Source organism: Manis pentadactyla, chromosome 13 (assembly GCF_030020395.1).
Source record: "Manis pentadactyla isolate mManPen7 chromosome 13, mManPen7.hap1, whole genome shotgun sequence".
Lineage (NCBI taxonomy): Eukaryota > Metazoa > Chordata > Mammalia > Pholidota > Manidae > Manis > Manis pentadactyla.
Window position 1 is genome coordinate 56,108,340 of NC_080031.1, and position 72,089 is coordinate 56,180,428.

The 72,089-nt window shown below is 37.8% G+C and overlaps 1 protein-coding gene and 1 pseudogene across 1 annotated transcript; both read left to right on the forward strand.

The window, feature by feature from the left end:
* The first annotated feature begins 3,822 nt into the window (after window positions 1-3,822).
* LOC130680422 (olfactory receptor 13G1-like) lies at window positions 3,823-9,412 on the forward strand (annotated as a pseudogene).
* A 28,916-nt stretch (window positions 9,413-38,328) lies between these two features.
* On the forward strand, window positions 38,329-43,543 carry LOC130680207 (uncharacterized). The gene is given in 4 exon segments (XM_057490482.1): window positions 38,329-38,445; window positions 38,980-42,193; window positions 42,196-42,953; window positions 43,262-43,543. Coding segments are annotated over 4 exon segments (4,371 nt in total).
* Window positions 43,544-72,089: the final 28,546 nt, after the last annotated feature.

Consider the following 72,089-nt stretch of genomic DNA (forward strand, 5'->3'; position numbering starts at 1 on the left):
TACAAAGCAAAACAGAATGAACAAAATAGCAGGAGGCTCATATAGACTGAGAAGGGACTGGTGACTACCATGGTAGAGGGCTTGGAATGGGTGCATTGGGGGAGGGAGGGTGGTAAAGTGACACAAAAATTGTCAATCATACGTCTGTCACAAAACTTTAGAACAGTGTGGAGAATATGTAATGTTTTCCTATGTTGACAGTAAATGCACTAGTTGATAAGATTTAATAATATGAGTAACTGTTGAGCCACTGTGTTATATAATTGAAACCAATATAAGATTGTCTATCAACTATACTTCAATTCAAAAAAGAAAAAAATAAGCAATAACACCTAAAATAAAAAAGTATCCGCACGGCAAAGAAAATAGCCAACAAAATAAAGTGAAACCTATGGAATGGGAAAAAATATTTGAAAACCATAAATCTGATAATGGGCTAATGACTAAAATATGCAAGGATTCATACACCATAGAAACACATAAAATGATTAAAATATAGGCAATGAAACTGAACAAATATTTTATCCATAAGAAGACATACAAGTTGTGAACAGGAAAATTAAAAAAATAGCCAGTATCACTAATCATCTACAAAAAATGCCAAGAAAACCATAATGAGGTACAATTCATTTATTAGGATAACCTTTATTAATAAAAAACACATAACACTGGTGAAGATACAGAGAATAGGGAACACTTTTACAGTGTTCATAAGAATATAAATTGACACAAACATGACAGTTTAATGTCAGACTTATACCTGTGCTTTTACGTTTACTGCAAAAATTATTCACTAAAAGAAACACATGGTAACTTCAGTAGTGCAGGTGAGGATTTGGTGGTATGGGTAACTGTTGAACCACTGTGTTGTACATTGGAAACCAATGAAAGATTGTATGTCAATGCAATTAAATTAATTATTTAATTCATTAAAAAAATAAAGACAACCGCCAGCTAAATGTCTTTCAACCAATGAATAAAGAAATGTAGTAAGTGTGGATAATACATGGAATTGATTGTCACAATGAAGTATCACTTAGCATAAAAACGTGTGGACCATTTTGTCCCCTTTATGTATTTCCCCCATCACTCCAGTCCTTCCCTCTGGTAACTGCTGTCTGTTTTCCATGTTTATAGGACTATTTCTTTTTCATTTGTGGTTTTTTTTTTTTTTAGATTCCACATATAAGTGAAATCATATGGTATTTGTCTTTTTCTGCCTGGTGTTTTTCACATATCATATTAACCTCTAGGTCCAACCATGTCAAAAATGGCAAATTTCCTTCTTTTTGTGACTGAGTAATAGTCCGTTGGGTATATGTGCTAATCTTCTATGTTCATTCATCATTCTACTGGTATTTGGGTTGCTTCCATGTCTTGGTTACTGTATGTAAGTAATGGTTCTATGAACATAGGTAAGCACGTATATATTTGAATTAGCAATTTTGCTTTCTTCAGATAAATTCCCAGAAGTGGAATTGCTGGGTTACATGTTTTTAAAAAATTTTTTTAGAAGAATCTCAATGTTGTTTCCCACATTGCACCAATTTACATTCCCACTAACAGTGCCTGAGGTTTCCCTTTTCTCTTCATACTCACCAACACTTGGTATTGCTTGTCCTTTGGATAGTGGCCATTCTGACTGGTATGAGGTGATATCTCATTGTGGTTTTTATTTGTATTTACCTGATTATTAGTGATGTGGAGCATCTTTTCATGTGCCTGTTGGCCATCTGTATATGCTCTTTGGAAAAATGTCTGTTCAGATCTCTGCTCACTTTTTAAAAGGGTTATTTGTTTTTTTGGTTTTGAGGCACATGAATTATTTATATATTTTAGATATTAACCCCTAATTGGATCAATTATTTGTGAATATATTATCCTGGACTGTAGGTTGCCTTTCCAAAGTGGGAGTAAATTTGTGGTTAAACTAACCCTCAACATATATATTACTCCATGTATACATGTGTAAATATATTTACACACCTGTGTAAAAACTCTATTGAATAAGAGAGTTGTGAAATGTAACACACTATTATTTTTACTACAATGGACAGTTGAAATCATGCATATAGGAAAACAAGGGGACTTTGTTTTCCTTGTATTAGCCATTAAACAAATGAAATTGGTACACATAGGAGCAATTTAGTCTTTATCTTTATTTAACTAGCACATTGAAAAAGCTAATAAGGGGAAATTTTTCATTATAATATATGTTTAGGAAGGATTTTATAGTCATGTTCATTACTGGAAGCCACATATATTTCATATATCCAATTTGTTGGCTAGAAGTATGGGCTTGGGAGCCAAAATGCCAGGAATGACCATGGACTTTGAAAATTGCTAATTTTACTTTATCTTATTCTTTTCCATTGAATTACATCAATCATCTAGAAACTCATTCAGTCTATCCAAATATCTATCTTCCTTTCCCTTCAGAATAAACAATATGAAATCATGCCTTATATTTAGAATCATATCTGTTTCATTATACACTTAAAAATAAAGAAAATAATCCTTAACATTATGATATATTTGGGGCTTTTAAAATGAAAAATATCTGAGCAGTTCTTAGAGCATTGTCTAACACATCATTATTTGTAGTAGTTCTTATAATAGTAGTATTTATACATACTAAATCTCTAGAAATAAGTTATACAGAAAAAAAAACAATGAAATGTAATGAAATATGTACATATATATTTTTGATTCTCATACTCAGGTTGTTCCAAGCACACCTTAGGATGTTCCAATAACCAAACTGGATATCAGATTTTAAATTTAAATGAACTGAAACTAATTAATGTCACTGTTGTGTCAGCTGCACTTCAAGCCATTAATAGTCACATATATCGAGAATTAACATATTTGATATACAGTTCTAGGGACCTTTGACTTGCAAGCTTATGTCTACTCATTGAATTCCTACCTCTGATTTAAAAACCCAATTTTATTCTCCATTAAATATTATTTTAAAATTCTCATGCATTTTTTTTTGGTGTCTGTCATGTCCTTTCTCCTGGTATGATCTTCAAGTTATGCCATCACAAACCATTATTTCCACATATGAGCTCCCCAAAATTAATTAAAAATGCATATACTTGCAATCTTGTTACACATCATCATATTGATTATCATCTGGGATTTAGACTGTGTTTATGAAATTGAAGGGAAAAATATGAAGGTAGGCATTTGATTAAATTGTTTAGTGCTTGGAAACCAATATACTAGTCAACAGTCCCTGATTATCCAGCCTCAGAATATTCTGTTATGCAGTTTTCTCCTGAAGCCTTCCTGCTACAATAAACCATGACAACTTCTATCATTCTTGATATTCCCACTTACATATGTTTTAAGAAAGACAGCATATTATTAACAGAACTAGTGACTTATGTAATTGAATTATATTTCCATTGGATATATAAATATATACACATATATGGATGTATATAAATATATATTATATATTTATATAAATTATGCTCCAATAAACAATTTGAAAATGACAATATTGAAATATTTGAAGGCATTTACTTTTTCCTATCTTTTCCTTCTCGACTTCTGGCTTCAGTTTATTGCAGTCATAAATGGAAAACATGCATCAGGAAATGGTGTGCATCTGGAGAACAGAGGCTCTTGTGTGAAAGACAGAGCCCCAGCAGAGGGAATTCCTGCTAAGAAGTTGTATGGATTCAAATACTCAAATCACTCAGCTCTCTCACACCTGTCCCCATTAAATTTCCTAATAAAAGAACCCTAATTGAAAAGCTTTAATTACTAGTTGTTCACTCTCTGCCATGCCTGCCATTTAATGAAAGCAAGATGAACAGCAGCATTGTCACCAACTTCGTAATTCTGGGCCTCTCCCAAAAGTCTGAGCTTTGAGCAGTTCTTTTCCTCGTGTTTCTCTTCATCTGTCTAGTGGCTTTTCTTGGCAATATGCTCATTGTCATCACCATAATCTGTAACGCCACATTGCACACCCCCAGTACGTTCTCCTGTTGGCGCTGGCTATCATGGATATCATCTGCACAACAAGCATTCTGCCGAAGATGCTGGAGACTTTGCTCGCTTCAGGGCAGACCATTTCATACGAGGGCTGTATGACCCAGCTCTTCTTCTTCACATGGTCCCTGGGGGCCGAGATGGCTCTCTTCACAGCCATGGCCTATGACCACTCTGCAGCTGTCTGTTTCCCTCTTCGCTACAGGGCCAACACGAAGCACCATGTGCGGGTGGCCTTGCTTGATCATGGCTATTGCAGTGACCAACTCCTGGGCACACACAGGGCTCCTCCTGAGGCTGACCGTCTGTGGGCCAAACACCATTAACCACTTCTTCTGCGAGATACCCCCTTTGCTGGCTCTGTCCTGCAGCCCGGTGGGAATCAACGAGGTGATGGTTTGTGTTGCTGATACCACCCTGGCCGTAGGAGACTTTGCCCTGACCTGCATCTCCTACAGCTTTATCATTGCTGCCATCTTCCGCATCCGCACAGCAGAGGGCAAGAGGAAGGCTTTCTCTACATGCTCAGCCCACCTGACCGTGGAGTCCCTCTACTACTTCCCTGTGATCTACACCTATATCCGCCCTGCTTCCAGCTACGCATTTGAAAGGGACAAGGTGGTAGTTGCGCTCTGTACTCTTGTGACCCTTGCATTAAACCCAATTGTGTACAGACAGGGATTCAGAAAGTCTTTGCAGTTCTGAAACATTAATGGTTTCAACAGGAAGCATCAATTCTCTACTCTAGAGTCATCTTCTCGATGTCTGAGATTTTACTGATCTTTCATAGTTACCTTCAACCTAAGTCTTGCTGTTCTCTCCTATGAGAAAGAATGTTCACTCCACTGTAAAATATTGAACCACTGTTGTAAGGATAGTATGTGTTAAATTTACTTGAAACTTAACTTTAAACTAGGTAACATGCAAACATTCTTAGAAAGCTCACTACATTTTGGAACTTTTATCAAAATTAAATGTCTTTTGCTGGAAATAATCCAAATGACTTAAAAGCAAAGTAATTTCACTGTATATTTTTAATGCAATACAACCTAATGCCAAGAAATTCAAAATGTCTTTGACTGGATATTAGATCATAGCATTTAGGAAGTGTTTTTGTTGTTATGTACAAAAAAGAGTTTTTGTTTCTCAGAGATACATTGTAAACTATGTGCACATTAAATGATAAAATATGTGATATAATAGGTGAAGGCAATATGCCATCCATTTTTGATAATCATTTCTGAAATTTGTTTACTATGTTTTTCATGAATTGAAAAAGCAAAACTTCATGTGGCAAAATCATTTTAAAAATTCCACTTCATTTTAAATGTTCTCTAAAAATTAACTGCTTAGCAGTTTGTGAACTTTTGTCTGAAAATATGCCACATGATTTAGATTTTGAGAGAGGGAACGAACTTTACCACAGGAATTTAAAAAGTAATAATAATCCAGAAAAGAGCTCTTCAACTAATGGTTAGCCTTACATAGTTCTTTTACATAATATTTTTTAGAGACAGAATTTAATATTGGGAACATATTTTCTGTGATGTATCTTTCCTTCACTCACAAAAATAAGTATTTGAGTATTTTCTTAAGAAAATAGAATTGGAGGAGGGGCGGAAGATGGCGGCGTGAGTAGAGTAGCGGAAATCTCCTCCCAAAACAACATGTATCTATGAAAATATAACAAAGACAACCCTTCCTAGAATAAAGACCAGAGGACACAGGACAATATCCAGACCACATCCGCACCTGAGAGAACCCAGCGCCTCGTGAAGGGGGTAAGATACAAGCCCCGGCCCCGCGGGAGCCGAGCGCCCCTCCCCCCAGCTCCAGGCGGGAGAAGAGCAGGCAGAGCGGGAGGGAGACGGAGCCCAGGACTGCCGAACACCCAGCCCCAGCCATCCGGGCCAGAGTGCAGGGCGCTCGATACTAGGAAAACAGGGCAGCAAGAACAGTGAGCAGGCACTGGAGGCTGGGCGACAGAGGGCATAAGAAAAGCGCGCGACCATTTTTTTTTTTTTGCTTTTTTGCTGTTTTGTTTTGGCGAGCACTTTTTGGAGGTCTTAAAGGGATAGGGACCCCAATACTAGGGAAACAGGGCAGGAAGAACAGTGAGCAGGCACTGGAGGCTGGGCGACAGAGGACATAAGAAAAGCACGCGACCATTTTTTTTGCTTTTCTGCTGTTTTGTTTTGGCGAGCGCTTTTTGGAAGTCTTAAAGGGATAGGGACCCCAATACTAGGGAAACAGGGCAGCAAGAACAGTGAGCAGGCACTGGAGGCTGGGCGACAGAGGACATAAGAAAAGCGCGCGACCATTTTTTTTTTGCTTTTTTGCTGTTTTGTTTTGGCGAGCGCTTTTTGGAAGTCTTAAAGGGATAGGGACCCCAATACTAGGGAAACAGGGCAGAAAGACCGGTAATCAGAGGCCTGAGGCTGGCACCGGAGAATAAAGAAAAACGAACGACCACCCCCCTTTTTTTTTTTTTTTTTTATTAAAAACTTTTTTTTTTTTTTTTAATTAAAAAATTTTTTTTTCTTATTTATTTATTTTTTTTTTTGTGGTCGTTGTTTTGTTTTGGCGGGTGCTTTTTGGAAGTCTTAAAGGGGCAGGGCGGGTCACTTAATCCAGAGGTAGGGAATCCGGGGATCTCTGGGCACCCTAACCCCTGGGCTGCAGGGAGCAGGCACGCCCCTTACGGAGATAAATAGCCTCCCAGCTGCTCCTGCTCCAACGCGACTCCACCATTTTGGAGTAGCTGCCCGAGCCAGGCCACGCCCACGGCAACAGCGGAGATTAACTCCATAGCAGCCGAGCAGGAAGCAGAAACCGTGTCTGCACGCAGCTGCGCAGCACAAGCCACTAGAGGTCGCTGTTCTCCCAGGAGAGGAGGGCCACAAACCAACAAGAAAGGAAGTCCTTCCAGCCGTCACTCGTCCCAGTTCTGCAGACTATTCCTATCACCATGAAAAGGCAAAGCTACAGGCAGACAAAGATCACAGAGACAACACCAGAGAAGGAGACAGACCTAACCAGTCTTCCTGAAAAAGAATTCAAAATAAGAATCATAAACATGCTGACAGAGATGCAGAGAAATACGCAAGAGAAATGGGATGAAGTCCGGAAGGAGATCACAGATGCCAGAAAGGAGATCGCAGAAATGAAACAAACTCTGGAAGGGTTTATAAGCAGAATGGATAGGATGCAAGAGGCCATTGATGGAACTGAAATCAGAGAACAGGAACGCATAGAAGCTGACATAGAGAGAGACAAAAGGATCTCCAGGAATGAAATAATGTTAAGAGAACTGTGTGACCAATCCAAAAGGAACAATATCCGTATTATAGGGGTCCCAGAAGAAGAAGACAGAGGAAAAGAGATGGAAAGTATCTTAGAAGAAATAATTGCTGAAAACTTCCCCACACTGGGGGAGGAAGTAATCGAACAGACCACGGAAATACACAGAACCCCCAACAGAAAGGATCCAAGAAGGACAACACCAAGACACATAATAATTAAAATGGCAAAGATCAAGGACAAGGAAAGAGTGTTAAAGGCAGCTAGAGAGAAAAAGGTCACCTATAAAGGGAAACCCATCAGGCTAACGTCAGATTTCTCAACAGAAACTTTACATGCCAGAAGAGAATGGCATGATATATTTAATACAATGAAACAGAAGGGCCTTGAACCAAGGATACTGTATCCAGCACGAATATCATTCAAATATGATGGTGGGATTAAACAATTCCCAGACAAACAAAAGCTGAGGGTATTTGCTTTCCACAAACCACCACTAGAGAACATCTTACAGGGACTGCTCTAGATGGGAGCACTCCTAGAAAGAGCACAGCACAAAACACCCAAAATATGAAGAATCGAGGAGGAGGAACAAGAAGGGAGAGAAAAAAAGAATCTCCAGACAGTGTATATAACAGCTCAATAAGTGAGCTAAGTTAGGCAGTAAGATACTAAAGAGGCTAACCTTGAACCTTTGGTAACCACGAATTTAAAGCCTGCAATGGCAATAAGTACATATCTTTCAATAGTCACCCTAAATGTTAATGGGTTGAATGCACCAATCAAAAGACACAGAGTAACAGAATGGATAAAAAAGCAAGACCCATCTATATGCTGCTTACAAGAAACTCACCTCAAACCCAAAGACATGTACAGACTAAAAGTCAAGGGATGGAAAAACATATTTCAAGCAAACAACAGTGAGAAGAAAGCAGGGGTTGCAGTACTAATATCAGACAAAATAGACTTCAAAACAAAGAAAGTAACAAGAGATAAAGAAGGACACTACATAATGATAAAGGGCTCAGTCAAACAAGAGGATATAACCATTCTAAATATATATGCACCCAACACAGGAGCACCAGCATATGTGAAACAAATACTAACAGAACTAAAGGGGGATATAGACTGCAATGCATTCATTCTAGGAGACTTCAACACACCACTCACCCCAAAGGATAGATCCATTGGGCAGAAATTAAGTAAGGACACGGAAGCACTGAACAACACAGTAGAGCAGATGGACCTAATAGACATCTATAGAACTCTACATCCAAAAGCAGCGGGATATACATTCTTCTCAAGTGCACATGGAACATTCTCCAGAATAGACCACATACTAGGTCACAAAAAGAGCCTCAGAAAATTCCAAAAGATTGAAATCCTACCAACCAACTTTTCAGACCACAAAGGCATAAAACTAGAAATAAACTGTACAAAGAAAGCAAAGAGGCTCACAAACACATGGAGGCTTAACAACACGCTCCTAAATAATCAATGGATCAATGACCAAATCAAAATGGAGATCCAGCAATATATGGAAACAAATGACAACAACAACACTAAGCCCCAACTTCTGTGGGACGCAGCAAAAGCAGTCTTAAGAGGAAAGTATATAGCAATCCAAGCATATTTAAAAAAGGAAGAGCAATCCCAAATGAATGGTCTAATGTCACAATTATCGAAATTGGAAAAAGAAGAACAGATGAGGCCTAAGGTCAGAAGAAGGAGGGACATAATAAAGATCAGAGAAGAAATAAATAAAATTGAGAAGAATAAAACAATAGCAAAAATCAATGAAACCAAGAGCTGGTTCTTCGAGAAAATAAACAAAATAGATAAGCCTCTAGCCAGACTTATTAAGAAGAAAAGAGAGTCAACACAAATCAACAGTATCAGAAACGAGAAAGGAAAAATCACGACGGACCCCACAGAAATGCAAAGAATTATTGGAGAATACTATGAAAACCTATATGCTAACAAGCTGGGAAACCTAGGAGAAATGGACAACTTCCTAGAAAAATAAAACCTTCCAAGATTGACCCAGGAAGAAACAGAAAATCTAAACAGACCAATTACCAGCAACGAAATGGAAGCGGTAATCAAAAAACTACCAAAGAACAAAACTCCCGGGCCAGATGGATTTACCTCAGAATTTTATCAGACATACAGGGAAGACATAATACCCATTCTCCTTAGAGTTTTCCAAAAAATAGAGGAGGAGGGGATACTCCAAAACTCATTCTATGAAACTAACATCACCCTAATACCAAAACCAGGCAAAGACCCCACCAAAAAAGAAAACTACAGACCAATATCCCTGATGAACGTAGATGCAAAAATACTCAACAAAATATTAGCAAACCGAATTCAAAAATACATCAAAAGGATCATACACCATGACCAAGTGGGATTCATCCCAGGGATGCAAGAATGGTACAACATTCGAAAGTCCATCAACATCATCCACCACATCAACAAAAAGAAAGACAAAAACCACATGATCATCTCCATAGATGCTGAAAAAGCATTTGACAAAGTTCAACATCCATTCATGTTAAAAACTCTCAGCAAAATGGGAACAGAGGGCAAGTACCTCAACATAATAAAGGCCATCTATGATAAACCCACAGCCAACATTATATTGAACAGCGAGAAGGTGAAAGCATTTCCTCTGAGATCGGGAACTAGACAGGGATGCCCACTCTCTCCACTGTTATTTAACATAGTACTGGAGGTCCTAGCCACGGCAATCAGACAAAATAAAGAAATACAAGGAATCAAGATTGGTAAAGAAGAAGTTAAACTGTCACTATTTGCAGATGACATGATACTGTACATAAAAAACCCTAAAGACTCCACCGCAAAACTACTAGAACTGATATCGGAATACAGCAAAGTTGCAGGATACAAAATCAACACACAGAAATCTGTGGCTTTCCTGTATACTAACAATGAACCAATAGAAAGATAAATCAGGAAAACAACTCCATTCACAGTTGCATCAAAAAAATAAAATACCTAGGAATAAACCTAACCAAAGAAGTGAAAGACTTATACTCTGAAAACTACAAGTCACTCTTAAGAGAAATTAAAGGGGACACTAACAGATGGAAACTCATCCCATGCTCGTGGCTAGGAAAAATTAATATCGTCAAAATGGCCATCCTGCCCAAAGCAATATACAGATTTGATGCAATCCCTATGAAACTACCAGCAACATTCTTCAATGAACTGGAACAAATAATTAAAAAATTCATATGGAAACACCAAAGACCCCGAATAGCCAAAGCAATCCTGAGAAAGAAGAATGAAGTATGGGGGATCTCACTCCCCAACTTCAAGCTCTACTATAAAGCCATAGTAATCAAGACAATTTGGTACTGGCACAAGAGCAGAGCCACAGACCAATGGAACAGACTAGAGAATCCAGACATTAACCCAGACATATATGGTCAATTAATATTTGATAAAGGAGCCATGGACATACAATGGCGAAATGACAGTCTCTTCAACAGGTGGTGCTGGCAAAACTGGACAGCTACATGTAGGAGAATGAAACTGGACCATTGTCTAACCCCATATACAAAAGTAAACTCAAAATGGATCAAAGACCTGAATGTAAGCCATGAAACCATTAAACTCTTGGAAGAAAACATAGGCAAAAACCTCTTAGACATATACATGAGTGACCTCTTCTTGAACATATCTCCCAGGGCAAGGAAAACAACAGCAAAAATGAGTAAGTGGGACTATATTAAGCTGAAAAGCTTCTGTACAGCAAAAGACACCATCAATAGAACAAGAAGGATCCCTACAGTATGGGAGAATATATTTGAAAATGACACATCCGATAAAGGCTTGACATCTAGAATATATAAAGAGCTCACACGCCTCAACAAACAAAAAACAAATAACCCAATTAAAAAATGGGCAGAGGAACTGAACAGACAGTTCTACAAAAAAGAAATAAAGATGGCCAACAAACACATGAAAAGATGCTCCACATCGCTAATTATCAGAGAAATGCAAATTAAAACTACAATGAGGTATCACCTCACACCAGTAAGGATGGCTGCCATCCAAAAGACAAACAACAACAAATGTTGGCGAGGCTGTGGAGAAAGGGGAACCCTCCTACACTGCTGGTGGGAATGTAAGTTAGTTCAACCATTGTGGAAAGCAGTATGGAGGTACATCAAAATGCTCAAAACAGACTTACCATTTGACCCAGGAATTGCACTCCTAGGAATTTACCCTAAGAATGCAGCAATCAAGTTTGAGAAAGACAGATGCACCCCTATGTTTACTGCAGCACTATTTACAATAGCCAAGAATTGGAAGCAACCTAAATGTCCATCAATAGATGAATGGATAAAGAAGATGTGGTACATATACACAATGGAATACTACTCAGCCATAAGAAAAGGGCAAATCCAATCATTTGCAGCAACATGGATGGAGCTGGAGCGTATTATGCTCAGTGAAACAAGCCAAGCGGAGAAAGAGAAATACCAAATGATTTCACTTATCTGTGGAATATAAGAACAAAGGAAAAACTGAAGGAACAAAACAGCAGCAGAATCACAGAACTCAAGAATGGACTAACAGGTACCAAAGGGAAAGGGACTGGAGAGGATGGGTGGGTAGGGAGGGATAAGGGGGGGAGAAGTAGGGGTGTATTAAGATTAACATGCAAGGGAGGGTAGGAGAAAAGGGAGGGCTGTAAAACACAGAGAAGACAAGTAGTGATTCTACAACATTTTGCTATGCTGATGGACAATGACTGTAAAGGGGTTTATAGGGGAGACCTGGTATAGGGGAGAGCCTAGTAAGCATAATATTCGTCATGTAAGTGTAGATTAGTGATACCAAAAACAAAGCAAAAAAAAAACAAAAAGGGCAGTTCCTGTGTGGTAACCTCCAACGAGTTCTACACAAGGGTATAAAGGGCATATAAAAGTGTAGGCAAAGGGTCTGTTTGTGTTTATACAGAGGATCAAAGCCTAATTGGGCTACCCCAAAAATGAACTAAGATACGATATGAAAAAAACTTCCAATATCAGCACTCTCTGGAAGACTCATGCCAGAAGATGATCATCAAAAAACCCCAACAAAGATCCACGCACTGCTACAGCTGTAGATGCACTCATCCCACCCGTTCCTGGACTTGCCATCGGAATGAGGAAGGAGATATCTAAACTGGCCTGTGCATACAGTAAAACAACAAATTTGACTGGATCTATACTGTTGGAACTCAACCAAGAATTTGGAGAAGTGCAAATTGTAGCGCTCCAAAGTCTTACAACTACAGACTATTTACTGTTAAAAGAACATATGGCATGTGAACAGTCCCCAGGAATGGGTTGTTTTAATTTGTCTGATTTCTCTCAGACTGTTCAAGTTCAGTTGGACAATATCCACCATGTCATAGATAAGTTTTCACAAATGCTTAAGGTGCCTAACTGGTTTTCTTGGTTTCACTGGAGATGGCTGGTAGTTACAGATATGCTTTGGTTATGTAACTATACTCCTATTATGTTAATGTGTGTGCGCAATTTAAGTAGTAGCTTAAAACCTATTCATGCTGAAGTTACTCTACAAGAAGATATGCTAAAGAAATAATCAATCTTCCCATGTTTTCTTCCGCCTGCTACTTCTACAGCTTTTCTTCTTCCTTCCTAATTACAACCCTTAAATAGAATTCGTGCCTCGTATCAAATTTATCTAGTATCATAATTCTTCCAAGTGGTAAAGATACCTCAAGACAAATGCTGGGCATAGAAGCCACAGGGCATAAATATGCAAAGATGTAAAAAGCTAACCTTTTCAAACAATAAGGCTTCTCTCTCACTTACCAACTTCACATTTCCCTGTATGGCCCCGGAAGATGACTGGTTAGCCAGAGACGGGTAAGATTCCTCAAGGGAGGAACAACCTAAGACAGGCACAGTCGCAGGGGGGCCATCAGGTGAGAAATTGGGGATCAACAGAGGTGAGGCTTAGAACCTCACCCCCCCTGTTCTGAGAGAAATCTTCTGCATACGTGGATGTTTTATTGCCCTGGTCTAGCTTGGATTAACACATAGTCTACAGGCACACACCTGATCATCTACATTTGCTCTCTTACAGCACGAAACTATGTTTTCTACCTTTATCTTGTATCTACCTACCACTTCAGCATTTTATTAAAAATAATAATATTAAAGAGAGAAATGTAGTATCCACACATAAATCAAGTATAAAAACCAAATGAGTATTCATATTTGAACTGACTGTTTAGAGTTCATAATGCATGAGCAAAACTGAAAGTTTCTGTGATGACTGCCCTTGCACTGTTCACTATGTAACTTATTCATTATGTAAGAATTTGTTCTCCATGTAAGAACTTGTTTGTTATGCCTCAGAAGATTGGAGACTGACTAAAATTAGGCTTGGGGTGGATTAATGATTGTGCATTGAGCATTGACTCCCCTATACAGAATTTTATTGTCGTTAACAATCATTTGATCAATAAATATGAGAGATGCCCTCACAAAAAAAAAAAAAGGACAGACTTCCAATGGTAAAATAAATAAGTAACCGGGATGTAATGTATAGCATAAGGAATATAGTCAAGATAATGTAACAGCTTGGTAGGGTGATAGCTGGAACCTCGAATTATGTATATAAATGTTCTACCACTGTGTTTTACACTTGAAACTAATGTAATGTAATACTGTGCGTCAACTACCCTTCAATAAAAAAATAATTATTAAAAAAAAAAAAAAAAAAGAAAACAGAATTGTACAGATATTAGATAATAACACAGAACTACAATGACTGATTTGTTTTAAACTCATTTTTCTAAGATTTAGAATTGCTTTTCCTGTTTCTTTGAAAACAATTCATTGACACTAAATCAAGTAGTTTCTCATCACCTTGTTTTCTCTTACCTATTACTGCCATGCTTGTCAACATCAAGAAAACAAGTGTTTCTAATTGTGCCTTCCTTTCTTTCACATGAAATACTTCAAAGACAGCTCTCAATTATGAATCATGAAAGAGTTTCTAAAGTGTGATCGACTGTCATTTTTAATGTTCATCCCTTTTCTGGAAGCTTAGTTTTAATACTTTTTCCTAACAGAATGGCTTTATACTATTACTGGATAATATTGGGAGGCAGTAACACACTCACATTGGAGTTCATCACTAATAATGGAGTACACTTGTATTTCAATTGATTGTTTTAATATTTTCAATTTTTTATTATTGTGAGCATTGGAAAGAATTTTTTTTTTACCTCAGAGACTGTCTCATTAATATGCATAGTGATGCTGGTTTGAGTGTTTTTATTTCCTTGCTGTTCCTTTTATAATTAAAGATGAATGTTAAAATGAATCACTAAGGGGAAGAGACATTATATAATAGAATATATAAAAGAAAGATAAATCATCAACAACCTTATAAACATGATATATAAACCAGTATAACACCATTTGAAGAAATATCAAATATATAAATACTTTAATAAGCTTAAACATAAATACATTGAACTTTTAAAGTATATATACTACTGTATATACAGTAGTGCATATTATACTCTCCAAAAAGAAAGCAGAGATTTCTACAAGCACATGTAAAACAATTTTAAAAATGAGTCATATATTTAGCCATAAATGAGCCTCAATAAATTTAAAAGGATCAATGTGTGAAGTAATTCTGAGTATTATTGAATATGTGTATGTGTGTGTGGGAGATGGGTGAGTATAAAATAACATTATGGAATAATCTGCAGGATATATTGCTAAAGAAAGTTTTAATTAATATTACTCATATTAAACAATAGAAGGATATTCCAAAGCTAATGCAGGTGATTTTTTATAGAGTTAGGAAGGCTACATGTGACTAAGACAGGACTGGAACCTTCTTTGTATTCTAGCATTTACTTTCTTGTGCCTTATTTTGCAGTTTTTAGGTTATGTAAAGATTTTGAATAATAGTACAAAATTAAATTAAATCTTAAATCACTAAAATTGGAAGCAAATGAATCTAATATTGTATAAATGGTTAGCCTAACTATGAAAATATTTTAATAACATTAAACCAGAGTAATGTGATGTAAGGTTCAGTAAAGTAAATCATAAGGGCAAAAAAACAAAAGGATACACAATAAGGATTCCAAAGAAACAAACAGAAAGAGAAAATCAGTTACCTTTGAGGCATGAATGACCTACATTTCAGTGTAACCGAACAGTGAAGTACTTACCATTTATAGAAACTTCTAGCAAATGCATTCAAAAGGAACAAAAACATTTAAGTATCACTTTTTAGTGACTGGTAAAATTACTAGGTAAAGATAGGATATTTTATAACAAATGATAGAGATTGAAAACATCTGACCATAACAATTAAACCTATTATGAATAAAAAAAGGGCCACAATACATTATATGATCCTGTTATGATGCAATAAAGGTACACCTCATCTGAATTCTTCTGCACAAAACAATGGAAAGAAGAGCCAATCAAAGTTTTATTTTACAGAAAGGACAAGAGACAGAACAAGTTCAATGGCTATGGAATTGCAATAAAATAATCCAGAAAGTGGAATTTTGTAGAAAAATGGCTTATTTTATCAGCAAATACAAAAGACACAAAAATAACATGAGTGGGAAATTGTTGAAGATTCAAAGAAACCTAAGACATAGATCAACCAAATTTGTGGGCATGTTTGGACTCTGTTTTGAATAAATCAATAGTATAAGACACCTAAGCTGCAACACAAGTGATCTGAGATCTAATGGCTGTTTGAAATATTAATAAAAATACTGCTAAGATACTTCTATGCAACAGCTGAATTTTATTGTATTAGATAAGTAGCCCTAATTCTACTGACAGAGACTAAAATAATTATAACAGTTGGGCAGTGTGGGCAAGGGGTGTTTTGGATGAACTAGTATTCCAGCTAGAACCTGACAGGCTGTGACCTGGGGTTCCGGCTCCTCCCGGCTGGGCGGTGGCTTCCATCCTCCCAGTGCAGGTGAGAGGTCAGCGGGGTGGAGTTCAGACTCCCCAAGCTCTGTGATCACACAAGCTAATTCCTCATAATAACAGCAGTCTCTCTCTCTATATATGTACATATATATATGAATATATATATGTGTGAATATATTTATATATGTACAAATATATATGTATTATGGGCAATAATGTTTCTGAACTTTCACTAAGAAAGATTTTTAAAGTTCTCTCTGCATGCAAAAGTTATAATTATGTGAGGTGATGAAATGATTCATGAATTACTAACATTATTTTGGTAATTACTTTGCCATATATAGTTGACCCTCAAATAACATGGGTTTAAAGACATATATATATATATATATATATATATAATTGTTTATAATAAGATACATATATATTATAGTGTGTATATATGTAATGCACATGATAACTTACATATAAGTATTCTTCAGAGAAACAGAGCCAATAGTTTATATATAACATTTTTCTTCTGGTTTGAACTCTCCCTTTTAAATGTTGTGCTCACTTTGACATTTGATGAGCAATTTTTTATAGTTATAACCTATTATAACAAACCACATTTATTAAATAAACCTAAACACTTGTACAATATTTGTGTTAAAATTTCAGTAGAGGAATTTTGGAACTCTTTGTCATGTTTGATAGCTGCATGATATTCCATGTTGCAGGCATTTATTGTGTGGAATCTTCTGTAACCAGTTTTCTATCCATGAACTTTTGAAACATTTCTAGTAATCTGCTATTAAAATTGAAGATACAAAATTGGTTAGAAGAAGCCATGAAGATAATTTCTGCATACATCATTTATTCTTTTGCCAGTGTGACATAATGATATATTAGAAATATGTATTTTGTTATTAAGATAATTAAAATAGATTTCCAATGCATATTTGGTCTTCAATCACACATCCTGGAAAGCCTTTGGAGCCTCTAACATGAAACAGGTGTCTTGCACTTAACAAAGATGATATTTGGACTCATTTAAGGTCGGGAGCAGGCTGCAGGAGGACCAATCATATGATTAGAAGGCTGGAGCTCTTAATTCCACCTCCCAAACTCTGCATGTGGTAGAGAGGCTGGAAGTTGAATCAGGCATTGGCCAATGACAGTCAATTATGATTATATAATAAACACTCCATAAAACCCCAAGAGGACAGCTTTTGGGTAATTTTTTTCTCAGAAAGCCCCCGTGCTTGAGGAACCATAATGCTTTTGAGCTGAGCCAAAACTCTACGAAGGCACAAGCTCCTTTGTGACCTTTTCTAGCTGTTGATTCCAATCCTTTGTCAAATTCTTTAACAATCTGGTAAATGTAATTGTTTCCCTGAATTTTGTAAGCCTCTCTTGAATATTAATCAGACTAAGGAGAAGGTCACTGGAACCTCCAATCTGTAGCCTTACGTCAGAAGCACAGGTAACAGCCTGGGTCTTGAAACTAATGTCTAGAGTGCGTGTGGGGCAATTCTGTGTGACTGAAGCCTAACTGCAGAGTTTGATTTTGTTCACAGGTAGACAATGTCAGAACTGAGTTGAACTCCCAAACACCAGCTGGGGGCTGTGTATACAGGAACCCCCTATGTTGGAGTTGGGACCAGGGAACCGAGAAAAACCAGGAAGTCATCAGGCAGAAGTGACACTTACAAACCACTGTGATTCTGCCTCTCCTAAGCTGATCCTGAGAAGTAAATTTCAATTTCCTAGTGGAGATTAATTTTAAAAATGCATTAAAAAGTAAGCACAACCCATACTTGTTAAAGGCATACCTAAAATGAAATTTTAAGAATATTTTAAAATAAAAGTAAATAATAAACTATACAAATACATACATAAGTGAAATACTAACTTGATTAATAATATATTAACAAGAAGTGGCAAAGGAGGATATTTTCCCCAAATACTTAACAGTCATGAAACAATATGGGCACCACCTGGTCACTTCAAAACCAATGGAAACGATGGGGAAACTAACACTTTTCAACCTGAATATTTTTGGTTTGAGTTTTAGGGTAATATTTTTTTCCTTATTTCAAAAAGTCAACAGGTCACTTTCTAGTTCCAGGATAAAATAACATAAACACAGTTTTCCCCACTACCCCCCTCTACATAGACCTGAGTATCTGGGAAATCACTCAGCAGTCATAAAAGGATGCCAGGAGTCATAACTGGCCCTGGACCTCAGGACATGAAGAGTGACAGCACAGTGAGTTTCCTGAGTTTCCTTCCCTTTCATATATACTGAATCTTCCACCAGAGAGTAATAGACCCTATAATGGTCCCCAGTCACAAAGAAAAAAATGTATAACAGCATCTAGATGGGTAAACCAATGGATAACGAGTTTGTGAAGAGCTGAGATCACCTCCGTAACTAATCCCTGAAGAGCAATTTAAACAGCAATAAAATTTCCATCATAATGATGAAGACACATTACTGTAGATATGAAAGAAAAAAGTGAAAAATTTGGATCAACTTATACACAAATCCTAATTCCTGCTACAGAATCATACCAATGACAAGTAAAGTGCATGTAAAAATGTATTTGCATTTGCTCATTACCACAAAATTTCCTCTGACAGGGAACTCCAGGTGCACATCTCTGCAGACTGGCTGGCTCTGTCACTAGACACGGGAGGCAAAAGTGTGCCAGGGATAATGGTGAGTAACGAGGTCCTAGAAGAGACCGGGGCTGGAGCAAAACTCTCCACGAGCAGCTAGAGCGCCCTGGGCTTCTGGCCCACTTACAGGGAGCCGCCCAAATGAGTCAGCCTGCCGTCTGACTCACTTATGTTTATGGGAAGGCGTGAGGTCAGGGGGCTGAGGAGGAAGGCTCAGTATCTGCTGGGAACTGAGCCAAACTGTCTCCTGGCTCTGGACCTGCCACATTCACAGCATCTGAATGGGGGATGAGATCCAAGCGATGAACCCCAGGATCCAGTTTTCAATTGGAACCCCAAATGGCTGCTAAGCAGAAAATGTAAGGACAGTTGGTGAGAGCCAGAACATAAACATAATTGTGTGTGTGTGTGTGTGTGTGAGAGAGAGAGAGAGAGAGAGAGAGACAGAGAGAGAGAGAGTTCTTCATCTGTTTCTGTCTAATGTTAAGAAACATAGCCGCAAACTACCATAATAATAGTAACTTGCTACAGATAGAATTTATATTGTAAGAAAAGTCTTGCAATATACACACACACTTTAATTTTAACAAAGTAGAAGCATAATTTTTATTTTAAATAATAAGAATTCATAAGGCAAATCAGAAAGGGCAAAATAAGAAAAGTGGACATAAAATAACCAGAAATCTTGAAAATGTACAGCATGTTCACTGAAATAAGGAGAAAACTAAAATAAATAGTTTCAGCATAGTCAAAGAACCATCCATTAGTTACAAGAGGTAGAGAAAGTGAAGGTCCCTTTGGCCAGGACTCTCTCACGGCCCTGGTCAGCTCACCCACTGCACACATGTGGGCAATGTGTTGTTACTGACTATGTGAAGAGCTCCTCGCAGGGCTCTGGGTGACCTGGTGGCACCGCTGCACGACTGCACAGTGGCAGGATAGCAGAGACAGAAATGGTGGTAGCTCCGAGGACAGAGACTGAGCCGGCTGCGGGAGTGGGGAGGCCCCGAAGCAGAGACCGGTGTGCTGCTCTTAGTGGGTGGGATTCTAGCGCTTGACCTGCCACCATGGGAATAAAGCTGGGCAGAAGCTCTTTCACCCTAAGGATGTTACATTGTTATTTTTTGGCCTCACCGAATCAATAGTGAGCCTGCCTGGGGATGAGATCCACCTGCAAGACACCAGAGAGTGAGACCTTCCCCAGCGTGTGACAGAGAGAAGGAGAGAAAAGAGAGGCTGTTACAGTACAGGGAGAATGACAGAAGCGTATGGGTAACGGGTGATAAAAATAATATCCATGCATTTTGCAATACTTAGTAAGATACTCTAAGCCAAACAACAGAGAGTATGTTTGAAATCTTTTTAATTTTCCAACTTATAAGTAAATATAAGGAGTATCATTAACATGTTGTATAAGGACATAATTATTATTATCTTAAACATGTACAGGATTGAAATATTCTCTTTTAAATCTTCACAAGACAAAAAATGAGGTGGTGGGATTGTGGGAGGCCCAAGACATTTTTTAATTCCAAAAGATAAATTTAACATTAAGAAACACTAAGGAGAAAGTAACAAAAATACTTTTGGACTAGAGCACGGTCATGAAACAAGCAGGAAAGAAAGAGCACTGATGGATCTTCTCTTATTTTAGAAGTTCTGACTGAAATAAGTCAGTTCAGTCTATCCTATATGTTTTTTTGTATTTTTCACTGAATTGATTGAATGTTTTACCACATTGATACCATTTACTGATTTTTTTTGGTTTTGAATATTTTAGGCCCATTTCCTGGGCTGTATGAATAAGTTTAACAAACTATCAAATAACTTTTTGTGAAGTAGGAGTGTAATATTGTGTGTTTCTAGCATCCAATAAAATATCCACTTACATTTTTAGCTCAGTGACAGTTTTACCATGAATGATGCAACATAATAAAAATGTTAAAATGATCGCTACTGAGCCCACAGCCTCCAAGGAGAGTGCGCTTTGCTGTCCCACCACTTGAAATTAATGAGCGCTCTTGTAACAGACACAGTGGGCTTAATGATAAGCAGTGTGTGTATGAATCATGTATGGGAATTGCTCTGAACCCAAGAGAAATAAAAAACTTTTTCTCAAAGTTTCTCTTTGATTTCACTATTGCCAATTTATCCCTTAAGTGACTGTGGGATTTAATTACTGTCTAGAATGCCACGAAGGGCTGTTAGGAGCCCAAGGGGTATTTTAACAAGCTCTTCTCTTGGGATTCAAACTGTAGACGCACTTGCTTGTAATTTCCTTTATTTAATCATAGCTTTGTAACTGCTGTACTGTAGCTCTCTAACAAGTCCCTTGGAACATCCTCAGCAGGGCTTTAACTGGCAGGGCCCCAAGCTCAATGAACTGACTAAGAAAATAAAGTTGCTTTCAAGCTTTTTTTCCCTTTGTTCTATGAGAGACAACTTACATCTTTGGTCTCTGCTTTTAACCTGCTCCTATTTTAATAAGGAGTCCTACTGGGAAGCCAAATGATTATCAAGTTAGAGAAATCAAAACACCTCAAGGGAAAACTGAAAAGTATCCATTGGAACAAAGTAATCCCATTTGGGATTCATATTACTGGGTAAAACTGATGCTTTTTTTTTGTTCTCAAACAAAAGTTCCTAGTGTGTTGCTTTTTTTTTCCCAATATATACCCTAACTCACCTTTGGCAAACCAGGCAGAATATATCACTGAACCCTCCATTATTAGACAAGTTTCAGGAGGTAATATACTAGCATTTATCAAACCGACTATCACTAGAATGTCAATTTTGATTTTTTTAATCTTGTCACACTCCATTCTCTTTTCCCATCCTCTTCCTGCTGCTCCTTTAAGCAAAGGTTGGTTATTAGACACAGAATAAATACTTCAAGAAGTGAATGCTGTTTATACAGTGAATACAACTGGGCTTTAACAACCGACCAATGACATGCTCCATGTGTAACTTTGTAGCAGTTGGGACCCAAAGTGTTCATTGTGGATATTAAAATCCTCCCCTAGGGGTTTCTAAGATCCTACTTTTTAACAGCCACTATCTTCATTTTGTCCTTACATATCTGTTTTGAAAAAGTGATACACATAAAATACAAAATGAAGCTATTTCTTAATCGAATAGATTTAGTGCATAGTGTTTCAGTATTTTTTAAACTGATATATCTTACATTTTCCTATTTTAGGTTCATAAGAGTGAACATGATTCCAAAATACAGCATCTTTTACTTGCTATTTATAAAATGTGGCATTGTCACTGCAACCAAAGTGCTTGTTGTTTGCACCTGGCCTGACATCCCATGTGTTAGGTCTCACATGAGATTTTAGTTCAGGAAAGGTGAAGAGCACATATTTAGAAATAGTCATTAGGAAGAGAAACGCAAAAGTCAAAGAGGACTCGACTGCATCACTATTAGAAATTGTTCAGATTATAACCGACGGCATATAAGTTTATATTATTTTCTATTTATTTGCATATTTGTGTATAGTAAAATTCATATATGATAGTACATACATACATCATTTATACATTAACATTTATGTATTATATTGATTCATATATTATTTATATATTTATAACTTTATACTCAAAATCATGGTCACATGCCACAGGCTGGGGTTCGGTGATGAAGTGTGCTTGCATTGCTGTAGGCCTGCTCCTGTTGGAGTCTGGATCCAACCGGACCCCCAGGAGGCTCCTGTGAGCTTGGAGTGTGTGCACATGTGAAGGGCCAGGAACTAGGTGGAAATGATGAAAGCAGTAGCTCTGAACTTCTGATTATTTAATAAATCATATAGTGTCAGGTAACTGCACAGCTGCCATATGCCATGGTCTCAAGAAGAATTGCCTTACTACTTCCCAATAAGTGAAAGAATCACTTTTATTATGAAAATCTCAGAAAAAGATTATGCTCATGAAAAATATTGAGCATTTTGCTGATGATGCAGTGTGCTCACTTGTAAGAAATACTGATGAAAAAAAGATGTAGAATTTAGATATTACCATTCAAAAATACAGCATCACCAACAAAGATATTATTCAGGAAGAATTTTTCTGATAAGAAAATATCTCCAATTCTTCAGCAAAATGATTAGATTGAAGACCTAAATCTGGTTAATATGGTTTCTTTGTAACCTAAATGAAGGGATTCCTTTCTCAGCAAGTGTCAGCTCTTTTAGAGATGCATTTCTTGGTGACTGATCTCATAAGGGGCTCACCTCTCCTGGGTGTCTGTGCTCAATCGGCACCAGCTCTGGGTGGGTGTAAGCTCTCAGTGAGTGTTGGGGCATAAGAGGTTCATCTCTTTATATGCATCAACTCATAGGGCTTAACCAAGCCAGACGGTAAGAAAGGAAAGTTTATTACATGCAATAACTAAAGCAAGCAACTGTGCTAATTCCCAAAGCAGCATCTCACGAAGCAAAGCACAGGGCTATTCTTTTATAGGACAAGCCAGTTCTCACTTAGGTCCACCATGCAAATAACAGGAAAACTCAGTGCAGTTCTGATTGGTGTCCAGAAGGGGAGCAGTGATTGGCCAAACTCTCAGTCCTTGACAACAGGGTGGGGACCTGTCAGGAGAGCTCTGGCAGGTAATATTTGCAAATAGCAACTGATATGTGCTTCTGAGGCCTTCTCTCCCTGGAACATCTTTTTCTGCAAAACAGCTTAGGAGAGAATGTTAGCTTTCACTCTAATTTCCCCATTAATGCTTATACTCACTAGCTGTTTGGTCACATGCCTGTAAAGGAATTTCTGTTTATATCGACATCTAATCTTAACCAGCATCTCCAGTAATTATGTTAGAAATGGTTGACAGAGTTCAAATTTTAGCACCAACAAATGAACAGCTTAAGAAAGGTGTTTTCACTCCTAACATTTTATAAATATAATTACTTTTTAGTCCTTTTATAGTGTAATTTCTATATTTAAATGCACTATTTAAATATAGTTTATTTTGGAATGAGGAGTGAAACACACATCTTGAGGTATTTTCCCTCGGACGCTGTGGGTGCCGTGGCCATGTGTTTCTACCACTGGCAATGCCGGTCAGTTAGTGGCAGCTTTTCTCAGGAGCTCAAGGTCATTAAAAGCTGATCAGGAAAAAGGAAAATGGGGGCTCAAATGGCACTATTTAAATAACACACTTTTCTGAATTTTTCCAGCTTTAGTACAGTAATTTACATGTGACATTGTGTAAATTCAAGGTGTATGATATAGTGATTTTATGTGTATATGTTGCAAAATGAACACAATGCCTTTATTGAGGGGAAAATGCTTCATTTAACATATACAAAACTTCATTTAACATATATATAAAACTTTCATATATTGAAGATTGGCTATCTGTTTTCTCAATCAAGAACAGGCAAATGGTACAATAATCACTTGTGTTTATTGGAATGTTAGGAATCACAATCAGAATACAGATTCCCGAGGAAACCCGGTATGCTTCCCAGGTGGGAAACGGATCAGGGTCATTAAGGGTAAAAGAAATAACCCCAAGGGGACTAAAATGGGTTGTTCTTAAATAATTATGATTGTCTATAGCTATTTAAGCTACATTTATCTGTACATAATTGGTTGCTAGGATTATCACTAGGCACAGTTTCACTTTGTAGCAGGCAGAGAAAGTTTTGGATGTTTGCTGATTGGTAAAATACAAAGTAAAACATTTTTCCCAGAACAGTAGTTTCAGAGAAGAGGATGTGCGTAGACCCCATTTCCTTAATGAGCTTCAGACTCCATTTTAGTGTATACTTTCAATGTCTTTATTAACTCTATTTTGTCCACATTTACAGTGTCATTCTTCTGTCTTGAAGCTCGACACTATTACTATTCTTAAGTTTGTATCACTTTATAGTATGTTGATTTTTGTGTCAAGTGCTTTCTATTAATCTTACATCTTAATACATTACCTGGTTATTCAATAAAATTATGTATTTCTAATATTATTGAGGTATAAGCAAATAGAATATAAATATATATAATTACCTCCCATTCCTAAACAAAGTTAACATTTTCTATGTTTGTTCTATGCATAATTTATATATTTATAAATTATACACAGTAATAATTTTTAATTAATATATAAACAGAATAACTATAATTTAAAATAATATGTAATTTATGTATGTATATATAAATCACATTTTTATGGTTACTACAGTTTTATTTGTCTGCCTTGTAGAAAATGTACTTATTTTATTGAAGTGTAGTCAACATACAATGTTATATTAGTTTCATATGTAAGGTACTGATTCAGTATTTGTATATACACCATGATAATTTTACCTACCATCCCTCACTATATGAATTTGTTATATATTGTTAACTGTATTCCATATAATGTACAAATAAGATACTCCCATGTATAAGACACTTCCCATGTATAAGTGAAATCTTATGGTATTTGTTTTCTTTTCTGACTTATTTAACTTACATTAATACATTCTACACGTGTTGTTACAAATGACAATATTACATTTTTTTAATGGCTGGGTAATATTAATTGAGTATGTGTACCACATCTTCTTTATCAATTCATCTATTGATGGACACTTAATCTTTACTTCTGTATCTTGGCTTTGCAAATAACGCTGCAGTGAATATAGGGGTGTGTATATCTTATGAATTAGTGTTTTCATTTTCTATGGATGAATACCCAGAAGTAGAATTTCTGATTCATATCAAATTGCTAATAATATGATAATTCTATTAGTAATTTTTTGAGGAAGTTCAGTAATGTTTTCCATAGTGATGTTATATTAGTCCAGCTTTCTTTTCATTTCTTTCTGCATAGAATATCCTCTTCCATCTGTTCACTTGCAGTCTGTGTGTGTCTTTAGTTCTATAGTGAGAATTTGTAGTAGGCAATGTACAGGAGTCTTTCCTTTTTTTACCCATTCAGCAACCCTACATCTCTAGAATGGAACATTTATCAAGTTACATTATAAGTAATTATTGATAGGTATATATTTAATGTTCTTTGTTGATTGTTTTCTTGTTTTTATAATTCTTCACTTTTCTTGCTCTCTTCCCTTCTGACTTGGTGACTTTCCTTAAGGTTATGTTTGTTTTCTTTTCTCTTTATGTTTTACATACCTATTATAGATATTTGGTTTTCTGTAACCATGAGTTTCATATATTACATCCTATATATATAGCAGTCTACTTTAATTGACAGTCATTCAAGTGCGTTCTAAAAGCATTACATTTTTACTTTCCCCATTTTGGTTCCTATGTATTATTTTGTATTTTACTATTGTGTGTATGTATCCCTTGACTACTTATTGTAGTTTTAGATGATTTAACTTTTGTCTTTTAACCAAAAAACTAGCTGTGCTTGTGGTTGACCCATTTCCTTTACTATATGTTTAGCAATACCAGTGAGATATTTTTCTCTCAGTCTTGTTCTTTCTAGTCACTGCCTTTTCTTTTCCACTTAAAAAGTATCTTTAACATTTCTTGTAAGGCCAGTTTGTTGTTGATGAATTCCTGTAGATTTGTTTACCTAAGAAATTCCTTCTCTCTCCTTCAGTTCTGAATGATAACCTAGCAGTGTAGTGTATGCTTGGTTGTAAGCATTTTGTCCTTTTTTTTCCTTTAAACCCTTTGAATATATCAAGCCCTCTCTTCTGGACTGGAAGTTTCTGCTGAAAAATCAACTGAAAATCTTATTGGTTTCTCCTGTATTTAATAAGACTTTTTTCCCCTTCTGTTATTTTTTTTATGAAGATATCATTGATATACACTCTTATGAAGGTTTCACAAGAAAATATAGTTACTACATTAACCCTTATTATCGAGCCCCCCATTAACCCATTGCAGTCACTGTCCATCAGTGTAGTAAGATGCCACGGAGTCTATTTGTCTTCTCTGAGCTACACTGTCTTCCACACACACCATGTGCACCAATCATGATACCCCCCAATCCCCTTCTCCCTCCCTCCACACACACCCTCCCCCACCCTTCCCTTTGGTTACCGCTAGTCCCTTCTTGGAATCTGTGAGTATGCTGCTATTTTGTTCCTTCAATTTTGTTTCGTTGTTATACTCCACAAATGAGGTAAATCATTTGGTATTTGTCTTTCTCTGGCTGACTTATTTCTGAGCATAATACCTTCTAGCTCATTCTGCCTTTAAGATTATCCCATTATTGTTAACTACTGAAATTTTGATGATCATAAGTTTTCATGTGGTTTCCTTTGGGTTCATCTTATCTGGGACCCTGTGCTTCATGTACTTGGATGTCTACTTCCCTCCCTGGATTAGAGAAATTGAGCCATTATTTCATATATTTTCTGTTTCTCTCACTCTGTCTTCTCCTCCAGAGACCCCTATAATATGAATGCTAATACATTTGATATTATCCAGAGATGCCTTAAATTATCATCATTTTATTCTTTTTCTTTTTGTTATTCCAATTGGGTGATTTTCACTATCCTGTCCTCCAGATCACATCTGTTCTTCTGAATCCTCTAATCTGTTGTTGATTCCATTTACTATATTTTGCATTCAATTGTATTCTTCATTTCTGATTTGTTCTTTCTTATATTTTCTACCTCTCTGGTGAAGTTCTAAGTTCATCCATTCTCCTGATTCAGCGAGTGTCTGTATGAACATTACTTTGAACTTTTTATCTGGTAGATTGTTTATCTTCAGTTTGTTTCCTGAGGTTTTCTCTTATTTTATGTAGAACACATTTTTATGTCTCCACATTTTGCCTAATTCTCTGTTCGTGTTGATGTATTAAGTAGGTAACTTATGTCTCTCAGTCGTGAAGGAATGTCTTTATATAGAAGGTGACCTGTGGGGCAAATAAGCATAAATTCTGGTCAGCTGACCTATGTGTCCAAGGAGTGACACCTGTGTGGCCTGCATTCACCCTACAGTTGTGGCTGGATCATAACTGGTGTGGAGCTTCTGGTGTGTTAACTGTCCACTGGCATGGCTGTTTTCATGGTCTGGTGGCAACTTCCACAGTCCCATGGATGTCTGTGGGTTTGCACCCTGGTGTCACTGCCTGTGAGGCCCCACTTCAACTGTTGCAGTAATTGTAATGTGGAGGAAAAACCCACCATGGTTATTGCATTTTGTCCTTTTTTTCCTTTTAGCACTTTGGTTACCACTAGTTCCTTCTTGGAATCTGTGAGTCTGCTGCTATTTTGTTCCACGGGGTGGGGGGTTCTTTTGTGGTTCTCTTTTTCTGACCAAGTCTGCCTGCTGTGCCTGATGGGGCAGTAAACCTCCTGGGAGCGGCTTGTGTCCAGATGGGACGGTTGGTCTGGAAAATCCACAAAGGAATGTCAAGGTGGACTTAGCAGTGCTAAGACAGGAGATGAAGAGTGCCAGAAATAATGCCTACGAGGGCTGATAGACTTAGCTGTAAAGAAAGTGACAAAGATGCCCACCAGTGTTTCCATCCCTGGGGAAAATTCCATAGGTCCCTGCCCCTCTGACACATGCCCTACACTTAGTCAGTGGATCTCCTTGTTAAACATCAGGCACTTTTCAAATTATTGCCTCTACACTGGGTCTCAGACAGAGCAAGTGAGATCGTATGCATGGCCTCTAAGAGTGGAGTCTTAATGAGTGGAGACTTGATATCCTACATCCCTCCAGTTCTCCTGGACATAAGCCTAATAGGTTATCAAGACCAAGTGCTATGGAAGTTCGACTTCCCAGTCCAGGTCCCCTGGGCTGTGGAGAACAATGCAGGGCTCATACACCTCCCTTTCTCTACATCAATGATATCCCTTTTCCTGGTCGGTTGCTGCAGGAGTGTGGGTCCCGACAGACTGATAATCTGTCCCTCCTGCCCACCTTAGTGTGGCTTTTTCTTTATAATCTTTATTGTATATGATCTGTTCTACTAGTCTTCAGTTCATTTCCAGAGACAGTTGTTCTATGTGTAATTGTAGATTTTGGTAGGTCTGTGAGAGGAGTGAGTTCAGGATTTTCTACCCCCATTCTTGATTCCACCACCCATCATTTACATGTTTAATTGAAAACAAACTATGAGGGTTAACTTTTTATGACCTTATTTCTTTCTTCATTATGTGGAAGGCAGTATCTTCAAACGTCATAATGCCTCTCCGTCTCTTGTCCCGGACCCCCACCGGCCTGAGCCCCGCACCCTAGGCAGCACCGCCCCCTCGGCAGCACCGTCGGCCATCTGGCCGCCTCGCTGTCTCCTGCACCGGCCTCCCCTCCGGTCCTTCCGCCGTCGCCAACTCGGCAGCACCACCGACAGTCTGGCCGACTCGCCGTCTCCCGCCCGGCCCTCCCACCACCGGCCCGAAGCACCGCCCCCTCAGCGGCACCGCCGACCATCCGAATGACTCGCCGTCTCCCGCCCCGGCCTCCCCACCGGCCCGAAGCCCCGCCCCTCGGCGGCACCGCAGACCGCCCCGACCTCTACACCGGCCCGAAGTCCCGCCCCTTCGGCAGCACCGCCTTCTCCAGTCCCCGCCCTTCCCCACCTACCTGGAGCCCCGCCCCCTCGGCAGCACCGCCGTCAGGCCGGTCGCCTCGCCATCTCCCGCCCCGGTCTCAGCTCCGCCCCAAAGCCCCGCCGCAGCCGCGAGCGTCAACACTCCGCCGCCCGAAGCCCGTCACCAATTCTCACCAACCCTCCCACTCCCTGATTTCATTTGTATGTACACGAAAACAAACTATAAAAAACAAATACATGATAGATAATTTAATAACTGATAGCAACTAGCAGACATGTACTAAAAGAATAATTATCTTCTATTTTTGTATATAGAAGAATGAATTGTATGTCTCCTTCTTAGAAACATTTTATCTGTTAATAAGAATAGAGAAATGCTTTTATAACTGAATCATAATCATTTAAGAATGAATTTAATAGGTATTTTCCAGAATTAATAGTTTGATAAGTTTACATATCCTACAAAATATAAACAGACTCATAAACACAAGGAACAGACTGGTGGTTACCGCTGAGAGGGGACAAATAAAATAGGTATATAGGATAGAGTTACAAACTTCAATTTATTAAATAATTTAGTCACAGGGATGGAAGTACAGCATAAGTAATAGAGCTAAAAATATTGATATATATTTTTAGTTAAATATAACTTATCATGGTGATTATTTGGTAATTATACAATTGTTGAGTCACCTTTTTATTCATCTGAAGCCAACATACTACTGACTCTCACTGATATTTCAATAGTATTTTTTAATGAATAAAGGAAGAATAAAATGTTCGACAGTGTCTAAATGCAAACAAAAGTAAAAACAAATATAATACATGATATTTAATTCACCCTTTAACTTTATTTAATTGAAATATAATTAATGTACAATATTATATTGGTCCCAGTGTCCAGCATTGTATTTTGACAATTATACTTTGCTAATACTCACCATGATAAATGTAGACACTATCTGTAGATAATATCATACAGATATTCCACAATTCTTTTTACTATATTCCCACTGCTGTACTGTCATCCGCATGGCTAATTTATTTTATAATTGGAAGCCTGCACCTCTTCACCCACTTTGACCACCCTCCCATTCCTCTTCCCCATGTGATATTTAACAGAGAAACTCTGATGTTCCTTGTGGGGTGATTTTACTCTTTCCTCAATCCACAGCAGGTCTGTGTCATGCTTCAGAAGAAAAGATACATTTTCATGATGTGAAAGTCATGAAATTTAGGAAAGAAAATGATCATACTAAGCACAAAGTACTTGGATATCATTATTCAATAAACAGGTGTGAATTACAGGAGTTTATCAAAATGATTGAAACTAAGACATGCAAATGACTTAGACATCTCAAATATCAATGTTCTACAGATCTGTACAATTTCAGTTCTTTATGTCTTCATACATTCATTTTTTTAAAGTATTTTAGTAAATTTGTGAAATTTCAAAACATGTTTTCTATTACAAGAAATATTAATATCGTGAGGCATTAGTTATTAAGTTCTATATGAAATGCTCATTTTCTTTAAATACACACTGATTTGACTCGGTTTAAAAAAGATTATTAGAAGTAAGTCAAAACATTCTCATAAATACATAAGGTAGTTCTACATCAGTTTACACAATCAATATAAACCTTTTCAAACAATATATTTCTCTAAACTTTGTACTTTGTTACTTAAATTTTAAATCAAAAATATGTTTTTGGCATGTAGTATACAGAGTTTGTTCATTTGGGAAGAAAAATTGTATTCATGCTAACAATACCCTTTTTTAAATCAAACGTAATGAAATCCTAGGTATTTGCCATCTCATTAAAAAGATAAGGATGATACTATTGTTGGTAATGTATTGAAGAAGTTCCATAACCCTCCTTATTAACCCAAGAGTAATGGCACATATATTAAAGAATCAGAACAACTGAGTGATTGCTTCTTTCTGGGATTAATTGGTGTAACTGTAAGCATATGATTATCTGACGAATACATGTTGAGCTTTTTATTTTTTTTTTTCATAAACAGTCCAACATAATGAGAGAGCAAGAAATATATTGTAAAGGCTATACTTCTCTTGGAAATTATCCAGAAAACAAGCTTTGGTATTATTTTATAACTTACCCTTTTGCATATGGTCAAACCTAAGTGGAACATATATGAAGTTCTTTTTCTTAAGCAAATAGTTACTTCAAGGGTCTGCTATATAGAGAAAAAAGCATTAGTTACTCAAGTGAACTAATCACTGATAAATCTTGGAACATAAGATAATAAAAATTTTATAATTACTTTGTCAATAGAAAATTACATTTTAAATTTCCTTATAAAGAGGATGATGCTTTATGAAAGCTTTATTTCTAAAGAAGTTCATAGTTTTCCTTTTAAAAACTCATTGGATTGATTGCTAATAATCTAAATTAATCAAAATGTCTTCTTTTTACTATTTGTTATAATATACTTTTATCTGCTTGTAACATCCTCTCTTTCTGTGAGGTGTCATGGACCAATTTTCTAAGGAACATACTTCAGACCTATGGGTCAGAAATATGCATTTGATACAGCAGAATTTTACATACAGAGATTTTTGGGTACATACCTGTGTGGGAATGCACAACATTTAGGGCTGAAATTAAGTAATTTCAGGCATTAATTTGAACACACACTCTATAAAATTTTGATTTCTTCCTTTTATCTTATCCATATAATAGTCAATTTTAACTATATCTCAAATGCATACATTTTTATACCATATTCAATCTTTATAAACACCCACTTATTTATTTTAGCTTTAAAAGTCCAAGAAATGACACACACATTTACAGCCTTTTAAGTTTCAGGGTATTCATTTCCAATAAAAAAACGTTCAAGAAAAGAAAATAAAATGGTCTAACCAAGAAAAGAAGCATAAAATTAAAAATGAAAACTCATGTATATATAGCGTGAATGTTGTAATTTATTCTATAGTTGATGTTATAGCCCCTTTTCTCTTAGGGGGTATCAACAACAATAAGGATTCTAGAGAGAATATTCTTGTCATGTTCATAAATATACATTACTATTAACCTAATAATAGGTACTTATTAATAAAAAGAAGTACTTATTTTATATTTAATCAAAATAATGTAAATTTTTTTAAAAGCTACATTATAGAAGATTAAAAATTTTGTTTTAACTGTCTATGGTAAAATTAAAGAATGATCAAGAATTTAATATAGAGACAGAAGTAAAGAGTAAAATAGTGTCACCCTTTTTCTGTATTTGGCTATATCATTCTTTCAAAGTATGAGTATACCACTCACTTGTACAAATTTGCATTTTTCATGCTAGACAAGTAAACTTTAGCACAATCTTTACGTATTATTACGTGTTTCTATTGCTAAGACTATCCGAAAGGAAAGTTTTTTGTTACAACTCTTCAGGCTCAAATTGATGAAATTTCAAACTTATTTCCACCTATAATTGTGAACTTCTGTAGGGGCTGGCCTACGGCCGAGGCTGAGTCCCACTATGGCTGAACACTGCCCTTCCACTCTAGTTGACCAATGCCCTAAGATGGCGCACGCTTCCTGGGCGCCACCCTGCCTGGTTTGGTGGCATTAGCATAAGGAAGTTGCTCCTATAGGCTTGCATGATCTTGATCACCATAGGCCAGCTTCCTTTATATAAGGCATAAGCAGGAAAGAGAAGCCCTCACTCTCTCACTCTCCCACTCTCTCACTCTCTCACTCTCTCACTCTCCCACTCTCTCACTCTGTCACTCACTCTCTCACTCTCTCACTCATTCTCTCTCAATCTCTGTCTCTCTCTCCTCTCATTCTTCCTCTCATTCATTACCCCTGGCTGTTGCTTCTTCTCACTCACCTTCTCCTGGCCTTCCGAGCAACAATAAACAACTGAAGTGAACCAGGTCTGTGTACGTATCGCTGTCGTCACCGCCACAAGGGGCGAACGCGGTATCTGGTGCCGAAACCTGGGAGTTTTTTCTCCAACCACCCAGAGGAGAATCTGCCGGATGCGGACGCCATAGAGCTTCTTACCCTGAAGCAGTACCTGTGGACCCCGTTCGGAAGGATTGCTCGGGAAGGCGCCTCAGATGAGAAGGGTGAGTGGACCAATGAGCAAAGCAAATGTAGGAGTAGGAAAGGAGATAGCAAGCGGCTGTGGTGGGGATTTCTGTTTTGTCTGTCCGTCATAGTGTTCTTTGTTGTACTGTTTTGTTTTGTCAAAAATGTTATGAAAATTTAGGGTGCCAGTGAAAGTTCGCGGGATAGCGACGAAGCCAGGAAAGTTCACGGGATAGCGACGAAGCCAGGAAAGTTCGCGGGATAGCGACGAAGCCAGGAAAGTTCGCGGGATAGCGACGAAGCCAGGAAAGTTCGCGGGATAGCGACGAATGCAGGTTAGCGATAAGAGTACCCTTTAAACATAAACTTAGAAGTAGCCTTTTATCCTTTAATCGCTAACATGGGATCTGAAGAGTCTAGAATTAGAGTAGAAGAGCCTTTGAGAGCACTCCTGAGGGCCAACGGAACCTCATTAAAAACAAAAACCGCAAGGGCTTTCCTCCACACGGTGGAGAAGCATGCTCCGTGGTTCCTAGATGCAGGAAGAATCACTACCCCCGTGTGGGAAAAGTTAGGCGAGGATCTGCGCAACGCAGATCGCAGGGAGCCGCTCCCGGCTGGGACGCTCCCCATATGGGGGCTGGTTAAGAGCTGCCTAAAGGAGAATAAACCTAGTTGTAGAGAAGCCATAAGGGAGGGAGAGGAGATACTTGAGGAAGTGAAAGAGGAAAGAGACTCTGCGAGGACATCTGAAAGAGGATCTACACAGGGGGGGTCCTCTGATGAGGAAGAGGACCAAGAATTATCAGGAGAAGAGTTAGAGGCTAGGACTGCTCAGAGAGGACATCGGCCCACATTGTGCTCCTCACTGAGCCAACTGAGAATAAGCAGAGAGGAAGGAGAGACTAGCTCAGCCCCTCTCCCCAATAAGAGCAGTAAGGTAGAAGAGATTGTGCCAACCGCCCCAAATTATCCATTTTGCTCTCCAACCTATAGAGCAGAGCCACCCCTTTACCAGAGTTACTCATATTGTGGTGGCCAGGGGTGCCAAGAACAATTGGGAAAGAATAAATGGAGGGAATGGCTAAACATGGAGGGGAATGCAGCCTTCCCAGTAATAGAAGATCCAAACACCCAGCAAAGATACCATCAAGCCCTAGATTTTAAGCTTGTTAAAAGCCTAAAGGAAGCTGCCATCACCTATGGAGTGCAAGCAGCGTTCACTGTGGCCATAGTGGAGTCATTAGCCACTCAGAATCTAACACCAGATGATTGGGCTAATGTAGCCAGAGCATGCCTTACTGGAGGTCAGTACCTGCTATTCAAAACTGTGTGGGCAGAGCTTTCTCAAGACACTGCCCGGCACAACGCTGCCGCAGGGAACAATCAGTGGAACCTAGAGATGCTAATGGCCACAGGACCTTACCTAGGACAGCATAATCAGATAAATTACCCTCCTGCTGTGTATATGCAAATAGCTACAGCAGCTGTCAAGGCCTGGAAAACACTCCAGGTCATTGGTGATTTACAGGGTCAATTATCTAAAGTACTCCAAGGACCAAATGAGCCTTATGCAGATTTCTTGGCAAGGTTGATGCAAACTGCAGGCCGTATATTTGGAGATGTTGACACAGCAATGCCCCTAGTAAAACAGTTGGCCTATGAGCAAGCAAATAAATGGTGCAAGGAGGATATCAGCCCTTGGAAAAATAAAGATTTAAATGTGTACCTCAAAGTTTGCAGGGACATCAATGACACTGTAGTGCAAGGACAGGTAATGGCTGCAGCCATAACTCAGGGACTGCAAAATGCACGCAGCAGGGCTACCCCTTCCGGGGCATGCTTCCATTGCAAGCAGATGGGTCATTTAAAGCGAGATTGCCTGAAATTATGGCGATCAGAGGAGCCCGTGTGGGTTCCTCAGTGGCCCCTTAGAAAAAAGAAGCAGCCCACACTTCCCTCCCAGGACCCATTGCTGAGGGAAACAGACGTGTCGATGCCCTGACCCGTGAGTTTAACATCTTAGCTCTATTTGACCCTATAGAACAAGCTGCTCAATTTCACAAACAATTCCATGTCAATGCACATACCCTTCGCCTAAAATATAATATTACTAGAGACCAAGCAAGAGCCATAGTACTTAGTTGCAAATGGTGTGTCACACTCTTACCCTCCATCTAAGAAGGAGTTAATCCAAAGGGGCTATACTCCCCAATCACATTTGGCAAATGGATGTTACCCATATTCCAGAATTCGGTAAGATGAAATATGTCCATGTGTCTGTAGACACCTGCTCAGGCATCATTTTTGCCTCTTGCCATACAGGAGAAAAATCTAGAGATGTCATATCTCACTGCCTCCAGGCGTTTTCGGCCTGGGGAAAGCCCAAACATTTAAAAACTGACAATGGGCCAGCATATACATCCCAATTGCTCCTCAGCTTTTTAAAAACAATGAATATCACCCACACCACGGGCATTCCCTATAACCCTCAAGGGCAAGACGTGGTAGAGCGCGCCAACCTGACCCTTAAAAATGCTCTCTATAAACAAAAAGGGGGAATAGGGGCAGACTTCAGATCCCCCAGAGACAAACTTAACATCATATTGTTCATTTTAAATTTTTTGACATTGGACAAAGATGGCCACAGTGCAGCAGAGCGGCATAATCGCCGTTCCAGTCCTAAAGACATGCCCACAGTTATGTGGAAAGATGTATTGGAAGGATCATGGAAAGGCCCGGATCCAGTGTTAATCTGGAACCGAGGCTCTGTTTGTGTTTTCCCACAGGACCGAAACAATCCCATCTGGGTGCCTGAACACCTGACACGGAGAGAGGCAAGAACAGAACCGGAAGTGCGAGATGCCGATGCCACTGATGCTCATCCTGCTACTGATTCTTCAGCAGGCGATAGCGGAACCCAGAGAACTATGGGGTCTGGTGAAGGCTTGGCCTATTCCACTCCCGGTGACTGAAACTGCACATACCTTTCCTGCCTTTTTCTCTACCTATAGTACACTTAATCTCCCATGTCTGCCTTTTGACAGCTCTATGTGTTACTGGCATTCTTTTCATAACCTCTCTAAAGCTGCCAATCTGTCCAGGGAATTAGGCAAGATGTTATCCACCAATTGGTCCAGTGAGTTTGACGTGCTCACCACTCAGCTACGGCTAGAAATATTGAATGTTAGTCCCCAAAAGTTAGAGGCGCTGTCTGTAGCTCAGTTTGCTGAAGCCGTGCTAAATGCCACCAAAGCCTGGTCAGGCATGGGTGTTCTGTTCCATGCAACGGAAACATCGGAAAGTGTGGATGGCTCTGGTGCAGGCCATGGCAGCTATAGAAGAAGGCATCTCCCCTAGGGTGTAGCACAATATGTTGGACCAGTAGTCAAAGACGGGTAAGATCAGGAGGTACGCATACCAACCTAAGACAGGGTGCAGACCTTAGCTGTCTGTTGCCCTATGACGGGTAAGGATGCTGCACCTCCCTGACAACCTAAGACAGGCATGGTCGCCGAGCCTCATTGTGTTAAAAAACAAAAAAGGGGGAGATGTAGGGGCCGGCCTACAGCCGGGGCTGAGTCCCACTATGGCTGAACACCGCCCTTCCACTCTAGTTGACCAATGCCCTAAGATGGCGCACACTTCCTGGGCGCCACCCTGCCTGGTTTGGTGGCATTAGCATTAGGAAGTTGCTCCTATAGGCTTGCATGATCTTGATCACCATAGGCCAGCTTCCTTTATATAAGGCATAAGCAGGAAAGAGAAGCCCTCACTCTCTCACTCTCCCACTCTCCCACTCTCTCACTCTGTCACTCACTCTCTCACTCTCTCACTCATTCTCTCTCAATCTCTGTCTCTCTCTCCTCTCATTCTTCCTCTCATTCGTTCCCCCTGGCTGTTGCTTCTTCTCACTCACCTTCTCCCGGCCTTCCGAGCAACAATAAACAACTGAAGTGAACCAGGTCTGCGTACGTATCGCTGTCGTCACCGCCACAAGGGGTGAACGCGTTAAACTTCTTCTCTATCAGAATAATGGATTCATGTAAAATTAAGTTTATACTATTTTCAAAATTTATGATATTTTCAGCTATAATTTCTTTTAAAGCATTTTCCTCTTGAGCTCTTTATCCTTCCTCATGTGATTTCAGGAATATGACTGGCAGATTTCTTTCTTTGCTCTTTTCCCCAAACTTCCTGAAATTTACTTATTTCATTCTCTGATACTTGATGTCAATGATGTTCATTTTGAGTATTTCTAGTGACCTGTCTTATAGATTCCTGTTTATTTCCTCTATGATCGTCATCTTTGAGCCCATTAATATGTCTCTTTAAGTCTAAAATTTCTCCTTGTATTTTTTCTTTTAAAAATTTGTCTAATTCTTTATGTTCAATATACATTTGCATATGATGATCTTCACTCAAGTGCATAATTTTTATAATAATTGCTTTAAATATTTTGGGAAAACAGTCCAGTAGGCACCATCTCAGCATCAATATCCTGTGGTGGCTTTGTCTTCAGGAACTTTCTGGTTCCTTTATGTACCAAATAATTTTGGAATTTAGCCTACATATTTCTTTGTAGTTTGCAAAGAATCTTCAGGTCTCATTTAAATCCTCTAATGTTGAATGTCTTTTCTTTATTTAATTTTCTTAGCAGAAATCATCCTATATGAGTTTATTAGAAGATTACACCTGCCACTTCTGTGCTGTGGTTTTATTGCCCCCTCATTTCCAGCATTTGCGATGCTATTTGGATCTGTCCCCATGTGTACAATCCAGTGATAAGTCCATGCATCTACAAGTCAAGTTCAGCACTCAAAGTCCTCACTGTCCTCTCTGGGATCGGATGACTGCCTGCACAGTTTCATGGCAACACTCAACTGAGGCTTACTGGCTCCACCACCTTTCTGGAGACTTTGATACCCTTGGATTTCCATTTTATGCCTCATGCTCAAAGGCTGAGGTTTAGCTATCCTATTCTGCCATTTTTTCTGTGCTAATCCATGATCTCTGTGGCGAAACTGAAGAGCAAGAAAAACTTATGAGGGTTTTCCAAAACCTCTTAAGAACACAGTGTCTCTGGTGAAGAATAAGCTCCCTGAAAGCCCCTGCTCTTTAGTGCGCTGCCGCTACAGTTACCATCATGCAGATGTGCAGTGGAAGAGGATGGGGCTGGAGGACCAAGAAAACTACAAGGGGAGTTTAGTTCTCCTCAGAGTCTCAAACAGAAACCGAAAGGAATCAGAGGGTTGATACTCTCGGCGCCCAAAAACCAACCCTATCTCATCAGGTTCACTTTGCCAGAAAAACAGACGGGAGTGAAGCGGGGTGAGCGCAGATCCCGGACGAGCCCCCAAATGTTGGATTTTTCCCAGAGGAGAGCGCCACCCTAAATCACTCACAGAAGGCGTCTCTTGATGCAATAAGCAAGAGGAATTTATTTAGAGACCAGTCAGCTAGATGCTGAGGCAGTGGGGCCGGCTCCAGGACCTGCCAGGGAACTCGGTGCCGCCTAGGGGCCACCTTGGATCCACCGGGTATTTTTCCTCTCCGGTCTTATGGAGTTCCCATCCTTGGGGAAGAAGGGGACCCGCTTTTCCAACCTCTGCAATACTGGCCCTTCTCCTCTGCTGATTTGTATAATTGGAAAGCTAACCACCCGCCCTTTTCAGAGGAACCGCAGAAACTAACTGGTCTGGTAGAGTCCCTGATGTTTTCCCACCAGCCCACCTGGGATGATTGTCAGCAGCTTTTGCAGGTGCTCTTCACAACAGAAGAGAGAGAGAGGATTCTCCTGGAGGCACGAAGGAATGTGCCTGGAACCGACGGGCGACCTTCGCAACTCCCTCATGACATAGAGAGGGGGTTCCCGTTGACTAGACCCAACTGGGACTTTAATTCTCCAGAAGGTAGGGAGCGACTAACCATCTATCGTCAGGCTCTGGTGGCAGGTCTCCGTGGGGCCGCAAGACGCCCCACCAATTTGGCCAAGGTAAGAGAGGTCAGCCAGGGAGCCACTGAAGCACCCGCAGTATTCTTAGAGCGCCTGATAGAAGCCTTCAGGCGGTATACTCCCTTTGATCCCACTTCTGAGGGGCATAGTGCTTCAGTGGCCCTTGCTTTTATTGGACAGTCGGCACCCGACATTAGAAAAAAGCTTCAGAGACTAGAAGGCTTACAGGATTTGTCGCTGAGGGATTTGGTGAAAGAAGCAGAGAAAGTTTATCATAAGAGAGAGACTGAGGAAGAGAAGGAGTTACGGAAGGAAAAGGAAAGGGAAAGTAAAGAAGAAAAGAGGGATAGGAAGTATGAGAGAAATTTAACAAAGATCTTGGCTGCAGTAGTAGAAAGTAAGGGACGCCCGCCCTCTAGTGGTAGAACTAGTAAGGCAGGGTCCCTGGGCAACCGACCTCCTTTGGATAAAGATCAGTGTGCGTACTGCAAGGAGAAGGGGCATTGGGTGAAAGAATGCCCTAAGAAACCACCGCGGGGACCTCCGAAGAAGGTGTTGTCTCTGCTGGAAGATGAGGATTAGGGAAGACAGGGCTCGGAGCCCCTCCCCGAGCCTAGGGTAACTCTGAAGGTGGAGGGGCAACCCGTTGAGTTTCTGGTAGATACCGGTGCTCAACATTCAGTACTAACCCAAGCTAGAGGCCCCCTTTCTAGTAAAAAGTCTTGGGTGTTCGGGGCCACGGGTCAGAGACAATATGCATGGACTACCCAAAGAACAGTGGACTTAGGAGTGGGACAAGTAAACCACTCATTCCTTGTTATACCGGAATGCCCTACACCCTTGTTAGGAAGAGACATCTTGACCAAAGTCGGGGCCCAAATATCCTTTCAGGCTGAAGATACCCGAGTGACTGATAGAGAGAAGAAACCTTTGGGCCTAAGTATTCTGTCCATAAGATTAGAAGACGAGTACCACCTTTTTAAGGAACCAGAACCCTCCCGAGTTAATCAAAGGTGGCTCAACCAGTTTTCAGGGGCCTGGGCGGAGACGGCAGCTATGGGGCTTGCTGTAAATCAGCCCCTGGTGGTCATAGAATTGAAAGCCTCAGCCTCACCAGTAACTGTGAGACAATATCCAATGAGTAAAGAAGCCAGAGATGGAATTAGGCCCCATATCCAGAGGCTCATAGAGCAGGGGATATTAGTAAAATGTAAATCCCCATGGAACACTCCCTTGCTGCCTGTAAAGAAAGCGGGAACAGGAGATTATCGACCAGTGCAAGATTTAAGAGAAGTTAATAAGAGAACACAGGACATTCATCCCACTGTGCCGAATCCTTATAACCTGCTAAGCTCTCTGGCCCCAGAAAACACTTGGTATACAGTCTTAGATTTAAAAGATGCCTTCTTTTGTTTGCACCTGCACCAGAGTAGCCAACCGCTGTTTGCTTTTGAGTGGAAGGACCCCTCAACAGGAACTACTGGACAATTGACCTGGACTTGCTTGCCACAAGGATTCAAGAATTCACCTACCCTCTTCGACGAGGCTTTACACCAGGACTTGGCCTTTTACCGAGCCTCCAACCCACAGGTAACCTTGTTACAATATGTTGATGACTTGCTGATAGCCGCCCCTACACAAGAAGTCTGCCAAGAGGCCACTGAATCCCTTTTGACTGAACTTGCTAAGCTGGGGTATAGAGCATCTGCCAAAAAGGCACAGATCTGCCAACAACAAGTGACTTATTTAGGGTATTCCCTGAGAGAAGGGAAAAGGTGGCTTACTGAAGCCCGGAAGCAGACTGTGACGCAGATCCCGGTCCCTACTACTCCGCGCCAAGTCCGCGAATTTCTGGGAACAGCAGGGTTCTGTAGATTATGGATACCCGGATATGCCACCTTAGCCGCCCCCCTGTACCCCCTAACCAAAGGGGCAGCCCCGTTTGTTTGGGGACCTGAACAGCAACAGGCCTTTGATGAGATCAAGAAGGCCCTCCTGTCGGCACCTGCTCTGGCCTTGCCAGACGTGACTAAGCCGTTCATCCTTTTTGTGGATGAACGGGGTGGAGTGGCTCGGGGAGTGTTGACCCAGCAATGGGGACCTTGGAAGAGACCTGTCGCCTATTTGTCAAAAAAATTAGACCCAGTAAGTAGCGGATGGCCTGCCTGTTTGAGAGTAGTGGCGGCCGTGGCCCTCCTAGTTAAAGATTCTGACAAACTGACACTGGGACAGAAACTTACTGTGGTTGCTCCGCATGCGTTGGAGAGTGTAATTCGGCAGCCACCCGGGAGATGGATGTCAAATGCCAGAATGACTCACTACCAAACCTTACTCCTGAATCGTGATCGTGTGGAGTTTGCCCCCACTGCCATTCTAAACCCGGCCACTCTGCTTCCCGATTTGGGGAAGGAAGTGCTTCATACCTGCCAGGAAATCCTGGCTGAGGAGACAGGCACCCGCCAGGACTTGCAAGATCAGCCCTTAGGAGGACCGGGACTCCTGACTTGGTATACGGACGGGAGCAGTTACATCATGGATGGTAAGAGAATGGCTGGAGCTGCAGTAGTAGATGATGACCGGATTATATGGGCCAGTGGACTCCCAATGGGCACCTCTGCACAGCGAGCAGAACTCATCGCCCTGACTCAGGCCCTAAGGATGGCAGAAGGTAAGAGACTTAACGCCTACACTGACAGCAGATACGCCTTTGCCACTGCTCATATACATGGGGCTATTTATAGACAGAGAGGGCTGTTAACTCCGGGAAAGATGTTAAAAACAAACAAGAGATTTTAGATTTGCTAGAAGCCATCCATAGGCCTAAGGAAGTAGCAATAATACATTGCCCTGGACATCAGAAAGATGACTCTCCAATAGCTCGAGGAAACCGGAGGGCAGACCAAGCCGCAAAGCAATCGGCTCAGGGAATGAACATTTTGCCCCTCCAAGTGTGTCCGGAAGCCACCCACATTAAGAGCTTCCAGTATACACCTGAAGATCTCGTTTGTATAAACAAATTAGGGTTCAAAAATTTCTCGCCCCAAGAGATATACATGTCTGAAGAAGGGAAAGTTGTCCTGCCCCAGAGAGAGGCAGAGGAATACTTAAGGCAATTACATCAATTGACACATCTGGGAGCAAAAAATCTAAAAACCTTGGTTCGAGACTCCCCTTATCATGTTATTGGATTAGGAAAATTGGCTGACGAGGTTGTAAAAAATTGTGTACCCTGTCAATTAGTAAATGTGAGCAAAAATCAAGCAATATCTGGAAAAAGACTTCGAGGAGATCGCCCAGGAGCTTATTGGGAAGTTGACTTCACTGAAATTAAGCCTGCTAAGTATGGATATAAGTACCTTCTAGTTTTCCTAGACACATTTTCAGGATGGACAGAGGCGTTCCCCACAAAAACTGAGACAGCCCAGACGGTGTCTAAAAAGATCCTTGAAGAGATATTTCCCAGATTTGGGATCCCAAAGGTAATCGGCTCCGACAACGGCCCTGCCTTTGTTGCCCAGGTAAGTCAGGGATTGGCCAAGATCCTGGGGACGGATTGGAAATTGCATTGTGCATACAGGCCCCAGAGCTCAGGACAGGTAGAAAGGATGAACAGAACTCTAAAAGAGACCTTGACTAAATTGTCCATAGAGACTGGCTTATGTGATTGGTTGGTCCTCCTTCCCTTTGCCCTGTTTAGAGTCAGGAACACTCCCAGCTGCTTTGGACTAACGCCTTTTGAAATAATGTTTGGGGCCCCGGCCCCGCTTCAGTCAGCACATCTTCGTACATTCCCTGAGTGTGCAACTAATAAGTTTTTGCTTGAAAGGTTACGAGCCTTGGAGGCTGTGCAGAAAGAGGTGTGGGCCTCCATCAAGGAAGCCTATTGGCCAGAGGACCTCTCAGTGCCTCACCAGTTCCAGGTGGGAGACCCCGTCTACGTGAGAAGGCACCGGACAGGAAACCTCGAGCCACGGTGGAAGGGACCTTTCATCGTCCTCCTGACTACTCCCACAGCTGTGAAAGTGGATGGCATCTCTTCCTGGATACACGCTTCACATCTAAAGAAGGCACCCCCGTCGGACTCGGACTGGCGAGTAACTCGGACTGATAATCCTCTTAAGCTTCGCTTGTGTAAAAGGAACTATGTTGTTAGTAATTCTAATGCTCCTGCTGTTTCCATCCCCCCAGAGCCTTAATCCTCATGTCCCTTATCTGCTTACCTGGAAAGTAGGAAATGGGCAGACCCAAGAAGAGTATAATCACACCACCCATATTGCCCCTTTGGGCACTTGGTTCCCGGACTTATATTTTAATTTAGATAAAGTAGCTGACATAGACGGGAAGGGAGGAGGAGACTGGCGGAAAAAGCAACGCCGAGTCTCTGTAAGTAGGAATGGATTTTATGCATGCCCAGGGTTTCGAACGGGAGCAGAAAGACAGAAGTGTGGAGGAATTGAGTCCCTCTACTGTGCACAATGGAGCTGTGTCACTTCCAATGACGGAGAAAAAAAATGGGATGTGAGCCCGCAGCTTATCCACCTTTCCTTTGTTAGACCATGCACTCGAGTGAAGTACAGCCCCAATTGTAACTTACTTAGACTCATATTTACAGAACAGGGAAAGAAAGACCCCCGATGGGGAACAGGAGGGTTGACTTGGGGACTGTATCTCCACCAGACACCCCCGAGTGGAATCCTTCTACGAGTGCGACTCAGCGTCCAGGCCCTCACAGCCGCTCCGATAGGACCTAATACTGTCCTACGAGATCAGCTGCGTCTTCCAACCCCTACTCCAAAGCAGTATCCCATCATTATGACTACTCACCCCCAGCCCTCCGTATCCCCTCCTAACCAGGTGGTTCCTTTTATTGGTACCAGACAGAGCCTCCTCAACCTCGTCGAGGGGGCGTTCTTAGTTCTGAATGTCTCCAACCCTAAAGTTACCGAATCCTGTTGGTTATGTTTTTCTTCTGGACCTCCTTATTATGAAGGGTTGGGACTGTCAGGCAGTTTCAATAATACAACTAGCCATGAGGTCTGTAGTTGGGGAAGCCACAAGAAGTTAACCCTAACTGAAGTAACTGGGAAAGGTAAATGTTTAGGAACAGTTCCCTCAACCCATAAGAGTTTGTGTAATGAAACCATACCCATAGTTTCCTCAGGTGAAAACAGATATCTAGTCCCTCCCCGTCAGGGATGGTGGGCTTGTAACACTGGACTAACCCTGTGTGTTTCCACCTCTGCTTTTGATTCCTCCCATGATTTCTGTATTATGGTCCAACTAGTGCCTAGACTAATGTATCATGATGATCTCTAATTTGTAACCGAGTTTGACCCTAGACATAGGTATAAAAGAGAATTAGTCTCGTTGACTCTAGCCATGTTATTAGGAATAGGAGTTGCAGCAGGAGTGGGAACAGGGACAGCTGCCATCATCCAAGGGAACCAACACTATGAAGGACTGAGGGCAGCTATTGATGACGATTTAAGAACCATAGAACAATCCATTACCAAACTTGAAGAATCTCTGACTTCCCTTTCTGAAGTCGTCTTGAAGAATAGACGGGGGCTGGATCTGCTGTTCCTAAAAGAAGGAGGACTGTGTGCAGCTTTAAGAGAAGAATGCTGCTTTTATGCAGACCACTCCGGAATAGTAAGAGATTCAATGTCAAAGCTTAGGGAAAGGCTAGACCAGAGAAAGAGAGAGCGAGAGGCTGGCCAGGGTTTATTTGAGTCCTGGTTCACTAAGTCCCCATGGCTCACAACTCTGATATCCACTTTAGCTGGACCCTTGCTCATTCTTGTTCTGCTTCTTACTTTTGGTCCCTGTGTTTTGAACCGGCTAATATCTTTTGTTAGAGAGAGAGTAAGTGCTGTTCAAGTACTAATGCTAAGACAACAGTATCACTCGCTCACACATCAAGAAGAAACAAACATTCCATGATTGGAATGCCCCAAAAAGAGAAGTGGGGAAATGTAAGAATGAGAATAAGTTAGCATAAGAGTAGCCATCTTAAAGGCCTAGAAGCAGTTTTCTGAAGTTGTGACTTAAAGAAAAAAAAAAAACTGGAACTGAGTAAGGCCTTGGAAAACAAGTTAATCATGAACACTGGGATGGGGGCAGCTGTGGCCTTCAGTCAGCTAACCTTGGTCAGTTAATCCTACATACCAAGCTTATCGTGCAGAACCTCCCTAACAATTGAGGAGTGGTCTTATCTTGCTCTCGCTTAACCCCAGGATGTATGTCTTGCAAAGATAATGTGCAGCTGTGGAAAATTACTAAGAGTTAAGTGTTTTGAAAATGCCATATAAACCCTTGGTTTTGAGTGCTCGGGGTCCTTGTTGAGACCCGCTGCGTCAGGCTGACACTTGGACCCCAGCTAGCTGGTCTCTAAATAAATTCCTCTTGCTTATTGCATCAAGAGACGCCTTCTGTGAGTGATTTAGGGTGGCGCTCTCCTCTGGGAAAAATCCAACAGTATCATTCTGACAGTTGCATCTGATCCTATAAACATTCTTGTCCCACTATTTGCAAAAAATGGAGACTCAATGGCCCTAGGAAAAGATTTCTCTCAATGAAAAATAGAGTTGATAATGAGTGTGCCATAAAAATAGGGTTGCTAATGAGTATGCCTTTTTCTTGCTACTGGGTAAAGTAATTGAGAGACCTGTAGGTGTTACCCAGAAATCAACAATAGGATTGGGTCTAAGTGCATAATGAAATTTTCTCACTCTTGAATTCATATTTGTCTTCTTTCCTCATCAGTTCCCTACAGTACTGTCTGTGCTTCCTTAGGTCTCTTTCAGTGTAAATAGTTACAGACTGAAAATCTCAGATTTCTATTCCTGGGGACACACAAAATAGGAAAACTTACAGACATCTTTTCATATGTCTTTTACCATTTAGTTTTCCTCCTTTTGATATCCATATTAAAATTTCTACTGTATACTTTTCTACTAGGTTTTCTGGAACTTATAATTGATTTCTAGGAATAACACATACATTTTAGAAACTCACCCTGTACCAGATTTGTGTTCTAACAATATACCTCACCCCTGCTCTATCTTCCTCTCTTACATTATGCCCCAATTATGTAGTGTATTGAACAGGCACATTACTTTCAATATAGTTAATATTGTGGATGTTTCCCTTTATATTTGATGGTATTTGTGAAGCATCTTCCTATCCTAAACTCATAAAAAAAAACATTTTCCAAAATGTGCATTAGCCATTCACATTTAGATTGACAATCCACTAAGAATATTTTGCCTGGTGTGTGGTAGGATTGTCAGCTTTTCTATTTCTCATACTGTGACCTCAGTTATGTTGGTGCCACAGCTGATTGCAGTTCATTTGATTAATTTCTTCAAATTCTTTCAAATACACTTACAAATTCTTATTTGTTTTTTTCACTTCAGCCAAAACTTTTAATTTTTACCAATAATGCTACTTTAAAAGAAGTGTTAAAGTAGATTATTCATGTTTTTCATTTTCATATGAGCTAAATTCATAATTAAATTATACTTTTAAGCAGTTTAAGGCAATTCTCATGCACACGGGGAAGTGACTGGTGTTTACAATGGATGACGGGTTGTGATGGGTGAATGAAAAAGGTTAAGGGGATAGAGAGGTGCAAAATCTCATTTCTGATTTAAATTAGTCACATGGATGAAGGTACAGCATGCAGAAAATAGTAAACATTTCTGTAACATCTATATTGAAAGACGTAACTACCTTTGGGTGAACATTTAAAAATGTATATAAATATGGAGTCACCATGTCACGTACTTGAAAGCAATATGATATTGTATGCCAACTGTTCTTCAATAAAAGCATACATCAATATTTTTCAAAAGAAAAACTGTTGGAATGTTATTTCAAAACAGCGGTCTCTTCCAACTTTACTTGTACTTTTTCTTTAATTTTACACTTATTCCTACACTATCATAAAGGTGAAAAAGCTTGTCTGCCTGCCCATTGTGTCTGTCTTCTTTGCTGCCTTTATCTTTGGGTCACAAAGCTTCTGCTCAGAATTTCATCCCTGTGCATAGGCTTGTTCATGGCTGCAGATGCATGTAAACAGCCCCTAAGCTGAACCTTGCCTCCCTGTAGATGCAGAAGGCTGTACAAAAATGCTGCCTGGACTGTGAAATATGAATAGGAAAATCCATGGCAGGATGAGCAGCAGTGTGTCCACATAAGGACTGAGGAATGAAGGCAAACGGACAGTCCCAATTTTTTCAAGGTCCCCCAGACCAAGCAAAATCACATAGTGATAGTGGAAATATTCTTCTTTGGTTCACTTACACCTGGGAACAAAGAGCGATACATTTATTGTAGAGTGAGATAATTTTAAAACTTCATTTCTATTTTCTCATGATATGACTCTTCAATTATGTTGGTACCATTTCTGATTGCAGTTCATTTGATTAATTTCAACATAGTCAGGGCTATTACCTTATGCATAGAAATCCAAGACTTTCTTCCCCAAAGAGCTATCCCACAATAAATTTGGCATCCTACATTATAAAATTATGCCCTTATTTTGAAACTGCATGTCCTTTTTGCTGAGAAGACAGGCCAGTTTGGGGTGAGATGCTGAAGGCAAGATATCTATAGATTCAATGTAATTCTTACTAAAATTCCAGTGACAGTTTATATAAAAATAGAAATTAAAACTCTCCTTACCTTATGGAACAAAAATGAACCTTACATTTCAAGAAAAACTGAGAAAAGATCAAAGTAGACATCACTCATCTTCACTTCAAACTATATTATGAAGCTACATTGTTCAAAACAGTATGGTACCAGTTTACAAAAATTTATAACAGACATATGGAACAAGGAAATAGAATTAAGATCCCACATACAAACATACATGTATGAACAGCTAATATCTGATAAGGATATCAAAAAATACAATGGAGAAAGGATAGTGTTGTAGAGTTGATGGATGTGTTAACCAACCTTATGGTGGCAAATACTTCACAGGATATCTATGTATATATATGTCTATCAAACTATCACTTTTGTACACCTAAGCTGCACACACTGTTATATCAACTATATCTAAATAATGCCACAGAAAATTATATTACTATAAATTATGTCTGTTCATTTCTCCACAGTATTTCCTATATCTAAATGAGAGACTAGTTTCTGACATTTTATTCTAATACGTAGGCAGGGGGAATTGATACCAGCAATACATGGCAACTGAAAAGTGTGTGTGTGTGTGTGTGTGTGTGTGTGTGTGTGTGTGTGTGTATGTGGTGTCTCCATGTGTTAGAAGATGATGCTTTCAGTTTTGAACATGTTGAAGCTATGATAACAGTAATACACTGAACTGAGTTAGATATATGAATCAGTGATAAGGTAAGTCCTCTCTTTGGAGAGACAGATAGATCTGAGAAAGTACATGTTCACAGGAAAAGGGAGAAAAGTATAGAAATCCTTAGTCAGTGGAAGCAACAGTGAAAGACAGCATGAGTGAAATGGTAATGTTATGGAGACATAGACTAGCTAGTTAATCCTATAAAGCAAAGAAGTAAAATCATGATCTGTGAATAGACAATTAAATATGGATTTAAAAGTAGATATAAAAGAATACAGAGATGCTATAGGTATAGGTATGTATATGGATATAGATGTGAACATAAGTGAAAATTAACATAAAGATAGGCTCAGTTTATCATTTTATGTTAGTGCAGGTCGCGTTCTCTGTTCCTCATGACAATGTCTATTTTGGAAGGATATATTTGAAGCACCCATTGGATCGAGACACACATAAGCTTATACAGTTATGTAGGCTTAGAGGTAGACTAAAATCATGTGTATGTTGCATCTCTATAAATTTCAGTGTGCAGAAGTATGTATACTGTATATCAAATAACAATTATTTTCTATGAATTCTCCTTATAAATATATTCTGCAATGAGCACTGAGTCATTCTGTTTTACTTTCACACTCACTGTAAACATGCTTTATGATATAAAACCCTTCTGAGAGACCCTTTCACCTCTGGGTTCCTCAAGCTGTAGATCATGGGGTTTAACATTGGGGTAATAACCCCATAGAGCATGGTGATGAGTCTGTCTCTGGCTGCAAAGTGTTGAGTGTAGGATGGGTGATTGTAGGTAAATAAACCACCAAGAGGTGGGAAGCACACGTGGAGAAGGCTTTGCGCTTCCCTTCCACAGACTGGATCTTTAGGAAAGTGGATATGATGTTCATGTAGGAGATGAAGGCAGTCAGGAAGGCACCAATTCCAAAGATACCTGCTACCAGTAAAATAAACATTTCTTCCACGTAGGTGTATGAGCAGTAGAGGGCCTCCACTGGGGAGATGTCACAGTAGGACTGGTTAACCCGATTGGACTTAACAGAAAGACAGGCAGAAGGTGGACACCATATGGTGGAGGGAATTGAGAAACCCTGCTTCCCAGGTCCCAGCTGCCAGCTGGGCACAGCGAGCCTTGGTCATGATGAGGGTGTAATGGAGGGGGAAGCAGATGGCCACGTACTGGTCATAAGCCATGACAGTGAGAAGGAAGACCACAGTCTCTGCCAGGGCCACCAAGAAATAGAGCTGCAAAGCACAGCCCAGGAAGGAAATGCTGTGATTCCCAGTCAAGAGGTTGTCCAGCATCTTGGGGACAGTAGCTGATGGGCAGAATATATCTAAGAGGGTCAGATTGGCTAGAAAATAATACATGGGTGTATTTTTCTTGGTCCTGATCGCCAAGAGAATGGCCCCGTTTCCCACCAAGGTGGCCTGGGAGGTGATGGAAAAGACCACAAAGAGAGGACAGCCACCTCGGGGAGGTCAGAGAGTCCCGTGAGGATAAAGTGAGTCATGGGGGTGAGATTGTAGCCATCCATCTCCTCTCTCCACGGGGGTCTCTCTGGGGGGAAGGAAGGCAACAAACACAGGTTAGAGAAAAATATCCAAGGGGACTATTGATTAGAAATTTGGAAAATCATTGTTTGTGGTTGGTGATTATTAAGCTAGCCATATATTAATTAAAGATCCATTACTAGAACTGTTGTTAAAAACATCTCCTGATTTCAAGTTGTCTCCTTGAATATTCGTCTTCAGCTCCTTACAATGAGGAATCCCTCTGAGACCCTGAGGAGAGTTTAGCAATCCACCTTCTCAGGAAAACCGCTGTCCTTCGCCAGTGTTTGCAATTTCACAATTCAGTGACAGATGCTGTTGTGTTTTTCATAGCTTCTTGGGAATTTGCCTTATTTTGTTTTTTTATTTCAATATGTACAATTTTGTGCACTACCTCAATTTTAAATAACTGAAAAGCATAAACTACATATTTTACAAGGTATGTAATTATTGGGGGACATAGTTCATATTCAATATTAGATTGGTTTCAGATGTACAACAAACTTTGTGACTCAATAATTACACATATTCCTACAGGATTGCCATGGCACATGTAGATCCCGTTACCATACTGCAATATTAGAAGATTATTTGTTGTATTCTCTCTTTTGTACTTCCTTTCCTGTGACTAATTCATTTAAAAATTTGAAGTTCGTACCTTTTTAACCTCATCATCTTTCTTACTCACGACACCCTCCCACCCCCCTGATTTCACTTATATGTGCACAAAAACAAACAAAAAAATGCTAAATAATTTTAGTAACTGTTATCAACTAGCAAACATATAATAAATGAATAATTATTTTTTTGTGTATAAGAATGAATGGTGTGTCTCCTTCTTAGACAAATTGTATCTGTTGACAAAAATAAATACAGAAATGCTTTAATAACAGAATCATAATCATTTAACAATGAATTTGAATAGGTTATTTCCATAATTAATATAGTTTAAAAAATTTAAATAGCCTACAGAGTATAAATAAAAAAAAGGAAGCAAAGCAGAAACAGACTCATCAACACAGAGAACATACTGCCAGTTACCTTGGAGGGGGGCAAATGAAATAGGTGCACAGAATAAAGAGTTACAAACTGCAATTTATTAAGTAATCTGGTCACAGGGATGGAAGTACAGCATAAGCAATGCAGCTAAAAATACTGTGGTATATTTTCTGGGGACATGTAATGACTACAGTTATCGTGGTGAGCATTTAGTAATGTATACAATTGGATCACTTAGTTCATCTGAAATCAACAACATATATATCATTGATATTTCAATAAAAATTTTTAAAGAAATAAATGAAGAATAAAGTGGTTGATCATGCCTAAATGTGAATGAAACTATAAACAGATTCACATGATACTCAATTCCCACTCTCCTTAGAACAAATATTTCAGCATGTATCTCTTTCACTACCCAGAGAAGCATAAGGTCACAAAAACTATGGATGAGTGAATTTCTTGGCCTGAGTAACTCCTTTAAATTTTAGATTGCATTTGTGTGTATTTTAAAGTCCTCATAATCATAATGTTCAGAGTTATTTATAAAAACAACCTAAATGAAGGTCTAAAAATTAATACTTCTATGGATATTCCTGTCACATTGAAAACCATATATTTTTTTTAATATCACATGTATATGACAAAGAGGAATAGGAATAGATAAAAAGAATAAACATCCTTTTCATTGGTTCTACCTCCATATTTTTTTTGCCTATTGGAAATTGTTAAAGGTATATTTCTCAGATAAAATGGGTAGTATAAATAATACACATTATATATAATGACATTTTTTACAAATGGAATGAAATTATTTTCTACCAGCTTCTTTAATGCCACATCTCATTATAACCATCCTTTCTTTATTTGATTCTTTTCTTACTTCTGTCCATCTGTCCATTCTTTGAAAGCAGCAGAATTCATTATGGTTGGCAAACTTTTTTGAAATTGTACTGTTTCTGATATATTTCATTAAACTAATGAATTATTGAATATCTACCTAAGTGTTCCTGACACTAAACTTTAATTGAAATTTAATTAATCTACAATGTTATATGTGTCTCAGTGTACAACACAGTGTTTTGACACTTATATGCTTTGCTAAATACTCACCAAGATAAACGTAGACCCTACCTGTAGATAATATCATAAAAATATTCCACAATATTATTGACAATAATCTCTGTGCTGTGCTTTAATTCCTGTGGCTAATTTATTTTAAAATTGTCAGCCTGCCCCTCTTTCTCCCCTTCACCCACTTGGACCACCCTCCCATCCCTCTGCCCCATGCAGTATTTAAGGGAGGAAATCTGATGTTACTTGTGGGATGATTTTACTCATTCCTCAGTTCACACAGGTGTGCATCATGCTTGAGAGGCAAAGAAAATATATTATCATGATGTGAAAGTCATGAAATTTAGGAAAGAAAATGACTATACTAACCATAAATTTCTGGGATATCATTATTCAGTCAGCAGGTGTTTACTGAGTGAATTAAAATGACTGAAACAAAAAAATCCTCCTAGTCAGTTCACATGTGAGCGTACAAATTCTCAAATGTCAAGGTTTTACAAAGCTGTACAATTTCAGTTCTCTACACCTTTATATGTTCTTATGTTTATATGTTTATTTCATTTCCTGAAAATACTTTGGTAAATTTGTGAAATTTTTAAAGGTACTTTGAACTACAAGAAAAATAATATCATGAGACATTAAGTATTAAGTTCTACATGAAATGCTCATTTTCCTTTGAACCCACATTTATAAATTTGACCCCTTGTTTTATAAGAATTATTAGAAATAAGTCAAAACATTCTCATAAATACATAAGCTAGATTTACATCAGGTCACATAATCAATATACAACCTTCTAAAGAATATATTTACCTAAATTTTGTACTTCAAAAAAAATTTTTAATCAAACTTGTGTTCTTGGCATAAAGTGTGCAGTTTGTTCATTTGGGAAGACAACTTGTATTCATATTAACAATACCTTTCTTTCAAATCAAACATGTAATATTAGGTATTTGCCATCTCATTAGAAAGATAAGGTTGATGATATCCTTGGTAATATATTGAATAAATTCTATAACCCTCCATATTTATCCAAGTGACTGATAGCACATATAATAGAGAATCAGAGAAATTCTAATGAAGAGCAGTCACTCACCTTCTTTGTGAGATTAATTGGTGTAACTGTAAGCATCTGAGTATATGAAAAATACATGTTAAAATCAGTTGCTTTTGCTTTTTTTTATAAACTGTCCAACATAATGAGAATCAGAGCATGGGATAAATTGCTAAGACTATGCTTCTCTTGGAATTATCCAGAAAAAAAGCTTTTGAATAATTTATACAACTTACCCCTTGCATAAGGTTGACCCAAATGGAACATATATGAATATTTTTTCTTTTGCAAATAGTTACTGCAAGGATCTGCTACATAGAGAAAAAAAGCATTAGTTACTCAAGCAACAATAATCGCTTATAAATCTTGGTACATAAGATAATAAAAATTTTATAATTACTTTGTCAGTAGAAAAGATAATTACATCTTTAATTTCTTTGAAAATAGGAGCATGTTTTTATGAAAACTTTACTTCTAAAGAAATTCATAGTCTTGCTTTTTAAAAACTCATTGGATTGACTGCTAATCTAAATTAACCAAAATGTCTTTCTTTTATTACATATTTATTATAAATTTTATGTCTTTACTTGCTTGTAACACCCTTCCTTTCTGTCAGGTGTCATGTACCACTTTTCTATGGTCCATACATTTAGACCTGTGGGTTAGAAATATTCTGACATATATATTCTGATAGGGCAGAACTTTATGTACAGAAATTTTGCATACATACCTGTGTGGGCATGCACAATACTTAGAATTGAAATGAAACAATTTCAGGCATTAATTTAAACACAAACTCTATAAAATTCTAACTTCTCTTAATCTTACCCATGTCATAGTCAATTTAACTATATCTCAAAATGTATGCATTTTTATACCATATTAAAACTTCATAAACAACCACTTATTTAACTTAGCTTAAAAAGTCCAGAAAATGACACACACACTTATAGCCTTTTCAGTTTCATAATACTCATTCCCAATGAATAAGATTGAAAAAGAGAAAGCAAAATGGTCTAGCCAAGAAAATAAGCATAAAATTAAAACTGAAATCTCATGTATATAGAGTCTGAATGTTATAATTTATTCTATAGTGGATATTTCTCTTAGGGGCTATACATAATAATAATGACTCTAGAGAATACTCTTGTGTTCTTCATAAATATACATTACTATGAACCTAATAATAGGAAATGATTAATAAAAACACTTATTTTATATTTAATCAAATGAAAGTAAATTTTAAAGAAGCTAAATTAAAGAAGACTGAAAATTTTGTGACTGTCTAGGCTAACATTAAACAAAGAATGACCAAGAATTGAATTTCAAGACAAAAGTAAAGAGGAAAATTGTGTTACCCTTTTTCTGTAATTGGCTAAATCATTCAAAATATGATTGTACCACACACATGGAAAATTTTGCATTTTTTGTGTTAGACAAGTAAACTTTAGCAAAATCTTCATGTATTGTTACATGTGTTTCTACTGTTAAGATTATCTAAATTAAAAGTTTTGTTACAGCACTTTAGGCTCAAATTGAGTGTAATTGCAGACTTATTTCCACCTATAATTGCTAATTTGTCTGTATCAGAATAAAAGATTAATGTAAAATTAATTTTTATTTATGAAATATAATAAATAGGTATACATAGATCAAGAAATATATGTGCATTTATTGAGTTCAGGTGAAGGGTATATAGATGTCCATTATAACATTGTAATTTTCCTGTAATTGTGTAAAAGCTCAAGCTAAAATATTAGGAAAAATTAAATATGAACATATAAAAGACACTGAAAAATGAATTTCACAGTGCAGCCACATACCAACATTCCTATTTAATCTCCCTATGACTGTGAAGCTCTTAGCTTTACCCTAAATTTTTATTGGGAAACATTTTATTTCCATTTATCCCAAAAAATCAGCTATATGCACTTCTATGTTAGCCATTTTTCATTTTTTACATTTCTTTACTGATACATTCTGTTTGTAATCTCTTTTTATATCATTACATGGTTTATATTGTACATTCTGAAATAGATTTTAATTTCAAATTTTTATGCTAACTTTTAGGCCTTTGGGCAATAGAAGGGGGTGCCGTGTTATAATCAGGAAATGCCTACATATTGCTTCCTACATCCTCTCAAATCTATTGTTCCTCTCCTCTGATAGAATTTGCTTGATTATTGTGTTAATTGAAAATCACAAAGACTGATGAATCAAAGAACACCCTCAAAAGTGTTGCTTAAACAACACAGAGCACATAGTCAATAGTGCAGCCACATCTCTCTACATTGACAGACAGTAACTACACTAGTTGGGTGAGGACTTATTAATGTGCATAATTGTTAAATCATTATGTTGTATAACTGAAACCAATGTAATATTGTATATCAACCAAACTTCAATTAAAAAATATAAAAAATGTTGCTGAAGCAAAATTAGAGATATTCTTCTTCCACACTAAAGTGGGTGAAATGCATTCACCAAACATGACCCTGCACCTGGGTTCCCATAGGTTCTCCTCAGCATTCTGGTCACGTGGCTCTAATTCCCAAGAATCAGATGTGCTTGACAGCTGCATCCATCCACGCCCCCATCCACTGCAGCCCCAGCCGTGCGCACTCAGCCGCCTGAAGCCCTGGTCACCGCGTCGGGGTCCTGACCCCCAGAAAGAGGAAAGGGCGTGGGAGCTCCATTGAGCCCCTTGGAAATTGTTCTGTGAAAGCAGTTCTAAAAATGTCAAAATACTCTGCATTTAAAAGGGTTCAGCTATCTGGGCACCCTCAAATGGCGGGGGATCCCGAGCATATTGATTTTATTTGAGACAAATCTTTAGAAAGCAACCAGCAGTGTCAAGGAGTGCATATATTCTGAGTTTTTATAGTTTAATTATATTTATCATAATTATCTCTAAACTGATTATACTGGTACCCAGGTTGAAGTATTAGTGCGACCATCAACCTTGTGTAACACTTCACAACCACTTTTTGTCTGCTTTTTCATTTGTTATTTTGTTACATTATGAGTTGCCACTAATACTTATTCTCTATTTAACAGTGGGTGTGGGGTTGGGGAGATAGTCAGATAGGGAAGCAGCAGGGAGTAACCCCTGCCCAGTCAGAGGACAGCCTGGGCCCTGGAAAAGGACAAAGCCTGACTGAGGCTTCAGGAATGTAGAGAAAAAGCAGGGTGCTTGAGGTTCAAACAATGTAACAATGTTCCCCCAACCAGGACCCAGTGATAAGGAGCAGCTTGCAGACCACAGACAACTAGGCCCATTCGTTTACAGGGGGGCAGCCCTGCAGCCTTTACTGAGATAGGTTAAATCATGACTAGTATTCTGGCTAAACCTACAGGAAAACTAACAGCTCCCACTGCAACAGGCATAAAACCCTGGACACAGAGACCCCGAGTGGCGGCCTGGCCACTCCCTGCACCCGTGGGGAGTTCCATACTTCCTATTATCCTGAATAAAACTTTCTCTGTAAATCTCCTACCTTGCTTGTTCACGAAGCTCATTCTTCCACTGCGAACAAGAACCCCGGCTTCAACAGAACTCCCCGTTCAACCATCATCAGCAAGAAGTTTCCAGACTAATGATTACAATTTCCAATCTCTCTTGTACTTAGATGGATCGATCTTAGAAAAAGTTCAGTTCAAGCAATATGGCAAATTTGATGTGTGTATATTCCATGTCATAATTAAAAACAGGGCAGGAAATTGACCACTACATTCCTAGTTGTAATAGCGGGGCTTTGCTTACACACCTGTTACTCATCTTTGAAAAGGGACATCTGTACGGTGGTCCAAGATGATGCCCACAGCCCAGAACTTCCTCTGCAAAGACATTTCCATTTAAGTAGACTTTCAACTACCACACAGTTCTAAATCTTTTTTGATTGAATTCATAATCTTGTAATTAGGAGCACACTAAGATCATGCATTATATTTTATCTCTGACCACTATGCAGTTACAGTCACTTCTGCATCTTATTTCCCATGCTCAGGTTATCATCCACCCTTTTTGGTTCTCGGTTGTAAATCGGTTGTAAATTATTTGGCACATTCTATAAGGTTGCCTTCCACAGAATCAACACTATACAATTGGCCAATCTCAATCTTTAATAAATTATATTGAAGTCGTCAAATTTTAATGAAAGCTAGATAGAAAGGAAGTGAATTAATAATTACTTTATAAATTATTTTCAGGATAATTAATATGACAGAAATATAGAACCCCCAATACTCACATTATAAATGTAATGAGATTGCTGTTCTCAATATCACAGAATATATAGAAGATGAGTAACATTTTCCAAAGTTGATGCATCAAAGAAGGTGAAGACAATAAAGTTGAGAAAACAAATACATGAATTTACCAGATATTAAAATTCTTAAATAGTAACAACTGTAGTGTGATTCAGTTTGAAGGAGAGATCCATCACAGCACTGCTAACGGACACAGGTATCCCCTAAACCAGTCCCGCCTTTCCATCCTGGGAGATTTCTTTATTATGCATCCATGAGCCCTTGTCACTACGCCTGCATCGTGCCATATCCCTAGTTGCCTTTCTGTATAAACTGTAACAATAGCATGGCCTTTCATGAAACATTATATTTTTCACAGTGGAATGGATCTCTTACATATGTGGGACATTTGGCACATCCTTATAATTCTCATTTACAAGCCATTCAATACAGGTTCTTTGAATAAACAAAATGATTGACAAGACTATCTAGTAAAATTACACTTTATACTGTTGACTTTGCTAAGTTCCATTAAATTCTGTAGTTTTAGAAAGAAGACTTAGACAAGAATGTTCTGCTGAGATCCACCTAGGGAACAAGGTAACTATGAAAGCACTGTGAGAAAAATATGTAACCATATTGCATTTACTTAAATAGTCTGCTAATGTAAATTTTCAGTTGTTTTCCACTGGTGTTATCATGGTGTGGAAAAAATTCGCTATCATAAAGTACAAGAAAATGTTCATAAAGTGTTACTTTTAATTGCGAAACTGCAAAAATTGTGCTGGTATAGAAGACATATAACTAACTCCAAGAATAATAAACACAATCTGAATTTGTTTTTCTCTCCTCTCCATTTATTACTGGTAATCAGTTGTTCTTCCAGGTTTACGTTAGGCTTTACGCCACTTTGTGATGATTCCGTTTTCTCCCAGGGCATGGAAAGTTACCAATACGGAAGAATCTCAAATCTGATTTTCAAGGCCAATATGCTGCTAATCATTCTAGACAATAAGCATCCTCTAAATGTCAGTAGATGTCCACAGATAGCTGAATTAAACTTTTCCTGAAGCTCATATATATTGCCTACTCTTCTGCATTCATTGCTGTAATCTGATTTTAAAAATAAGCGTACAGCTTTATACATTCTGATATTTTAAAACCATATCAGGCCCGTGACCCGCGGAGACTCGCCCCCGTTGGCCCCGGGGGGGCCCCGCCGAGCCGGCGGCCCGGAGCGCGGCGGGCCGCGGGCGGGAAGGGCCTTCGCGCCCCGGGGGCGGCGGCAGGGCCCGGCCTGCGGGCGGGGAGGCGGAGGGAAGGGACGCGGGGCCTTGGTTCGCATTATTATCATTCTTTTATTGAATTTCTTACTAAAATATGTGGTTTTTAAGCCTTTTTTCTGACAGTATTATGTAATTTTTTAGCGTGGGTAGATGGGATTGTCGCTTGTATGTTACCATACAGCTGTCATGCATTTTTGTCTATTCTTTATTACTTTAGTAGTTTCACGCTGTGTATGCCTGTGAGAAACATGTAAGATAATATATTTACAGCCATTGTTACAAGTTTAATATATTTTTCTATCTTTTTTTTGTATGTTATATAACATTCAAAAAGAATTTTTTTTCTTGATTGAAAAAAGGATACAAAATGAAAATCCACAATTTTGATAACTGAAAATTGCCAGTTGTTTTGCAGTACTTTATTATATTGGTTGTCTTGTCTTGGGTTTTTAGTTAGCTAATGAATGCAACATCAGACACTTTTGGGTTTTAGTTGGGATTTTACATACCTTGCATTTTAACTCTTTGGTTCTTTGCTGTTTCTATTAACCCATAGCATTATTTTAATAAATGCTATAATACCAAAAAAAGAAAAAAAGAAAAGAAAAACAAAAATGTATCATTCATGAAGTTTTTCACTCAGGGCCCTTAACATGTAACCATCATTCTCATCTTGGCCACCATAAATTCATGTGAGTTGTTTTCAACATTCATGTATATCAAATCTACTCTGTGTTTACCTCTAAGAATGGGTTCATTTGTCTAAGCTAATGCATCTTATAAGAAGCTTTTGAAATTCACCCATGTATTTCCATTTAATAGTATCTCATTTTAAAATTAATTTGTAGCATAAGATTATGAGAAAAATATGTTTTGTTTATCCATGCTCATGTTCATGGTCTTTTGAGTTGTTTCCAGGTTATGGCTATTGTGAATCCATGTTGCATTTTCAATAACTTCAACTCAGTTTTCCAGGAACAAGTCACCACTACTCATCTGACATTTTTTCCCCTTTCCCTTATCTGCACTTGTAAAATGTTATCAAATCTTTAATGCTACCTTTAAAAGTCTGGTGAAATTACTTCTATATTGTCTTTGCTAAGAGAATATTGTCTAAACCCTAAAATTTTATGCAGATGTATTCTAGCTGTCATTCTATTTGTTCCACTTTCCATCCATGAATAACATTTATAGAGCAGCATTTGAAAAACAACATGATTATGTGAGGACTGATTCATAAATTTATGGCTTCCAGTTTCCTTCAGGATAAAAGTAAATCACTTAGAAAAGTACATCAAACTAATTCATAATCTGAATTTAAATTATACCTCCCAGTTGTCTACCCTTACACTTCTGCTAAGACCTCTGTGAAATAAAGTAAAAGGTTTCAGTATCGCATCACCAGGCACTCTATCACATCCTGTGTCTCTAAGGCTTTCTGCCTTGAAATTGCAGTCCATCTTCTAGATTATTTCAGACTTCATTCCCAACTATAATAAACCTCATCTCCCTCCATAACCATTTCTATCTCTAGATTATCTCCTCACCTTCGTTCCCCACATACAATGCCTATAAAACTGTATTGATGGTTTCTCCATATGTGAGATAATACTGACATCCAATATATTCTTAATTTACATGATTTCATCTATACTCAGCATCATATTTTAAAGGTATTTGGGGATGATTTAAAATGAACTAAATTGACTTTCTCAAAGATCTTGCATTAGAGGAAATGTGACATCAATAATACGTAGATGAAGATGATTCAATCTCTGAAATTAGAAGAAAATGTAGTATTTGTCTATAGGACAATTAAAAGATAAAAAGGAGAATAGGAAAAATGTAAGGATTTCCAAGGAAAAAGGTTGCCTAAAAGTTTTTCCATTTGCTAAGAAACCTGTACTAAACTATAGCATCCAGTATTAAGAAATTAATGAGTAATGTACTCCTCTTAGAGTATTTTTAAAGTAGGAGCTATGGTCATGATTCAAAATTGAGTCCAATCAGAACTTGTTCCTTAAAAATTGTTTTAAAAACTGCCATGTTGGATAAATTACAGCTGTGGCAGAGATTCTCAGATAATTCAGCCTGTCAACAAAACAAAATGAGTAAAAGTAGTATGAAATTTATCAGTAATCAACTCAATTTTCTCCACTTCAAATACCATAATTTTCAACTTGTAGAAACATTAAGATTTTTTTGAAGTCATTGATATACACTCATATTGCTTTCAAATGTATAACACAGTGGTTGAAACATTGCCCATATTATTAAATCCTAACCCCCTCTAGTGTGGTTATTATGTAGCAATACAGAAAGATGTTACAGAATCATTAACTATATTCTCCATGCTGCACTACCATCTGATGACCAACTCATTTTGTGATTGTGAATTATTGTGCACCTTTATCCCCCTCACCCTTGCCCCCACACCTGCTCAAACCCCTCCCACTTGGTAACCACTAGTTACTTCTCAGTGTCGATGAGTCTACTGCTGTTTTCTTCATTCTCTTTTGCTTTGTTTTTTATTCCACAAATAAGTGAAATCATATGATATTTGTCTTTCTCTACCTGACTTTTTTCACTGAGCATTACACCATTTAGATCCATCCATGCTGTTGCAAATGGCAGTATTTATTTTCTTTTCATGGATGAGTAATACTCCATTGTGTATATGTATCACCTCTTCTTTTTCCATTCATCTACTGATGGACACAGTATGCATTAATATTATTGGTTTTGCAAATAGTTCAACAATAAACATAGGTTACATATATATTTTTTAAATCATGGATTTTGTTTCCTTTGGGTGAATTTCTAGAAGAGGAATTATTGGATAGAATGGTATTTCTATTTTTCTTCTTTTGAGGAGCCTCCATACTGTTTTCCACACTTGTTGCACCAATTTACATTGCCACCAGCAGTGTAGGAGTGTTCCCATTTCACCACATCCTCATCAACATCCGTCATTTCTTGAATTTTGGATAATGGCCAGTCTAACTGGTGTGAGGTGATATCTTACTGTGCTTTCAGTTTGCATTTTCCCTGATGTGGAGCATCTTTTCATGTGCCTGTTTATCATCTGTATTTCTTCTTTGGAGAAATATATGTTCAGGTCCTCTGCCCACTTTTTAATCAGGCTGTTTTGGGTGAGTATTGAGATGTCTGAGTTCTTTATATATTTTGGATGTTAACCCCTTACTGGACAAGTCATTTATGACTATATCTACCATGATGTAGGATGCCTTTTTGTTCTGCTTACAGTGTTCTTTGCTGTGTAGCTTTACTTTTGATGTAGTCCCACTTCTTCGTTCTTGATTATTTTCTTCTGTCTGAGGAGATGTGTCCAGAAAATAAATTGCTCATGCTTATGTTCTAGGGATTTCTGCCTATGTTTTCTTCTAAGAGTTTTATGGTTTCATGACTTACATTCAGGTCTTTGGTCCATTTTGAGTTTACTTTTGTATATGGATATAGAAAATAATCCAGTTTCATTCTCTTACATGTAGCTCTCCAGGTTGCCCAACATAAGTTGCTGAAGAGGCTGTCTTTTCAAAATTGTATATTCATGGCTCATTTGTCATATATTAATTGAGAACATACACATGGGTTTATATCTGCACTCTCTATTCTGTTCCATTGATCTATGGGTCTGTTCTTGTGCCAATACCAAACTATTTTGATTACTGTAGCTTTGTAGGATACCTTGATTTCAGGAAGCAAAATCCTCCCAGATTTGTTCTCCTTTCTGAGGATTACTTGGCTATTCAGGGTCTTTTGTGGTTCCATATGAAGTTTAGAACTATTTGTTTTAGTTCATTACAAAAAGCTGTTGTTATTTTCATAGGCATGGCATTGAATCTCTAAATTGCTTTGGGCAGGATGGCCATTTTGACAATATTAATCCTATCTATGAGCATAGGGCAGATTTCCATTTATTGGGGTCTTCTTCAATTTCTCTCACACGGGTCTTACAGTTTTCAGAGCATAGAACTTTCATATCCTTGGTTAGATTTCTTCTTAGGTATTTTAATCTTTTTGATGCAATTATAAATGGAGTTATTTTTTATTTGTCTTTCTGCAACAAATTTCTGTGTATTAAATTTGTATTCTGCAACTTTGCTGAATCCAATTATTAGTTCAAATAGTTTTTTGGTGGAGTCTTTAGGGTTTTCTATGCATAATAATACCATGTCATCTGGAAATGGTGACAGTTTAAATTCTTCCTTACCGATTTGGGTAGTTTTTTCTCTTTCTTTTGTCTGATTGCTGTGGCTAGGACCTTCAATACTATGTCATATAAAAGTGGTGACATCCTTATCATGTTTCTGATATTAGAGTAAAAGATTTTAACTTTTCACTATTAAGTATGATGCTGGCTCTGGCTTTGTCATACATGGCCTTTATTTCACTGAGGTACATAATCTCTGAACCCATTTTTTAGTTTTTATCATGAACAGAGTTTGAATTTTGACAAGTGGTCTTTCAGCATCTATTGAGATAATCATGTGTTTTTAATCCTTCTTTTTGTTATTATGGTGTAGGATATTGATTGAATTACAAACATACCATCCTAGCCTCCCTAGAATGAATTAAAATTGGTCATGATATATTGCACTGAGAAATAAGAAGGACAGACTCATTGGGAAATAAGGATGGAAAATGAAGACTCTGATACTGGAATTTAGGAAAAGGAGTAAAGATTAATGAGTCATGTTTAGGAAGCAGGCACTAAATAAGTCAAGTGGTGTTTTAATCAGAGTATTCTGTCTTTTCTCTGATGTGTATGTATTCCATGCATACATACTCCAGCACTCGTGTGTGCATGCATTTATTGTTTTTGGATTTATATTGTGAATAGTTACCTTAATTTTGAGACATGACATAGAGAGCAATTGTCAAGCATGAGTAAGTGAAATCCTGAACTCCCAGTCACTCAAGAATGTCACTCAAAATAAAATGTTTTCTTCTTTATTTTGCTGCTGTGTTTCCTGGCCAGAGACCTATGTAATTTCTGTTTCTACTTTGTTTTTGGGGGTAATCTGAAGTTCTCAGTATTTTGCTTACATGACAGAGAGATCATGCATTCTATATTGAAATAAAACATAGAAATACACATTCCTGCTCCATTTATACCAAACAGAGATCACCTGAATGCCACATTGGCTGGCTTGAATGTTGACATCCATTACAGTTCCACACTGCAGTGCTAAAAGAAACATACGTTGTTTTCATTAAGAACATCCATTTGTCATTGTTTTGAAAAACAACTTAATTTCTATTAGTTTATATTTTTGTAGTCATAGTTTTAGCTCTCAAGTCATATGAGACATAGCGATTTATAAATAAATTTGGTTGGGAGGCTATCATGTGATTTTAAAGTTAATAAGAGAGTTCGTGTTGAAAAACAGTACGGATGTTTGTCATGTCCACAGTCTAATAGGGCAAAGCATAAACACCAACAACAGGATCAGTTTTGATGTTGAAGTACTTATGATGGAATTCTTAAAAATTACCATTTTTTCTATTGTAGGTACATATTTCACCTCTCATTTTGCCTTGGACTTACTTCTATTTCTCCTGTTTAGAGTTACTATTTTAATCTTTCTTCACATTATTGTAGAGTCTAAAACCACAAAATACGTGACAAAGTGATCATAAAACCAAGTCTCAATGGGTCAAAATGCTCCATATAAAATATGAGAGCATCTGACATAAGTACATAAGGGGGAGGGCAGCAGTTCACTTGATGAGAATAAACATATTGTCATACATTTATTTTTTTCTTCTCAGCTCTTCTTGAAGTAGAAATGAACAAAACTGAAGGTATCCAATTATATACCTGTACGTTAAGAATTGTGCATTTTATTGTATCTACACCTATATATTGACATAAACAAGAAAAAGAAAATGCTTAAGATATAACCAAAAACTGTTTAACCAGTAATCTGATTGAGTAAGCTCACAGAAAGCAAATCTACAGATAAATAGCCAATGGATTTTGATTCATTAATAATTAACTACCTATAAAGGAAATGATATTCCTATTTACAATAGCATCATAAATGTATTTCACATACATTTAACCAATGAATTATAACATCAGTACACTAAAAAGTATATAGCATTGATGAAATAAATTTAAAAAGATACAAAATACATAAAATTTTAAGAAACAAAATACATAAAATATCCCACATTCATGTATTGTAAAAATTCATGTTGTTAAAACCTCCATACTCCCTAAAGCTATGTATATATTCACTGTAATTCCTATCAGTTTATATAGAAATAGAAATTAAAACTCTCCTTATTATATGGAATAAAAAATGAACCTTAAATTCCAAGAAAAACTGAGAAAAGATCAAAGTAGACATCACTTATGTTCACCTCAAAATATATTGTGAAGCTATAGTGTTCAAAGCAGTATGGTAACAGTTTACAAAATTTTATAACAGACATATAGAACAAGGAAATAGAATTAAGATCCCACATATAAGCATACATGTATGAACAGCTAATATCTGATAAGGAGATGGAGAAATACAGTGGAGAAATGATAGTCTTGTAAAGGCGATGGGTGTGTTAACCAAACTTGTGGTGGCAAATATTTCACAGGATATCTATCTATCTATCTATCTATCTATCTATCTATCTATCTATCTGTATATATATATATATATATAAAACAAACTATAATTTTTGTACACTTAAACCTCACACAATGTTATGTCAACTATATCTCAATGCCGGAGAAAATTATATTACTATAAATTATGTCTGTCCATTTTTTCACAGTAGTTCCTATATCTAAATGAGAGACTAATTTCTGATATTTTACTCTAATACGTAGGCAGCAATACATGGCAACTGAAAAGGTGTGTGTGTGTGTGTGTGTGTGTGTGTGTGGTGTCTCTGTGTGTTAGAAGATGATGCTTTCAGTTTTGATCATGTTGAAGCTATAACAGTAATACACTGAACTGAGTTAGATATCTGAATCAGTGATAAAGTAAGTCCTCTCTTTGGAGAGACAGGTAGATCTGAGAAAGTACATGTTCACAGGAAAAGGGAGAATAGTATAGAAATCCTCAGTCAGCAGAAGCAACAATTGAAAGACAGGATGAGTGAAATGGTAATGTTATGGAGACATAGACTAGCTGGTTAATCCTATAAGGCAAAGAAGTAAAATCATGATCTGTGAATAGACAATTAAGTATGGATTTAAAAGTAGATATAAAAGAATACAGACAATTAAGTATGGATTTAAAAGTAGATATAAAAGAATACAGAGATGATATAGGTATAGGTATGGATATGAATATAGGTGTGAACATAACAAAATGGAACTTTAAAAAAGACAAATAAAATACAAAATACAAGACTTAAAATGACTTATTAGTTGAACTCAAAGAGGATGAAGATCATAGAGGAAATAAACAGGAATCTGTAAGATAGTTCACTAGAAATAAAATGAACAATATTCAGGGAAGTTTGGGAAAAACAGCAAAGAAAAAAAATATGTCAGTATTATTACTTGAATCACAGGAGGAGATAATAAAGAGCTCAGGAAGAAAATGTTTTAAAAGAAATTATAGCTGAAAACATCATATATTTAGAAAACAGCATAAACTTACTGATGCAAGCAGCTAAGAAAGCTTTAAGTAGGCTTGATAACTTTGAAATCAATTACAGAAAAATGACATATTGTATGAGGTTAAACAATGATTCAAATAATTATGGATTTGATCTGTAGAGTATTGAAGAAAGTGACAGAAAATATATATAGTCTAATAAAATACAATTAATCCAGAATTCTCTACCCAGTGACAATACCCTTCAGGAATGAAATTAAAATAAAGCATTCCCAGATAAAAGTTAGGAGGTTTATCATGAGCAGATTTGTTTTTAAACAATTCCTTATCAATTATTTCAAAAAGAATGGAAATTTCATCAAAAATACATATGGAATATTAGAAGAAATGAAGGGTAACAGAAAAGCTAAATAGATTACATTTGTGTGTGTTTCTTGAAAAAAGTTTGATGATAAAATACAAAAGTTGTAGACATAAAATCTTAGAAAACAGAGATTCATAAAATGGCTTATTTGTTGGTAAAATTCTACATTCTAATTAAAATGGAAAAATACTGATTCTAGGTTATCTGTGAAAAAATGAGTGTATGTCATTGTGCTAGGAAATATTCCTTTTATGTTCGTTATATCTTTATTGAGATAGAGTTGTTATACACTTTTATATTGTTTTCAAATGTTCACCATAAGGATTTGACATACATATGTGTATGTCAAATCACATATATATCATATATATATATGTATATTCTTAAATGTTCAACACATAAGTGTAGCTATCTCTCTACATACAAAGAAATTAGAACATTATTGACTTTATTTCCATTCTGGTGTTAAATTTATTTTACAATGGAATGTTGTACGTTTTTATTCTCTTTAACAATTTTGTTGGTCTTCCCATCCCCCTGCCCATAACAACCCACAGGCTGTTCTGTGTTTATAAGTCTATTTCTGTTTTGTGAGTTCATTTGTTCATTGTTTTTTAATTCTACATATAAGTTAAATCATACGGTATTTGTCTTTTCCTGTTTGATTTGTCTCAATTGATATAATAACGTCTAGGTCCACCTATATTGCTGTAAATGTCAAGATTGAATTCTTTTATATGGTTGAGTTGCACACATGGCCCATATCTTCTTCCTACATTCACTTATCAAGGGACACTTATGTTGCTTCCATATCTTCATATTGTAAGTTATGTCATAATAAGCATGGTAGTGCACATATAATTTTGAATTTGTCATAGAAAATATTCTAAAAGCTTCCCCAAAATTTTTGTGTTTATCCCTGAAACCTGTGAATATGATGATATCACATCTGTGACACTGTGATCTTACATGACACAGTTGACCTTAAGATAGGACTATTACTCTGCATTATCTATGTAGTTTCAATGGAATTGCATGAGACCTTAAAATAGAGAACTTTCTTATACTAGTATCAGAAGAGTAAGTCAAGAAGATGTGAAATGTGAGAATTATTTCACTCCATATTGCCAGCTTTGAATACCAAAACCCCACAAGAGTACCATAAAAGTAAACAAACAATAACTTTCAGAAGTGTAGATACAAACATCCTCAACAAAGAGCAAATCATCTCTACCTGCATAAACAAGGGGGCAAACATCATTCACACACCAACTATGGTTAATGCCAGACTCGCTGAAGATGGACTGAATGCTTTCACCTGAGAACAGGGAAGAAGGTAAGGATGTCAATCCCCACGAGTCCCATCTGACATGGTAGTATATGTCCTAGCAATGCAATAATACAAAACTGTAAACAAAAAGAAGAACTACAAAGAAGGAGATAAAGGGCACCTATTCACAGATGGTATGACTGTCCATATAAAAAAATCAAGAGAGATCTATACCAAAATTACCTTCTAGAATTAATGTCAGATTAGTAAAATCACAGGACACAGATTTTAAACATAAAAGTGCATCATATTTCTCTGTGCTAGCAATAAGAATTTGGTAGGAAAACAATACCATTGATAATAACATAAAGCTAATTGAAATAATTGAAAAAAAAAGCTAATTCTAAACAGGTTCAGAAATTGTATGATGGAAAACTCCAAATATGGGTGGACGATAGGAAACAATGAATTAAACAGAAAGGCACATCATGCTCATGGACTGTAAGAAAAAACACAGTAGAGATTCATTCCTTATCCTATTGATCCACACCTTTCTCCCAATTAATGTAAATTCACAACTGGCTTTTTATACATCCAGACAAACTGACAGTAATGCTTATGTGGACTGGGCAGTGAAACTATTGTATATGAAATAATTTTGAAAAATAATCAATTTGGATGCGTCAGTCTATTCAATTTGAAATGTACTATGAAGGCACAGTTAAGACTTTGGGGTATTAATGAAGGGATAATGAGATAGGTCAGTGGACAAATGTACACAGTCCATAAAAGGATCCTGGCACATGTGGCCATTTGGTTTTTTACAAAGATACAAGAAAACAATTAAATGGAGACTGGCTGCCAAATTAATTTCAGAGGGAACCATAAAATTGTAACACTCTTAAGATAAAACAAAAATAAAAATTTAATTACATGACTACACAGAATGCTTAAAATGACACAAAAGAAAAATAGATAAAAGACTAAAAAAACACACTTTATCAAAGTTGAAAATTCAATTATCTAGCAACAGTAAAGGCACAACCCAAGAAATGAGTAATTCGAAGCATGACTTCATTAAAATTTAAATACCTGCTCTCTAAAAGACAATGTCAAGGTAATGAGAAAACAAGCCATGAATTGGGAGAATATATTTTCAAAAGACATAGCTCACAAAAGACTGTTCCCTAAAACTACAAATAAAACTTTGTACAATAGTCCAAAGACCTAAAAGCAATACCAAGGATGATATACAGAAGACAAATAAGCAAATGAAAATATGCTCCACATCATATAACAACAGGAAAGTGCAAATTCAAACAACAATGAGATACCACTCCTTGGTGTACTGACAATGTCCTGTTCTGGCAAAGATATGGAACTCATTCATTGCTGGCAGAAATGCCAAATAGCACACTTACGGAGTCTGTTTGCCCACTTGTTACAAAATTTAACACACCCTTACCATGTGATGCTGCAATTGTGCTTATTAGCATTTACTGAAAGGAGCTGAAAACTCATGTCAGCATGAAAACCTGCACACACATAGTTGGGCAGCTTAAATCATCAATGGCAAACTTGAGATCAACCAAGACAGCTTTTGAAAGGTGAATTGATAAATAAATTGTGGTAAATCCAGATGAAAGAATATTATTCATGGTAGAAGGAAATGATATATCAAGCCTTGAAAAGCCAAAGAATCTTAAAGCCATTTAGTAAGTTTTAAAGAAGCAAATTTTGTAAGTGTACATATTGTATAATTCTAACTATAATTGACTCGTGGAGATTGCAAATGGCTGTGTCGTACTGGTGGGGACTGAGTAGAACAGGAGACGTTCAGGGCAGTGAAATTACTTCATATGACCCTTTAATGATACATATAACAGCAACAATGATGCATAATTTGAAGCACAGAGTCAGGGGTTTACACTGTGTCCATATCAGTGTGTCAACAGCGCAGAGTGCACCCCTCTTCTAGAGGCTGCTGGTAACGGTGAGGGACGTGCAAGTCTGGGTTTGGGGCTCTGTGGAAATCTCTGGGACTCCCTCTAAGTTTTGCTGTGAACCTAAAAGGCTCTAAAAATACTGAACACAATAAAACGAAACAAATAAATAGATATCTGCAAAGGGTGGTGATAAGACCATGACTTATAAGATGCAAGGGAAGAAAGTCTTAACAAATCACAATCTGACAATGGACATCAATTGAGAATAAATAAAAATTACCTAGTATTCAAGAAGTGTAATATAAATGACACCTAAAAAAAACCACTTTTACTAACATGATGAATGGATGGTAAACAAGCACATGAAGATGTTCAATAGCAACATACTTTATTGAAATGCACATTTTAGATAACATATGAGACCATGATTAAAATACAAAATACGGATAATGCCAAATGTCTGTGAGGATGTACATTACCTGGAATTCTCACCCATTGCTGGAGGTAATGTTAAAATGCTACAGCTTCTCTGAAAAATGTGCTCAGTTTCTAATGTAGAAATATACTAATGACCCAGAAACCACAACCCTAGAATTTTTAGAGAAATTAAAAAATTTTGTGAGAATAAACATGTATGTGTGAATATCTATAGTCACTTTATTCAGAATCAATGGATCAATGACCAAATTAAAATGGAGATCCAGCAATATATGGAAACAAATGACAACAAAACAAAGCCCCAACTTCTGTGAGATGCAGCAAAAGCAGTCTTAAGAGGAAAGTATATAGCAATCCAGGCACATTTAGAGAAGGAAGAACAATCCCAAAAGAATAGTCTAACGTCACAATGATGGAAATTGGAAAAAGAAGAATAAATGAGGCCTAAGGTCAGCAGAAGTAGGGACATAATAAAAATGAGAGAAGAAGTAAATAAAATTGAGAATAAAACAATAGAAAAAATCAGTGAAACCAAGAGCTGGTTCATCAAGAAAATAAACCAAATAGATAAGCCTCTAGCCAGACTTATTAAGAGAAAAAGGAAGTCAACAGACATCAACAGAGTCAGAAACAAGAAAGGAAAAATCACGACGGAACCCACAGAAATACAAAGAATTATTAGAGCATACTATGAAAACCTACATGCTAACAAGCTGGAAAACCTAGGAGAAATGGACAACTTTCTAGAAAAATAAAACCTTCCAAGACTGACACAGAAAGAAACAGAAAATCTAAACAGACCAATTACCAGCAACAAAATTGAAGTGGTAATCAAAAAACTACCCAAGAACAAAACCTCCGGGCCACATGGAAATATCTCGGAATTTTATCAGACATTAAGAGAAGACATAATACCCATTCTCCTTAAAGTTTTCAAAAAATACAAGAGGAGGGAATACTCCCAAACTCATTTTATGAAGCCAACATCACCCTAATACAAAAACTAGGCAAAGACCCCACCAAAAAAGAAAACTACAGACCAATATCCCTGATGAAAGTAGATGCAAAGATACTCAACAAAATATTAGCAAACTGAATTCAAAAATACATGAAAAAGATCATACACCATGATCAAGTTGGATTCATCTCAGGGATGCAAGGATGGTACAACATTCGAAAATCCATCAACATCATCCACCACATCAATAAAAAGAAAGACAAAAACCACATGATCATCTCCATAGATGCTGAAAAAGCATTCGACAAAATTCAACATCCATTCATGATAAAAACTCTCAATAAAATGGGCATAGAGGTCAAGTACCTCAACATAATAAAGGTCATATATGATAAACCCACAGCCAACATCATACTGAACAGAGAGAAGCTGAAAGATTTTCCTCTGAGATTGGGAACAAGACAGAGATGCCCACTCTCCCCACTGTTATTCAATATAGTACTGAAGATCCTACCCATGGCAATT